This window comes from Peromyscus leucopus, chromosome 12, assembly GCF_004664715.2.
Source record: "Peromyscus leucopus breed LL Stock chromosome 12, UCI_PerLeu_2.1, whole genome shotgun sequence".
NCBI classification, from domain to species: Eukaryota; Metazoa; Chordata; class Mammalia; order Rodentia; family Cricetidae; genus Peromyscus; species Peromyscus leucopus.
Window position 1 is genome coordinate 9283586 of NC_051073.1, and position 72089 is coordinate 9355674.

The window sequence follows — 72089 nt, forward strand, 5'->3', positions numbered from 1 at the left end:
ATTGGATGGAAGTTCCACTCCACAAGATGAAACTCACACCTGGCACTGTTATTGGGCCAAAATCTTGGTGGGTGGGGAGGAGAGAACCTACTATCATTTTACTAAATGGATTTAGTATTAAACTGAATCCTAATGATACTGTTATACTCATAGATCAATGCATCTCTCAACACCCATCAGAGAAGCTTCTACTTGCAGTAGATGGTGATTAATACAAAGACTTAAAACTGGCCAAGGTGCAGAGAATGAAAGACCCTAGAATGCTTAGCCTAAATGGGACATATATACTGAATATTCTCTGACCAAGGCTCAGGGACCACTGTGGAAGAGCAGACAGAATGAGTGCAAGATCCAGAGGCAGGTGAGGACTCTAAGGAGACAGTGTTTTTTGGACACAACAAGGCAGCTGTGCTTATCAACTCACAGTGGTTGTGACAGCATGCACAATACTTGTTCAAGCCCAAGCCAGAGAAAATCTCATCATGTAAATGGGAGCTGGGCATAAAATCCCACCCAAAATGTAAGGATAGTGACAATGTTAGCTTCTGGGAGAGGGAGAGAAAGTTTAAGTGTCGCCCCTGGTCAGTTGAGCACATAATGGAAGAAGACAACACATCCAAGAACATTTGGGAATCTCTAACTAGCCTTGTAGTAGTCAAAACAAAACAACAAAACTAAAACAAACAAAAACAAAAAGACCCAAAAATGTTGGGTGGGTAAGGAAAGAGAAATGGAGTTGGGGGAGAGGGTATGAATATGATTAAACACATTGTATGAAACTTTCAAAGATCTAATAAAAATACATGTAAAAGAGAGAAGGAAAATGTCCCACACTTAATCCAAACATACTGCAGTTGTTATTTCTCTGTGTCGATTATGAACATAGACAAAATATTGCATACTAAAAAAGTAAAAACAAAATGCTTCCTTTAATTACTGAAATAGTTCAGTTTGGATTCATTATTCTCCTAGTATCTATAATCTTTGTTTTTGTGTGACCTGAATACCACAGACTGGTGGGTGAATTATAATTAAATGGATTGAGCTAAGAAACTCTGTATTTAGGGACCCATAAGATGCTATCAATAAAGCAAAGCCAACTGCTGAAATCATATAGTATATTTTCCATTTTTAATAAATGGGTTTTGTTTTCTTCAACTTCTTCACCTCTGATTATACATCTATCTAGTAATAAAAATGAAGCTTTTACTCTCTGGAATGATAGTTACCATCAAGAGCACTTGAGATGGTGTATGGTCTGCATTGACAGAATACTCCCTGTCTTGTCTTCAGATTATGTTCTGAATTAAGGGTCATTCACTCATATGTCATGTAGCATGAATCTTAAAGAGTCTTATTAATAAAATCAAACCCAAGTCAGGTATTGGGGTGAACACTGGAAGGTCAGAGAGACAGAACAAGCCACAGCTAACCTCACCTGGCCAACTTCTCAGCTGGTCTTGTTTCCTCAGACTGGAAGCCTCTGTGTCCTCATATCCGAATGGCTCTCAGCTGAACTGTGCTGCTCAAAACCTAAAAGCTTAACCAGCCAAATGCTTCTAGTTCCTGGTTGTTATCTGCCATCACTCCCTGGGATTAAAGGCTTGCTTTCTGGGATTAAAGGCATGTGCTACCACTGCCTATCCTAAGTATCTAGTGGCTTTTCCGTTCTCTGACCCCAGATACGTTTACTAGGGTACACAATATTTTGGGGAACACAATACCACCACAATGTCAAGTATTTATTATGCTCTTACTCTAAGAATATACTCAGTTAATTGTTCATGGACTTGTTAAATTTCTGCTTTATAAGAGTAAATATGATACAGTCCATTATAAATTTCATATATTCATGCATTAAAAAGTATTGGCTGTGGCCACTGTGTTTAGCACTTTGAGACTATGGAAACATTCAAGTAGGTAGAGTCTGACTTGGAAGCTGACTGTCTTCAAGAGGGCATTCACTCATTTGGTAGACACCATGCCATGACAGCACTGAGCAGCACCCTTAGTTCTAGGGGCACAGATGAAACAGTCCTTCCCCTCAGGCGTTCATTAATTAGCATGTGAAAGGCATTGAAAGGATGTTAAATCCACCATCTAATATATAAAGGGCAATAATAGTTTCCTTAAAAACAAACAGTTACTCTATACAATTTGTATTGAGGCAACGTCCTTTTGCAAATCCATTGCTTTCTCTCCAGCCCTCTGCCCACACTCGCTGTTCAGAATGTAGTCAGTTGTCTGGCACTGTCTCTGGTAGCCCCCTTTCCTCTCAGGACCCAACCCTGTATAATGGAGATCTCTTTAGTGTTCTTCAGTCTGGACCAGTTCCCAGCCTTTGTGTTTCTTGGCATCAACCAATTTGAAGACTGTGGACTAAAGGTTTTGTTGAATGTTTTTGACTTTCCTTCTTATTTACTCATATGGTGCATCTTGTAGAAACACCGTAGACATGAAGGTGTATCCTTCTCTGTGCTCCTCACCAGAGCTGTATTGTGTTGTGTGCTTATACAGTTTCAGTTGATATTGTCAGTTCATCATATATGAACAGGTTTTTTTCAAGTTTCTCCATTATAAACTTATTTCCCCATTTAGACTTAATAATTTTAAGCCTTATTGCATTCGTTAATTGATGTTATACTATAAAAGTGCTTTTCTTCTCTTCATTTATTGTGTTTGCTTATTTTTTTAAATTTCAATCAATATTGCCACTGGCTCACGGTTTCTTATTTTATTCAACTATTTACATTAATTAATATTGTCGTTAAACTTGATATTCAAAGTATTCTGGACATGGAGGATTAAATGCCATTCATGTTTGCTCCTATGTCTTGTGGAAATGGCCCACGCCACTCTTGAACTATTTTTCCGCTTCTTTGTGGTTCAACAGAATAGTCCAAAGGCTCATCTTGGACTTTTCTATTCTGGTTGTGGATATAGGCATTTTCCCAGAATCCCTGAGTTCTTTTAGTAGGGATGAATTTAGAAAGTAAATATCTATGTTAAGTGTTTCCATTGCTGTGCTATCATTGTTGATATTCTCATTGATAAGGAGAATATGCTAAAGCAATATAATAATAATATGCTAAAACAATCGTCCTTACAATTGTACACAATCCTCTCTTATTTAAGAATGACAGGCTCTTAAGATGCGCTGGAAGTGTATGCATAGGGACAGAACTCACTGATGAGCAAGATTCATTTTATTGTGAAAGGCACCGACCTTCCGCCTGGAAGAGGTAGTGTTCTCCAAACAACAGACTGTAAAGCACAGGTCACTAGTGACTCTGTTAATTTCCTTTCACAGTCTTTTGCTGGATTTCTTTTTTACTACCTTGTCATTGTTTCTGCTCTAATCCTAGCATTTTTGGTGTTGTCTCAGGATTTGAAGGGAATATTTGTTTACTCTTCATCTTTGGGTTCTCCCCCTCTCTCTGTGAGTCTTTAAAAATATTTAATATAATTAATTTTATTATGTATATGTATATTTGGGGCTGACAGCTTGGTACTAGATAACTGATTAGAGGTTGGTCTCCAGAGAAACTGGTTCTCTGTCTCAGCAGCCATTAACTGCCTTAGAGCTTTTCATCTAGGGATGGAGCGTTGTGAGATTTCCCCCATCCATACTAGAGTATGCACTTTTCTGTGTAACCATACTGTTGATATTTCCTGAGTGTGGCTTCTCTGTAACATATAGAAGACACTATCTTGTTGCAGAGACTCCAGTTCTCTGACTCTTAAGATCTTTTGGAAGTTCCCAGAGACTTAGGTGTATCAATTGGAGTTGGACACTCATGGTCCATTATTCTCTCATTTTTAAGCAGTTGTGGATTTCTTTAGTACTCTCCACCTGCTACCCCAGTTAAAGTCTCCCATTTTCCTATTTTTCCTCTCATAGCATCTGTGTCTTCCTACACTTTCTCTAGAGGTCTTCCATCCTAATGGTCCCCTTTTACTTTCCTGGTTTCTTTATTTACTCCTAGGTTATATATTTAAATCTAAAGATTCAGAGATAAGATCCATAAATAAGAAAGAACACATGACATTTGTTTTTTTGGGGTCTGGACAAACTCATTCAATACATTTTCTAGTTCCATAATGCTCTTTCCAAAGTCATAGAGTATTTAACAAAAATACCAGTGCCAGACATGGGAATCCTCTCTTTGAGTTGTTGGTCAGGGGGGATCCGCAAGATTCCAGAATCAATAAAGGCATTGCCCTTGGCTTCCTTCTAGAACTTAAAGTCAAGTCTCCAATTGCTGAGGACAGTGTGCACTTCAGAAACAGGACTTGGAGGAATCAAGCTGGAATTGACCTAGGACCCTCCTCCCCGAGGCTGAGCGCTCATGGTATCTGAAGATGTTAGGCAAGTACTAAGGGAAAAAAGCTGTGCTGCTGTTTCTTCTTTTCTCTTTTTCCCTTCTTACCTCCATGCAGAAATCTACTCCCTCCTGATTGATACTGTCACGGCCATTCTTTCTGGGTCAATAACAGTATCATGCATTGTACAATATGGTTTATGGCTTATAAATTGCGTGAATAGAATTGTATTTAAATCTGACAAGTATCTTAGGAAACTGGCTTCATTTGAAGAAATTGCTAGCGATTAACGTGTCCCAATGGCTAAATATTAAGCAAATGGGCAAACAAGTCTTGAACTAACATACCAAAATGAAGTCGTCTGCTGCCCCACATGCCCACTATTCTGTAATTAATTAGAGAAGAAAAACCTTAGCTCTATACTTGTCAATTGGCCCCTAACTGACACTATCAATATCTTTTCAAGATGGTCATATGCTTGAAAAACATTTCTATTTATTTATTTATTTATTTATTTATTTATTTATTTATTTATCATTCATTAATTTATTTTACATCCTCTCCTCCCACTCGCTATCTCCACCTCCCTTCTGCCCCCCCCTCAATCCACGTCTCCTTGGATTCATTCAGAAAGGGGCAATTTAAATAATTATTCATCTCCATTTTTAATCTCCGTGCCAACTCCTGTGGTAATTCCTTCTCATTATGTCTAAGAAGTGCTGTCTGATCTTTGTTCCTAATGTTTCTGTTCCTTTAACACTTCACCATTTCTTATGTAGATCCTTACCCCAGCTGTAGATCTATTCTGCCTGGAAGTCCTAATCCCTCTTCAATGGATACACAGAATAAGTTAAATATATAAGGAAAATCATGTAGCTAGTTCTCATAAGTTGTTTGTGTTTTTTAAATTTTCCTTATAGTTTTAAGGAAAAAGAGCAATCAGAAGCACACAAAAGCCCAATCTTTTCTCTAGGCTAAAGATTCTAGATAAAGGTTCCATATTCCACATCCTGAAATGGGGAGTTTCATAATTCTTTGTTCTCCTATACCCTCTTCTAGAAAATTCCTACAGAGCCTTCAGAAGGTCATACTCAACCTCTAGTAACTTCCCCTGTTTCAGTTGAGAAGTTAGAGCTCAGTTTATTATTATTGTTTTTATTGCACCGAGTCAGTCTCCCAGCTGCAGGAATATACTTTTTTTTCAGATGAAATTGGATGTATTAACTTGTTGCTGCAGTAGAAGACCACATAACATAAGAACTGCAGGGTGTCTATATGGGAAGATGTCTTCAGGGGATTGTTATAGAGTTTGGACTTGGATTAGGTGGTCTGGAGGATGTTAAAGAAAGAGGGGTACCACTTGGACTAGAAAATAGTTTCATATTTCCCTTGTAACTGCCACAAATTTAACAACTTAAGACAACACAGGTTCATTTTCTCACAGCTCCAGAGGTCAGGATTTGAAAATGATTTTTCCTGGACTCAGAGATCAAGTCACTGAAAAGTTAATATTCATTTCAGAGTTCCTAGAAGATAGTTGATTCCTTGATTTTCCAGTTTGTGTAGGGCGTCTAACATTCTCAGCTTGTACATCTCCACCCTTATTAAAAGAGAGCTGTAAATCACTCCAAGATCCTAACACTGGACTCTCTGTCTCCTTACACTTACAAATATTCTTGTTATTCCATCTGAAGCAACCTAGATAAAGTGCAATAACATCCCCATCTCAAGGCCAGCCTGTTGCCAACCTTAATTTCCTGTGTGATAAGCATATTTGTAGGAATTAGAGTCCTTGCTCTCTTGAGAAACCATTACTCTGCCTACCTCAGGTACTGTCTGCAAGTGAACTTGAGCCTGTAATTGGTTGTGTTAATAATTTTTATTTAAGAGGTAGAACAAAGCTCACAGCCAAGTGGTGTAATCATTGCTGTGTTTGACATGATGTTCTTGCTTTTCTTTGTTTTTAGGGATGATTATAGAAAGGTCCTTGCTAGGTTCGTGCTACTCTCTCATTGTTTCATACTGACCTCATCTGACCTGGAGTTCTAAAGGCTGCTTATGGGAAGAAGGGGGTTATTACTCCCATTCCCACTGTCTCAGGGTGACCTGGTCTCATTTGAGCTCTGAAGGCTGTGCATAGATAGAAGGGAATGGAAATGCTGACTTTCATTGTCTAAGAGTGGCCTCATTTGATTTGGAGTCTTGAAGTTTGTGCATGGGAAGAAAGGAATGGATGCTCCATTTGACCATCCGTGTTGTAGGGCTCTTAGTGACCTTTCCCCTACCAGTGCCTCCATTACTGGACAACTCTGATTCTCTCAATGTGATGTGCACTTTGTAAATTCCTCCAGGACAAGCATCGTGTTATACTCATAATCATTTTATACCCTTACTAAATGTTAGTTGAAGCAATTTAATTGTTTAAAACTTTATAGAAAAAGTCAAATCCATTGCTACTTGCAATTTAGTCTAGTGGCAAGAAAAATAGACATCACACTTGTCCAGTGCAGCATCTTGGGAGCCTCTGCTGTAAAATTGGACTTTCCACTTTAACAAGATTCTCAGGTGATTTGTGTGCACATAAAATTTGAGCACTGGCCCTTTCTTATTGATTTTTCATTCCAAAGGCAGGAGAGAGGAAGACACATCTCACTGTTGATTCTTAAAGTACTGGTGTATGCATTACCATGTTCATCAAAAAGATAATTTTCTTCTCAGAAATTATTTTTATTATACTTTTGTTCTGTTTTTATTGCTATTACAGGAAAAACTAGATCATGTTATTCATTTCCATGGAGAGTATAGGAGTGCCATTTGTAGTTGGAACAGGAGAGCCATGTATTAAATAAAAGAAAACATTTTTTGGTTCTAAGTCTTGCTAGGCAGGAGGCTCTTTGGGTATTCTACAAGACCTCTAAGCACATTAACTATTGTTGTCTCTAAAAATATGATGTTGTTTCTTAGACAACAATTTCATTTTAGTGCCTTGTCTCTCAGCCTTCTGACATTATCTTTGAGAATGCCATTTGCTCTATTATATACAGTTTATTTTCTTGTGCCTTTCTAACCATGCTCCTATCTTGGGAATCTTTTCTCCATGAATAACTTATTATTTCTAGTTGGAAGCTTCTATGTTTAAGACACTAGAATGCAGCTTCAGTACTGTCAAGTCTTTCCTTATGAACAGTTCAAGTGTGTGTGTGTGTGTGTGTGTGTGTGTGTGTGTGTGTGTGTGTGTGTGTGTATTACAGGAGTGTGTGTATAGATGTGTGTGTACAGATGTGTGTGGTGTGTGTGTGTGTGTGTGTGTGTGTATAGGTGTGTATATGTGTACAGGTATGTGAAGGCCAGAAGTCGACCTCAGTTGCCAGTCCTCAGGAGCATTTATTACCTTGTTTTGTAAGACAAAGTCTCATTGGAATTAGTCAGGTAGTCTATGGTGGCTATAGAACGAGCTCTGGGGATCGATCTGTCTCCGTGCTTCCTCTGTTCTGTGATGACAAGCACAAGAGACCATGTCCAGCTTTCCTATGGGTTTTGGAGCTAACCTCAGCTAGTCATGCTTGCATGGCAGCACTTTACTAACCCAATGCTCTCTAAATTACAATCTTAAATTGTAAGAGAAGCTTTGGCATATAGTTATGATCTTAGTTTTCAAAGTTAGATTATAAATTTATTTCCATAATGCATTTTGGCCAGTGCAGGTTATGAAGGAATGATGCTGGCAGTTGACAGAGCTTACCATTGTACTTGTTTGCTGAGTATATGGCCATTGTCTGAAGAATCCTGAGAGAGGATACTTCATATGCTTTCCAGAGGCCGATGAATGGTTAGTTAATGTCAAACTGCATTCAAAAGTGAGCCTATCTTAGAATATTTCAAACAACCTTGCTAACTAACTCAGCTTGTGGGTCTAGCTTTACATTCATTTTCAGTGTCTGGCTCAAGTACCACATTTATCCCACAGAAGAAGACCTTAGCTCTCCCAGTTCCATCTAAGAATAAGATGGATGTAAAGAGAGACAATCTTAAGTTACTCATGATAAAAAGCTTGCAGCCAAAAAAGAAAAGCTGTGCCTTCATTGAAATACCTTTTTCATGTTGGTATGAATCACATGTGAGGTGTCCCCTCTCTGCTGCACGCAGGAGTCAGGGAGTCTTATTTCACACCCAGGCATTGTTGTGGTGGTGTGTTATTTCTTAAGAAAACCACAGAACTTCTACATCAAATAGTAAGCTTTACTAATGAAGCTCTTGCTGAATAATTAATGAACTAGCCTCACCAATGTGGTTAGTTCCCAAAGCGCTGAGGTATGGAAATGGTGTCTCAGATTAGCACCTAGTTTTGGTCAGCAGTTTCTGATCCTATCAAGTCAACTGACACATTTTTGGCATATGGCCCAGTAATCATAGTCTCATGTAGCACATATAGACACACACAGACACACAGACACAGACACACGCACAGAGACAGACAGACAGAGAGAGAGAGAGAGAGAGAGAGAGAGAGAGAGAGGAGAGAGATAGAAAGACAGAGAGAGTCTCATGTAGCCCAAACTGGCCTTGAATTGCTATAAATCAAAGGATGGCTTTAGCTTCTTGGTCCTCCTGCTTCGCTGGGGTCACAGGAGTGTAGCGTCATTCCCGATTTGACAGTTATATTTCGCTTGATGGCACTTTGACTTCAGTTCTATTGACATTTGAGCCAGATAAGTCTTGTTGAAGAGAGTGGCCCTGCACATTTCAGGACAGTTTGAAGGAGCTATAGCTTCTACCCATTGTACACCAAGTAACACACTCCTTTCTCCCAGTCTTGACAAAAATGCCTCTAGACATTGTAAACATCCCGAGGAGACTAAACTTGCTGTAAATCAAATCACCTCTCCTTAATATGCCTGGTATGACTATATTTCTTTTTAGTCCTTCACTATTTTACATTTTGTTAGAGAGGGTGTCTTCAGATACCTTACCACAGGGAACTGTGACTCCCTCTAGGTATAACCAAATGCCACCTTGATGAGAATCACCTGGTGTCCAATAAGAAGGAGGCTTTCTTGGTTTTAATCCACACCCATAGAAGCCGAATACACAGAAATAGAACTGAGAAACATTCATTTCTAAACAGCATCTTGGGAGATGCTTAGGCAGGCTAGCATTTTAAAACTATGATGGTGCTCTTGTGCTATAATATGCATGGTATGGTTTTAGCAATTCTTCTCTGCTCTTCACATCACTGCTTTCTCTGTTAAAGGAAAGGGAGGTGGGAGTTCATTAGTTGGTCTTCGCAGGATCGTAATGAGGTGAGCTAAAGCACATCCCATAGTGACATGCCTAAGTGAACAACTTATAATGACAGAAGGTTGAATTGTAATCTTGGCTTGTCTGTGACTGTGATGGGAGACTCATACAGTGCATAAAGTGAGAAGTCCCAGGAGGTCAGCTCATCTCATTTTTCAGTTGAGAAACTTGAGCCCTAAAAAGTAATTTGCCTACATTTTCACAGCAAGTGAATGGCCCACTTAGGCCTAGCCTATTCTTTCATGAATTAATTCAATTAATATTTACTGAAAAACCTGCACTGAGGCCAGTAGAGATCCAGACACAAGGAAATCCATGGTAATTAAAAACATTACTTTTGTTCTGATTGAAATAAGCAGGTAGATGTTAGGTCCACCAGTAATGCTTAAGTGGTGGCTGTGATAAGTAACTCATGTGTCAGAAAGATGGAAGTCTGATGTGAGACTGTATGTAAATGCTAGCTGAGGGGGCTGGAAAAGTATATCAAAGGAAGTGACCGAGTTGGTATCTGAAGGTTGCAGAGATAAAAACAGTTCCTCACAGAGCAAACACCATGTGCCAAATCTTGAGAATGAGCAGATGCATGGAAGGTCTGAAGGACTAAAACACAGGGAAAATTCTGTTTCTCTCTCTCTCTCTCTCTCTCTCTCTCTCTCTCTCTCTCTCTCTCTCTCTCTCTCTCTCTCTCTCTGAGTGAGATCACTACGCAGGCCTGGCTGGCTGGAACTAACTCTGTAGACCAGATGGCCTCCAACTCCCAGAGACTAGCCTGTCTCTGCCTCTGTGAATGCTGGGGTTAAAGGTGCATACCTCCATGCCTTGCTCAAACACAAGACATCTTAAGTAGTATAAATTAGAGGCTTTTCTATAACCATAAACAAGAAGTTATAGTTTTTATTCTATGAGTAGTAGATATTACTGAAATACTTTTTGTTTTCTAAGAGTGCTATTAACTTATTTTTCTGTTTTATTCAAGTGCATTCCTTCTGTAAGTTGTTAGGAATTTATTTATTTATGATTTTACCATTAAAAGCTGTTGATCATTGTCAGATTTATTTTCAACATCTGTTAAGATGGTCAAGTGACCTCAATCTTCACTTACTAATGGCATATACCACATATATTGATTTGTGTAAATGGAGCCATTTCTGTCCTCTGGTATATGATGTTTGTATAAAGCTGTTGAACTGAATTTTCTAGGACTTCACTGAGTAGTTACACTTTTGTGCACATTGGTTTATAATTTTCATGGCATGTGGAACCTTTCCTGGCTTCCCTGTCAGGGTGACACTGGCTTTGATAAATGAGTGTGGAAACATTCCTTCCACTTCAGTTTGGGGGAGAGTTTGAGAGTTTTGGGGAGAGTTTGAAAAGCCTTGCTGTCCACTGTTCTTCAAGAATGAAGTCATCTTCTTCTGTATATCATTTTTTGGGGGAGATATTTTACTATGATTTGCTCTCATTTTTCATTATTGAAGTATTCATGTTTGTCTTTCTTCCCTATTTTTGTTAGATCACATGCCATAGGAATTAACATACTCCTTATAGATTATGCAATCTTTTGACCTATAATTGTTCATAGCAGTTTTTAGGATTCCATATTTCTGTGTTATCAGTCATAATAACTTTTCTTGCATTTTTCATTTTATGTAAATCTTCTCTTTTATTGTCGAGACAAAGATCTTTCAGTTTTATCTTATAAAAACATTTCATTGATGTTTCTACATGACTTCATTTACTTATACTTCAAACATTATTTCCTTTCTTCTACCAACTTTGTGCTTAGTTTGATTTTCTCATTCCTTGATATATGAAGTTGATTTGTGTTTTTTTTTTTTGGTTTTTCGAGACAGGGTTTCTCTGTGTAGCTTTGCGCTTTCTGGACTCATTGTAGCCTGGCTCGAACTCACAACATCGCCTGCTCTGCTCCGATGTGGATAAAGGCGTGCGCACAACGCCCTGATTTGTGTTTTTTAATGTAGAGTTTATTTCTATAAACTTTTCTCTTACTAATCTGTTTGTTGTATCTCACATTTTTATTGTTTCTAATGTCACTGTCTCAGTGGAAGAGGGCATACTTAATTTTCACCTATTTGTGATTTTTTTATCTCAATTTTCTTCCATCATCAATTTCTAATTGTATACTACTGCTAATGGAAAATTAATTAATATAATTTGAGTCATCCCAAGGTTGCTAAAACTTGCTTTGAGTCCTAACAGTTGATTTGCTCCAGAGAATGCCCTGTGTGTGCTTGCGAGCAAATTCTATTCTGCTGCTGCTAAATGGAGTCCAGCATATGCCTGTTAGTCCATTTGGTCTAAAGAAGAGTTTATATCTGATGGTTCCTCATTGGTTTCCCACTCAAATGGTCTGCTCACTGTTGAAATGGAATTTTAAAAGTTTTCTACTGTGATTATATTGACACCTATTTCTCCCTTTGGATCTGTTAATATTTCCTTTATATATTTAAGAGCTCTTACGTTGTGTATAGATGTATTAATGAGCACTAAATATCTTAATTAATTTCCTCTTTTTAACACAGCTGGACTTCCTTTCATGTCACAGTTCTTAGCTTAAGCAGTGTTTACTGTGTTTCTATTCCCTGTGTTTTCCACTTGCTTATTTTCATCTCTTATTTTCAGTCCAACTGTCTTCTTAGAAGTAAAGAGACTCTCTTGTAGATAGTAAATACTTGGGTCTTGCTTGGTATTCATTCAGCTTTTCTGTGTCTTTTGGTTGGAGTTTAATCCCTTTACATTTAACACAATTGTTACAATTGCCTAGGGACTGCTTTCTGTCTGTTTTATAGGTTCTTCGTTCATTTCTGGCTCATCTGTTCCCTAATGTTTGTTTTCTTGCTTTGATTCTTCCTTCCTTCTTTTTCTGTAAGTACACTTTTCTGTAGGTACTCTTTTGTGTTAGGAGGGTTACATAAAACAATATTTAACTGGCATTAAAACTTTGATCTTACACAAATGCTTGGCATCTTTCCTCTCCTTTTATGTTTTTGATGTAAATATTTATAACTTTTCATATTGCATAACCACTGCAAATTATGTGGCTAAAGTTCTTTGTAACATTTTTATATTTTTAACCTCTACCTCAGAGTTATAATACCATTACCACACTTGTAATACTAGAGTGCTCTGAATTGAACAGTGTGCTATGTTTTACCAGGTAGTCTTATACCTTCATATGTTTTCATATTTATAATTAATATCCTTTGATTTATGCTGGAAAACTCCCTTTAGCATTTCTTGTATTTCTTGGCAACAGACCATTTGAAATTATCCCATTGGTGAAGGCTGCTAAGGTCATTGAAAAGCAGGTCACTGGGAGCCTTAGTAGAAGGTGCCAAGTCACCGATTTTGACAGTTCTTGGCTTCCTTTGTTCCCAGCTGTTTCTGGATGTCTCCCCAGTGATGTAGTGAGTCAGCACTACAGCAAGCCCTTTGAGGGGCTGTGGCCTCTGAATTCACTTCACCTGCCTTCCCATGACAGCATCCCAGAGGCTTGGAAGTTGTCTCCCGGTCTTGAATTGTGCAAGTTGAGGGGATGGGATGCAATGAACAAAACAAAACTATTGCTTTTACTCTTTTATTTTTCAGTATTGGTTTTCATTTTTTAGTTTATTTTCATTTAAATTTTTTTTTACTTTTGAGATTATAATTACATCATTTCCTCTTTCCTTTCTTTCCCTCCAGACTTTCTTATATACCCTCCCTTGTTCTCTATCTAATTTATAGCCCTGTTTTCTTTGTCGTAAGTATATATATATATACACATACATGTATGTATTAAAATATATACATACAATCTGCTCAGTCTGTTTAATGTTACTTATTTATATGCAATTTCATGGCTGATCACTTGGTATGGAATTACCAATTAGTGTACTCTTCCCTGGGGAAGACTATTTCTGTCATTCCCAGTATTCCTTAGATCTCTGTAATTCTTTGTGTACTATTTTGGGGCCTCATGGACTTCTTCCTTCCATGCTAGCTCATCTATTGGTGGTTTCCTGTTCAGCTCATGTTTAAGAAACTATGTTGGTGAGACTTTATGGGTGTAGCTTCTAAAACTGCTAGGAGACACAATCTCACAGCAAGTTCCCTGGTCCTCTGGCTTTTACAGTCTTTCCACTCCAGCTTCCAAAATGATTCCTGAGCCTTAGGTTCGGGAATTGTGTTGTAGAGGTATCACTTGGGCTGGGCTCCACAACTCTGCATTTTGATTGGTTACATTTTCCTATAATGGTTTCTGTTGCAAAGAGAAGTTCCTTTGATAAAGGGTTAGGAGTACACTTATTTCTGGGCATAATGACAAATATTTAGATTGTAATTAGAAACCATGCTGGTTTAGTAAAGTGATGGGCGTTTCTAATCTTTTTACCTCTTTACCCTCAGGGTTTTGTCTCTAACATGTTGCCAAAGGTTCTTAAATAGTCTCCTGAATTATTCTAATACAATTTGTAGATAGCTAATTTTGGTTGGTGTATGTATATGTGTGCATGGTGATGGGGAAAAGACAGGGATATAATACCCTGCTATTTATTCTCACGTTATTGTATTGAAATCTTTTGAAGTGTGTGTGTGTGTGTGTGTGTGTGTGTGTGTGTGTGTGTGCCTGTACCTAACATAATAAAACTTTTTTGTTGTCTAAACATTTTGGCTGTAGGTAGCAGATTAAGAAAGTAACTTTATGTTTTCCTTTAAAAATGTTATTAATGTAATTTTATAACCCATTGAATGCAATGCTATAACCCATTAAATGCTACCTATATACTTATCTGTGTGGATCCATCTGTTGGAGCATGGCCAACTTGGCCAGGTCGGGGACCAAATCCCCCCCAAATAACGAAAACAAACAAAACCCCCAAAGCCCTGACTCTCTTTCCCCTAGCAGCCACTAACTGTCAATAGTTCCTTGGCTGGGGATAGGGACTTGTGAACACTACCATGTTGGGGTGTTTATTGGCCTCATCTTGTGCAATCAATCACCATGAGTGCAATGGCCCTGTTATGTCCATATGACATTCAAAGCAGTTCTTTCTGACTGCCTTTTCAGCACTGGCCTTCATTCATCCTTCTACATCTACGAGTCCGTTGAACTGTTAGTGACTTCCAGAAGGCACCTCTTTATCATTATTTTACATCATCTTAGGGAATTTTTTTAATTAAGAAATTTTTTATTCATTTTGCATGCCAATCACAGATCTCCCTCTTCCCTCTTCCTGCCCCTCCAGCAATCTCCCCCTAAACCAATCCCCATTTCCTCCTCCAACAAGGTAAGGCCTCCCATGGGGAGTCAGCAGAGCCTGATACATTCAGTAGAGGCAGGTCCAAGCCCCTCCCCCTGCCTCAAGGCTGTGAGGTGTCCCACCATAGGTAGTGGGCTCCAAAAAGCCAGCTCATGCACCAGAGATGGATTCTGAACCTACTGCCAGGGGAACCCTTAAGCAGATCAAGCTATACAACTGTGAATTTGCTTTCAACTGTTTATTTATTTTTTTGGAATGTTACCTAGATCCAACTATTTCCCTTATCTGTGTTCACTAGTAAAATACCAGTTTCAAGACAAAGTTAATGCATTTATTCTCCCATGATGGAACTTTGCTGGTCGGTCTCCACTACTTTAGCTAGAATTCTCTCCTTTTGTCCTTTTAGAGCAGGATATATAACACGAATTTCATTTATTGATAATTTCTAGTATAGTTACCATTTCTCACCCATTTTTGTTTCTTTTTACAATTTCTAGCATTTGACAATCACCCGGAATTCAAGAGATGTTCATTTTTTTGTCTTTTTAAATACATGTTTGCTTATTGAAAGATAAATTTTGTATTCTAGAATGACCACTGTCCTATATACTAAAGCTCATTTAGTGGGCTGAGAATGTTCTCCAGTAGTAAAACATTTGCCTAACACGGTCAGGGTCCTAAATTTGATTCCCAGTACCAGAAAAACTGCAAACCCCAAGACATTACCTTCTAATTGTATCATATTTTTAAGGAACTAATATACTGACTAGAACCATTACATTTGAAGGTGATCATACTTAGACACATTTGAACTGCTTCCTCCTCTGAAAATCATGTATATATTTTTTTCCTTTGGAGAAGAGCAAGGAACAGGATTTCCTCCTCATCTTTATTCAGATTAAACTATTTTAAATCAAAGAAGAGGACTAAAAATGAAATAAAGCTATTGATTACACATAATTTTAGGAATGCCATTAAATGAGAAAAACATCCTGAGCTTTATGCAAATGACAACCTAGCATATGTGAATATGTTTTTCTCTTCCTGAGACCCCCGTATGGCATGAGTCTGTTGAGGAGGAGGTTGAGGGGTGACATTTGAGCTGTGCTTGGGTTGGATTAGTGCTGATTAGTGCGGATTAGTTTGGATTAGTTCAGATTCCTTCTGGAGTTTCCTACACCTCATTGGAAGGCACTGGGAAGTCCAAAGAGATTTGTTTCGGGGTCTGACTAAGGAGAAGTGAAAGAGAAGTAAACTTAACTGGGACTGGAAAAATGGATTGCTGTGGTTCTCAGCCACTTACGTGTCCATCAAAGCTACTTCATGTAGGAACAGCATCCTCCTCTCAGCAGCTCTGCCGGCTGACCTGGAGCATGTGCTGTGAGCATTCATGGCTAAAGATTATATCTTGGGATGTATCTTTTCCATGACATCGAGTCCAGGAAGGTAGAGGGAAGAGCTTGAAGTGATGGAGCCAGAAGCTCATTTATGGGGAAGAAAAATAGAGACATTTGTCAGGCAGCTAAGTAGCAAAAACAGTGTTTGCTCCTGGATTTTCTAACATTTGTTGTTTTTGTTGGCATTTAAGTTCTTTGTGGTGATTTACCTTTGCCCTGATTTTGTGTTTATATTGTTTTCCTTTTCACAAGGAAGGCTCTCAATATGTACAAAGTTCAGGCTCCGTGAAACATGGATTCTCCTTGAAAATCACATATCAGAACAAAGCTTTTATATATTCAATTAGGTTGAGTTGCTTATTATTTTAAAAAAATAAAATGACCTGTTGAGAAACAATGTATTTCCCTAAAGTTTTCTCTTTACATTATTTTCTGTATTGTGTTTTTTTCTAAGCAGGGCATATGGTTGTTTAAAAAGACAGCAAATATAAATTCTTTATTCACCATTATTACTCATATACAAAGCTATATATTATACCATCAAGGGCAAAAATCAGCATGTGTCAGATTGGGTAGGTGGGTGGTGGGGGAGTGGAATGTATTTAATTAGGCTTTTATGATTGAACCTTGGCGTTGATTCAAATATTTTTTCTTGCTATACAATGTATTTTTGTTTAATTCTTTCCCCATTGTCACCTACATTTTTGTTATTAAATGCAGCAATATGATAAAGGTCGCAGTATAATATAACTCATTCTAAATACTTTAGGGAATGCTTTTCTGTCTAGTATCTTTCCATGTAGCAATGAAACTAATTGTAATTTTCTGGCCCTTTTTAGTTGTACATCACATGAAGGATTTGATTTTAAGTTCTGAATCACCATAGGCAGCCCCTTGCTTTATGAAGTAGGGTGGTGGGGCGACTCTGTAGGTGTTTTCAAAATTGCCTCTGCTGTAATTAAACAATTAGTGGTTAGAACCCTGGGATGGCTTTGAGTTTCTCTAAGAGTCTCACTTTGTCCTTGGAATGAACGTATGCCCCCTAACTGCTGATAGAATGGAGTCACTTCTGGGATGTTAAGTAAAGTCTAGGGGCTGGTGTATAACACATGTCTGCTCTGTACCATCTAGGTTGACTCTGTTCTGTTTTCTCTTTCATGCTATGTACCCTCATCTATGGTACTTTCTTTAAGTCCCATATAAAGTTTCATGAAGGGAAATTTCCATGCAATCATTGGGGGAATGATTTACCAGGTCATGTTCAGTCCAAAACAGTTTTGATGAATCTGATCCTGCCTCCAGTTCTTATTTGTAGGCTAAATCTCTATTTAAAGGGGAACGGTCTAGGCTCCCATCCTAGAATACATAATCATTCTAAAAATGAAGGAACAGTGATTTCATATTATCACTTGACACTTTATAAAATCATCATTTTTTTTTCAGGTAAAATGCTTTTATTGGATCTAGTAGAAAAATAGTCTTATTTTAGGACAAAAATTTCTATTTTTCCCCTGTTTTTGCCATGTTATTTCTTTCAATATTTACCTGAAATAGTGTATCAGATCAGCAAATCACTGGTTTGACATTTAGTATTAGGATTAATCAACAAATTATACTTTGATGTTAACATTTTTTAATTGCAGAGGTAATATAGACCTGTACTATTAGATACAATTCTGATGGGATCTATAACATTAACTTTTCTGCACAGTTTAGTTTCCTGCACTGATTGGCTATAGATGAGGGAAGGTCTGTGGTGAGTGCCTTGAGAGAGAGAGAGAGAGAGAGAGAGAGAGAGAGAGAGAGAGAGAGAGAGAGAGAGAGGAGAGAGAGAGAGACAGAGAGAGGCAGAGAGACAGAGAGAGGCAGAGAGAGACAGAGAGAGGCAGAGAGAGACAGAGAGAGACAGAGGCAGAGAGAGGCAGAGAGAGACAGAGAGAGGCAGAGAGAGACAGAGAGGGCAGAGAGAGACAGAGAGAGAGAGGCAGAGAGAGACAGAGAGAGACAGAGAGAGACAGAGAGAGGCAGAGAGAGGCAGAGAGAGACACAGAGAGAGACAGAGAGAGACAGAGAGAGACAGAGTGAGACAGAGAGACAGAGAGAGAGAAGAGAGACAGAGAGAGACAGAGAGACAGAAAGAGACAGAGAGAGACAGAGAGAGACAGAGAGAGAATTCTTGAAACGAGCAAATGCTAAGAAATTCTCTGATTTTTTTTTTTATTTTGAGACAAACTCATGAATTATTATTTGACTTCAAATGTCCAATACCTATCTACTGCAAACCAGTCCTGGTATAAGTTCAGAGCACAAGATGACTGTGTTAGAGTTAACAACATTGGAATCTTTCTTGGCGTTACAAAGCCTGCTTACTGAAATTACATATAGGGTCGGTAAGACCAAGGGCTTTGAAGTCCCGCAATAACCCCTTTTGGAAGGCACGTAATTTGTTTGATGGAATCGTCTCGTTGCATTATATCACACAAAAGCTTTCGTAAAGACTCTTAAGCAAGAGCACAGCAAATTAACGAGCTTTGTGTCATGAAAATTGATGTCAAGAATGAAAATGAAGGCCCTGTATTTTTTCAAGCCCCACCCCTTAGTCAGGGTATATAAAGACGGTCTGAGACTAGAGAATCCATCACACTCACTCCCCTCCTACCTAAGCCTTCCACTCCTCACATCATGTACTACACCGACTTCGAAGGCTCTGTCTTCCCAGGGTGCTACTGGGGCAGCTACGGCTACCCTCTGGGGTACAGTGTTGGCTGTGGCTATGGTAGCACCTACTCTCCAGTGGGCTATGGCCTTGGCTATGGCTACAATGGCTGTGGGGCTTACAGAAGATACTGGCCATATGCTCTCTACTGATGTGCTGTGATCTCCCTGGCATAGACTCATCTCTTCATGAAGGCTGAGTGGCACCCCAGGTTCCAGCTTTACCTTCTTCTTTCATCCTCACTTGCTCATCAACCTCTTCCCAGAAGCTGCTTTTCAGACCTTACAACTGAGTCTCAAGCAAAGGAACTGAAAATCTAGATGATGCCTCAAGCTGCCTTCTCTGGATCCTGTTTCTTGGGACTTTTTCAGAAGCTTGGCAATCATCGTGACATGCTTTGCTTTTGAATTTTTCAAGACTCTCATGATTCCTTGTCATGGTGAACTTGTGGAAGTGTCTGTCAAATTCTCAATAAATTTGTCTCAGCTTGCATAATGTTTCCTTCCTTGAGTGGAGCTTCCTTTTTGGGTATGTGCATATTTTCTGATGTGTTGAGTGGGGGAGGGAAGCAGGTTTATTTTTAATCACTTAGCCTTAGGAGTTGTGAAGAGGCAAATCATCCTTGATCCTATGGGGTAAATTGACAAGAGGGTAGGTGCTGATCCTGCGGAAAGTTGCTTATCTGATCCTTCCCCATGCCATGAGTTAATTCGGCACAGATGGTGGACTGGAATAAGACAACAAAGAAGGATTTTTATGAGTCCGACATCTCTCATGCCAAGGATGCATTTGGCATCTCTCTCCCATCTCACTATTCCTGCCTGTCCCTAAGTAAACCAACACAGGAGCAACTTTCACAGTTATTCCAGGTTAGTGTTGATGAAACTCACTGTGATCTCTCTCCCAGGGAATAATGCTTGCAGAATTTAGCACTATGTCCCCTCTTTAAGGACTCTGGAGCATTAAGTAATAGAGAAGGTACATACATCCTTTGGGAGTCTGAGATTCTGTTAAGTGAAGTGATAAATCCCCTGTATCAAATCATCTTAGATGTCTACTTTATAGCTTAGAGGCACACAGGTTAGAGACAACGATGGGAAGCTTCTTAATCTTTGGAGAATCAATACCAGATAGTGAGCTCCACTATTAAAAGATATGAGCTATAACAAATGAGTATCTCTGGAGATACATCAGCCTTTCTTTCTATTCCTGTAGTGAAGAGAGCAATAGCTCTTTTATAAGACATGTCAAAAATGTCTCAATCCTCCTGTTGACAGCATTTTGTGTATGGTACAAATATTTCCAGCAATGGGGAATTTGACTGAGTTCTGCATTTTTACTGAATATCTGCAAATGGTTTTACCGCACATCATTAACCTAAATATGTAAAGGCTGGAGAGATCACTTCAGAAGAGAATTTTCTCCACCATATTTTGCCCAATGGATGTCTTTCAGCAAATATTAATGCCAAGAATACCTAGCAGCATATCATTTTTTTAAACAACAATGGACATTATCACAGCCAATACAACCTCCACTTCATCCTAGTAGGCACAATGTTAACTCATCACTGAGAAGTATGACTTAGATAAACCCACAAGTAAGAGAGATTAAAAAAATAGACCAAGTAATTGGAATAAAAAATATACTGATTTGGAATGATGGCTGACTGCTATAAGGTGGTGGGCTTCAACAGATACCAGAAAGCCTCTAAGCCAGAAGTATGCAGGAGAGTAGTTTGCATAGCTAATGTGAACCATACATATCTCACCCCCCACCCCCAGGCATTCTGACTTGGTGCACATCTGGATAAGGTCCAGGGATTCTGAAGCTTTTAGTTAAGGTTTCAGGGATACTAGAGGGGACTTGACATCCACAGTTTAAGGAAACACTGTTTGGGGGGCTACTCTACACACACACACACACACACACACACACACACACACACACAACACACAGAGCATGAATTTTAAAAAGTCTTATTAATAAAAACAAACCTGAAGCCAGGTATTGGGGGTGACCAGAGAAGCAAAACAAGCCACTGCCACCTCACCTCACCAATTCCTCAGCTGATCCCGTTTCCTCAGACTGGATGCCTCTGAGTTCTCATCCAAATAGATCTTGGCTGAACTGTTGCTCAAAAGCCTAAAAGCTTAACCAGCAACTAGTTTCTCATCCTCACCTCTTAAATACCTTTCTGCTTTCTGCCATCAGTTCCTGGGATTAAAGGTGTGAGTCACCATGCCTAGCTGTTTCCAGTGTGGCCTTGAACTTACAGAGATCCAGATGGATTTTTGCTTCTGGAATGCTAGGATTAAAGGCATGTGTGCCACCATTTTCTGACCTCTATATCTAGTGGCTGTTCTATTCTCTGACCCCAGATAACTTTATTAGGGTGCACAATATTTTGGGGAACACAATACCACCACACACCACACACACACACACAAATATGCATATATACACACATAAATATACAAACACATACACACAATATCACCAATCATCCATTCATATGTCTGTCTATCTATCTATCTATCTATCTATCTATCTATCTATCTATCTATCTATCTATCTATCTATCTATCTATCTATCATCTATATGTCTGTCTATCCAGATAGACAGACATATAGATGAATCTGTTTATCTATCATCTTTTCCTTTTTTTTTTACCCACCTTATCATGTCAACACAGAACAAACAAAGCTTGTACCTCAAAGGTAATAAGAAATATTTTTTTTCTTTCACCAAGTAGGAGTGACTGTGGCCCAAAACCAGATTCATGTTGCTCCAAAATAACACATTTCAACACTGGAAGAGTTTATGAAGCTTTTTAGCTGAAGGATATGAAAGAAAGTCATAAATCAAGGCATGCTTTGAATACGTTGGTGGGGATATCAGGGAGATGGTTTTCTGCTGTAAGTTTTTGATGCTATCTGGTGGCATCTTTAGCTTTTGGGATGATGGAAGCTAGTGGTCTGCTAAAAATGCTCTCCAAAGGTTTTATGTGATAGTTAAAATAATGTTAGGTCAGACACAGAGCTGGGCAATCAGTGGCTATTAAGAGGACTAAAGATACTTTGGCTCTGAATCTGCAACTTTCTCTCTCTGATCGTGAAGACCTAATCAGCTGATCAGAAAACAGGTATGGCTTTAATGATTCTTCTGGGAACACCAAGTTCAGGGTCATCTGTAAAACTGAGCCTTGGTAAAGGAAAATCATTTACTTAGAGCTTCCTACCACATCCAGCCAAGACAAAGGCCAAGGAAGGATGACTGTCACACCCAGGAAACAGAGTGCATGCATTAAGTGCCACATGTGTGATGGGTACCTTTCAATCTCAGTTCTCAGGTGGTTGCTGGAATATTTCAAACTGGAGACTCGTTTTGGATATAATGTCTACAAGTGTTCAAAAAAGAATTGTATATCAGAGATTCAGTAGACCAGTGTTTTGAAGCCAGATGCCATGATATCTATGTTATTATGAGGTTTTCAGGTTCACACTTTGTTATGCAATAGGACTATGTTCTGCACTATTTGAAGTAATTTGACTTTCTTTTCAGTTCTAAGGATGGATTGCAGGCCCCCAGGGATACAAGGCAAGACTACCACTGTGACACACTTTTGGGTCACAGTTGGTAATCTTTTTAAGACTGAATTTTACTTTGCTCACTTGTGGTTCTTTATAAAATACACATATCAAGAGATAATACTTGGGAAATCTAATGAGGAAAAAAGTACTTCTACTGTGCTTGAGAATCTGAATTGAAAATATTCAAGTAATTTGTGCTATCAGTTCAGAAAATTATAGATTTATATTAAAATCTTTTCATTTATTGTCCTTTTCAGGTTTCTCTGTTAAGTGTGAATATAGGAACTAAGATGACTCATCTATACTGATAGAGACATCATAAAATTAAAACAAGTACATTTTTATAAGTAAATTTACAGAAAGAATAGAAAGAATATTTTGTACTACACTTGAGCTCAGTGGTGCTCTTCATGGAATGGAGCTAGCTTGGTTTTTCTAGTGGCAGGTCTACTTGGCTTTGAGTGGAGTTAGATTCAGCACTCTGCATATAGTGTGGGGACTCACTACAGACAACTGGATTACCTTGAAGTTTGGTCAATAAACATACAAAAGATGGTAAGCATCCATTTGCTAATGTTTTATAAGTCATCCTGAATCCATAGTCATTGGTGGGTTACAAGCCTCATGCATGTGTGGTTTATGATGTAAGGTCCTCTCTCAAAGTCACACAAATTGATTTTTTCTCTCTCATAGCTTAACATTTAATTCTTCTAACTGTATAACCATGATATGCTTAGTTGAGATTTCCCTCTGGATGAAGGTTGTAGAATTGGAAAATATTATTTTATTTGAATATTTAAATCCTCTTATTTTCAGAAGATTATCTATCATCTCTCTATCTATCTATCTATCTGTCTGTCTGTCTGTCTATCTATCTATCTATCTATCTATCTATCTATCTATCTATCTATCTATCTATCATCTATCTGTCTGGATATATAGAGAGAGAAGGAAAAGGAGAGAGAGGTTATTCTTGGATGAATTCTGGCATTTTAGAATTCTTTGCTGAGTTATGAACTGAATAATTGTACTCTTCAATTCTCTCCTAAACCTCGGACAGTGAGATTTCCATTCTGTTTATGGTTTTCTTACTGACTTCTTTCCACGGCCACCTTTTCTCCATAAAAGGAAAGATTTTTGAATGCTTCAACGTTCTTTAGAGTTTTTTTTTTTTTAACATGTCCACAATCTACATATCAAAAAACATCACCAATGTCTTTGATTATCTGTGTCATTTTTAGGCTTTATATCCATCTTAGGAAACCCCTCTACATTGGTCATTAGACTTTGAAACTCCATGCTTACTTAGCAGGAATGACTCACCAGTGGCAACTGAATATGAAGATGTTAATATCTATTTACCCACCTGGATTCAATGTGGTGTTTTAAAGTTCCTATGAAATCTGCTGAGCTGATTTTAATAGAATATTTACTGCTCTGTGTCTCAACAAACATTTCCCAAGTGGTCTCTAAAGGTTGTTTTGAAGGTATGTATCATCTGTCCTTTTCCCAAGGTTGAAGAAGTATTCTCTGAGTGGCATTCTGTATGTGACTAGTGCATCTGGTCATACCGACCTGTAAATGTGTTTCCCACAAGAGAAGACAGTCAGGAGTCTGAAGACAACAGAGTCTGTTAGATGTAAGGCATCCCATAACCACATTTCATTGTTCATGCATGTAAGAAAAATAATAAAATGATTTTCCCTCCCACTCACTTTACTCACTTGTGTTTTCACCTTTCATGGTATAGCTTTGTTGCCAAGTTTCTTATTTCCTAGAGAACCAGAGGACTCAAGCTTGCAAGGCAAAGTCAGTTCCTAATTGGATGTGTGAACAGTGTCTCAGTACAGAGGTCAAGAGAGATCCCCCACAGCACAGGGAAACTTAAAGCCCCAGAATTCATCCTTCTCAAAGATTCCAGATGCATTTCCACCTTTCATTGTCATTTTTTCCTGACACCAGTGAATATCTAAGGAAGATGATGAAACACTTTATGAAATCAGCTTCTCTTTACTCAATAAAAATGGCTGGATCATGAATACTTGCATAAGTCACCTTTCTACTCCTACAACAAAATGCTGGACAAAAGCAACTTTAGGGTGGAGAGGTTTGTTTTGGCCCTTGGTTTCAGGAGGCATAGTAGTACTTCCCAGTGGGGGAAGGCATGGCACCAGGGTTCCAATTTTAGTAGAGGGAGCATGAATCAGCAGCCATTCACATATTAGCAGATGAAGAAGCAGAAAGGAGGTCCAGGAGTGGGTTAAACCCTTCAGCGTCATAACCTTAGTGGATGACTTCTGCTATCTAGGCTGCAATTTCTAAGGTTCCATAACCTCTCAAAAAAAAACCAAGGTGGGTACCAAGTGTTTAAACACAGGGGCCTGCTCAGAACATTTCACATTCAAATTCTAACAATCTCAAACATGGAAGAATAAATTTATAATATTTAAATTAGATAATTTTTTCTCAAATGTAATTATTTTCTCATCTAAAGAAGGTTTATCCTTGCACTTCTTTTGACAACTTCAAACACAAGAAGTGAACTTGAACCTGGAAATGCTTCATCCTTAATGTGATTCTGATATCCGATTTCCAAGAATCTCCTTCCACCAAATGGTGACCCTTCTCAGAGATTCAAACTATGATTGATTTTGAATAATGGACATGTTCAGAGGGCATATATGAAAATAAATTATATTTTGAAACTATCTAACGAACCATCTAACCATCCATCCATCCACCCATCCACCTATTCAACCAACCAATCAACCATACAACTTGTCAGGTCTCAGATGAAGGTTGGTGTATGTCCTTAGTGTAGCATAGTTACATTTGAGCTGAGTGCTTGATTAGAACAAGTTTTTATATTATTGATTTCTTATGACTCTTCTAATCTTTATTTTAGATATTTTTGCATCATTATTTCAAGATTAAAAATAAGTAGGAAAGAGGCAAGAGAATTAAGATTTAATTGATTTCTAGGTTTGCAGCAGGTCATTATTGCTCTTTATAATCACATATGGTTTGTTTCATTCTAGGTTCCATTGTTCTAATTTCATTCATGCATTTACTGAAATTGAGAGAGCCCTAGTGACACATTTGCAGTTTCACAGGTTTGGAGTGGCAGAGTGGGACTTCCTATTGGTGTGTGTTTATTGGAAGCTTTTTTAATCTGTCTCCCTATGAAGAGAACAGACTTCCATTGCTTCCGAAAGCACTAAAAACTATTAACCACAAAGGTGTCCCATTTGTGTTTGTCACCACCACATTCTTAAAATACAACATCCCACTTTCATACATTATATTGAGTCTTTAGTGAAAAATAATATGAATGGGAAATAAATATATTTTTAAATCTCTAATCATAGTAATGATATTTTCAAAAAATCATTTATTTAAACCCGGAAATGATACTATTTAACTATTTTTTTTTTGTGGCATGCGAGAGAAATCCTATGAATACATAGACCTTGAGCTCCAAACATGCTTCTGACAATGCAGAGATGATTGCAGATGATATTTCTCCAGTCTACTGAGAGGCTGGAGCAAATCATTTTGTACCCCTCCCCCAGCTCTTTCTGAGACATTCATTTAACTGTCCCTTAGAATTTTAGAAACATCAAATAGAGAGGACTTTTCAGCACCTTTCTTTATAAATGTCAAAAATGATTTCCTGCCCTGCCTTAGAATGATAAGATGAGCAAGCTCTCCAAAGTTGCCCAGTTCAGAAACAGAACAGCAGCCAAGAGAGAAAAGAGGAGACTTCGTGAGTATCTGAGCTTTCTAGGTTGCTTCAGGTTTTTGCTTTTTTTTTTTTTTGTTGCAGTTTATAATGCAATGAGACAGACCCCTTTGCTGAACAATTGTGCTGTACCCACGCTGGTCCTGAAATCAGATTTTCAACTTCATTCACCTACCACTTTTCACATATTTAATCTATTACTATAATTGTTTTCCCATTGTACCCACTCCATGTGTTCTAACTATCACATGTGGATGCATTTTTTTTTTGTAGGCCTTTCTGCTTTACCTTGGCTTCTAGTTTGAAGTGTTTGCTGTGTTGCACAATCTTTGATGTCTACCTCTCAAATCCTGGTAGAGTTTCCTGAAGCATGAAGGTGTTCAATAAATTCCTGGGGACCAAAATGTGGTCTGGAATTGCAGATGTCATATTTTCTTGTTGTCCAGAAGTCAGATAATTGGAGGAGTGAGTTTGGAGTCTGGTTTGATGGGACACTTTGAAGACACTGCAGTACCTTCTCATTATAGGTACAAAACCCATAAAGTAGAATCTCTCATTGACTAGCAGTCAGTGGAGCTTAAACTTCTTTCATGAATAATGAGGATCTATTTCTTTTTTTTCAATGAGACCTAGAAAATTAATGAGGATATTATTTTCCTTGATCTAAAGAATGTATGGTACATGTCAAAAGGAAATTAATTAAGTGTGTCATGTAGGACTATTAGTAATAGGCAAGAAATAAAATTAACCTAAGTGTACACCAATGGATAGGATAGGTGAATTAAAAATGTGGTATACATCCAAAAATGGAATACTATCCAGCTGTAAATAGATGAAATCCTATTTTTTCCAACAATAGAGATGAGAATGGAAGACTTTGTATTAAGTGAAATAAGCCAAGTACAGCATGATAAGGATGGCATGATTTCATTCATATGTGAAATCTGAAAGAGCTGGCCTCAGAGATGCAAGATGTAGAATGGTGGTTACCAGAGACGGGTGGGATGTGGAGAGGAGGGAGGGATGGGAAGCATCCATCAGTAGGTGGTCAGCAGCTCTTAGGATAAATAAGTTTTGGAACTGATTGCACAGTAGGGCACTTATAGATAAATTTCAGTAAAGGTTTCAAGGAAAATATTTTGAGTGTTATCACTACAAAGAAGTGGCACCCATGTGAAGGATATGGGCATGCTCGCCTTGACTTGAATATTTCCTTATTTTGGTACACACGTCCATCACATGCCATGAGTAGGTGTAGATCCTACATATCAATTTAAAAAGGAGTAGAGGAGATAGGTTTCTCATCACAGGCTCTGTTGAAGTTATATGGGAGTCTCAAGGGAGGAGGGAGCACATTTGATGATGTAGCCATGGACCTAGCTTAGTGGTCACATTCTTTCCCCCTGGGTAATGTGCTATGATATGTTCCATTAGAAGTACCATGGAAAGGGTACAGAGTCTCAGGCACCATCCCAGCGGAGGGTGGGCAAAGTGCCTCTTTCCTTCAGACCACCACTGCAGTACATATTGAGCAAGGAAGTCTTTCTTTTTTTTCATTATAAAGAAATTTTCTACTCATTTTACATACCAACTACAGATTCCCCCCCTCCCTTCTCCCACTTCCCGCCCCTGGCCTCCTCCCTCCCCCCAGGCAAATGGATAGAACTAGAAAATACCATCCTGAGTGAGGTAACCCAGACTCAGAAGGACAAACATGGTATGTACTCACTCATAAGTGGATACTAGATGTAAAGCAAAGGATAACCAGACTACAAACCCACAGCTTCAGAGAAGCTAACTAACAAGGAGGACCCTAAGAGGGATATGTAGATAGCCTAGAGAAGGAGAAATAGATCAGATCTACATGAGCAAATGGGAAATTTTTCTAATTGCTCTGTATACCTTAGCCCTTGGCACTTTCTGGATATTCGGTTTTTCTGTTTCTGGTCTGGTGATGTTCTTTCTGGAGCCCAAAGATGCTGCTTGGCCAAATGCAGCCTTTCCTTAGATGTTGGGCAACTCATCTGAGATGTGAACCTTATTCTTTATGCCTCCAGACTTTGATAGAGCTTGTCCTTAGGACCAGGGCTCTCATGTGAGCTGTGCTTTCTTCTCACATATTTGTCAGTGTTTACATCTTGAGGTTATGCCAATTTTTTGTTTTTTTTTTCAAAAACAACTTGGTATTTGAAATAAAAAATACTGTACCTATTCAAGTGTATAGCACATACTAGATCAATTTAAAATTCACTAAAATATGACCTAATATATTAATCCATATGGATATGTATGCTTATTTCTCTCTTATTCACTTCTTAATTTAAATTTAAATTTTTTATTAGAAAAATTTTTCATTCATTTTACACACCAATAAAAGATACCCCTCTTTCCTCCTCCTGCCCCCTCAGCATCCCCCTCCCAATCCACCCCCACTACCACCTACAAGAAGACAAGGCCACCTATGGGTAGGCACATTCAGTAGAGGCAAGTCCAAGCCCATCCCCCTGCCTCAAGGCTGCACTAGGTGTACCTTCACAGGTAGTTGGCCCCACAAAGCCCGCTCATGCACCAGAGATGGATTCTGATCCTACTGCCGGGGGCCTCCCAAGCAGATCAGGCTATACAACTGTTTCACCATGCAAAGTGTCTAGTCCAGTCCCACATAGGCTCCACAGCCATTGGTTCAACTTTCATGAGTTCCCTCTAGGTTGATTTGGTCATCCTTTCATGTTTCCCCATTATGATCCTGATGTACTTGTTCATAGGATCCTTCTTCTCTCTCTTTGACTGGACTCTTGGAGCTCTGTTTAGTGATTGGCTGTGGATCTCTGCATCTGCTTCCATCAGTCATTGGAGAAAAGTTCTATGATGACAGTTAGGGTATTCACCGGCTTGATCTCTATTCAGTTCAGGCACCCTCTCCACTATTGCTAGTAGCCCAGGCTGGGATCATCCTTGGGAATTCCTGGCAACATCCCTAGCACTAGGTTTCTCTCTATCCCCATGATATCTCCCTCCATCATGGTATTTCTTTCATTGCATTCCCTCCCCTCCTTGTTCCAGCTCAACCATCCATTCCCTTATGTTTTCATCCCCTATCCCCTACCCTCCATTGCCCACCCCTCATCCCCAGTTTTTATTTTTTGAGAATTTTTAAATGTGTTCTATATTTTCATCATTTCCACCCCTCCCTCTTCCCCTTCTAATTCCTTGCTTGCCCCCTCCCACTACTTCTTAAATCCGTGACATCCTATTTGAATGCATTTAGTGTTGCTCTTATGTATGTGTGTTTAGCGCTGACCACTTGAGATTGGATTACCTGTTAGTGAGAGCTTGTCTGCAGAGAAACTGATTTTCTTTTTCTCAGCAGCCATTGATTGCCTGTATCTCTCCATCAAGGGTAGGGCAGTTTTTCACTGTGTGCTCTCAGGACTAGCAGCATTGATATTAATTTGGAAGTCTCTAGAAAGACAAATTCTTCAGCCTCCGCATTGCTCCCTTTCTTTCTCATTCAAAGATAGGTAGCATTAGCAACATGTGCTTTTAATATAAAATATACTTTTCATTGAAAGATCCTAATTGTGTCATGCCTGAGAAATACAGTACAGAACAGGAAGTGAACTGGTTTATCAAACAAATATCAAATAGTTTTAACTTGTGAATCTTTGTTTGATTTGGGATGATCAGAAGACAAGACACTTCACATGTGTTTACACTGCTTCCTATGATCTCACCCTGCTTTCATCTACTCTCTATTGTGATGTCATTGAGCATTCAGCTATGATCTAAGAGCATCACAAGAACCTCATGAATTAGGCAAGCTAGTTACCTCCGGTTTATACCTCTGCACCCAGGCAATGACAAGGTGTCCTTGGTGAAGATCAGAAATGGAACAGAGCTGCTCTCAGTCTGGCTTGCAGTCTGCTTTCCCCCACTGTGGTCCTTTGTGTGTTGCCTACAGACCAAGTCACACTCTCCTGAGTGACAATGCCAGGAACCCAGCAGGTGCATGTGAGTTGCGGAGGAGTTATTCTCGAGTACCTTATGCTGCTTCTGAAGAGAACAAGGAGCATTTTCGAACATTTTCAATTTTTAAGGCCTGTGTTTTGTCTCTCAACCCACTGTTAGATCCAGTGCACAGGTGTCCCTTTTTATAGTTCAAATCCCTGTACAACAGTGTATTTAAACACTACAAACCTAGAACACAACAGAACTGTGACTATATTCTTTTCATTAATTCTTTTTTTACTTCATGAGATTATAATTTCATTACTACATTTCTCCCTGCTTTTACTTCCTCCATATCTTCCCATATACTCCTCCCTGCTTCCTTCAAATTTACTGCTTCTTTTTTAAGACTAATTTTTATTGTATGTGTATATGTATATGCACACACATATTTCTAAATATAACCTGTTTAATGTGTATAATGCTACTTGTATGTCTGTTTTCAGGCATTATCATTCATCAATTCTCTCAAATTCCCCACCAAGCTTCAAGCCATCTTCTACTGTGCTTTCCTAAACAATAGTGTATTTTTTTATTTTTATTTTTTGGTTTTTTGAGACAGGTTTTCTCTGTGTAGCTTTGCGCCTTTCCTAGAACTCACTCTGTAGCCCAGACTGGCCTTGAACTCACAGAGATCTGCCTGCATCTGCCTCCCAAGTGCTGGGATTAAAGGCGTGCGCCACCACCGCCTGGCACAATAGTGTATTTTAAGGAATTCAGTAGACTTTGAAAAACTACTCATATCCTTATTTTATTTAATTTGGATCATGATGTTGTAACACACTCCTTTCCTAGGTAAATAAACTCACTGGATCTTTTCTTAGCAAAGTGAGTAACACCCCAGGTAAAAGTTAAGTGATTGAAAATTAGTAAGCTTAGTGATTTAAATATATGCAATAATTAAAATGTGTTCACAGATTTTTTTTTTAGGTCTCTGTTTAAAGGTTAGTGTGTATTTTTATGTTTCTGAGTGTTGGTTTGTGGACAATCAGGTAGCGAGTAAAACCTGAAGGAGTAAGAGAAAGTCCTACGAAGTGGGGGAACTGAGTGTATAATTTATATCAACTATGGATCCTGTGAAAATGTCCTCTCTCGTTTCTCACAATCTTGTCTAACTCCAGTGATGACTTAATAAACCCCAACTTTAAACTGTGAGTTAGGTCAGTCCCATAAAGATTATATGACATATTCGCTTTTCTAATTTATGGATCTTACACATTATAGATGAAAAAATATCCGTGTGGGGGCTAGAGTGGTTAAGAAGTTTTCAGTTGTTGCAGAAGACCTGGTTTCAGTTCTTAGCTCCCACATGGTGGCTGTTCTAACTTCTTCTGGCACCAGACACACATGGAAACACAATATGTATATAGATGACTTGAAAATAGAAGCAAAATTCTAGTAGAACAAAGGAGACTAACAAAAAGAGAATAAAAAAGGGACAGTAGCAGGGTATGTGGGGATATTCACATATACCTTATATGCTACTTGCATGAACATGGCCTTCTGTAACTCTGTATTTTAATATAAAATATTAAATCATTTCATGATTTAAGAAGCCATTCTAAAAAAGTTCTTAGGAAAAATACCTTTGCAAATATTCAACCTCAGGCAACACAGTGCTAATAATTCCTTTTGGTTGCTCCAAAGATGTTAGTAATCTACAATCCTGAGCAATTGTAGATAACACAGTGGGAGCACTCTGGCTTATTTAGAAGGCTGATTGCTGGTGGTAAGTTGGGGTCTACTTTAACTAAGATCTTGATGCCATTCACAATGGTCTGTCATTGTAAGAACTAAACTCACTAAGAGGACATTAGGCATACAAGACTATTTTGAAAGAGCATTGAGGATGTCAACCACCAGGAGTGGAGTTTGCCACCATCATCTCTAGTAAGGATGGGGAAAGACCCCGGAAGAACAGTGCAAACCATTCTTAGGAAACATGCCTCCTCTACTGAAGTCCAGCTCATAGCAAAGTATTCATGTGAGAGCCTCTGTCCAGATCCTCCTGGAGCCGCTGTGCTCTTCTGGGCTGCAGATGCTGCTGGCTCTGGGTCTGGCAGCCTCTCTCTGTTGTGGGCTGTGCATTTAGACATGAATAGAGTGGCTTCCAGCTACTGGGTTGCAGACTGTTCTTGACATTCAATTTACATTAACCTCTGAATATGTGAACTATATCTCACTGTATCTCAGAAATAAAACTTGAAGCAATAGTATGCTGAGGGAAAAGTCATGTTTATTTTCTCAATATATTGAACTGGAAAGAGTAGAGTTATGGATTTTGTGTGCTGAACTTTACTTACTTATTTATTGACTTTTTGAGTCAGGATCTCACTCTGTGAACTAGCCCAACCTAGAACTCACCATTTAGTCTCAGGTGGCCTCAAACTTGTTATAATCTTCCTGCCCCAGCCTCTCAAGTGCTGGGATTACAGGCTTGAGCCATCTTATTTGTTTGTGTTCAGAACTTTAATATAAGTCTTAGTTTTTCATTCTAAAACACTGTACCTTATTGTAAATGACTCCCAATGTCGTTGACGTCTGTTGTTTTCTCCAAGCTTTGTGTGTTTCTCATTGATGCTCTGATTCCAATGAATGTGTTTAACTCAGCGCTGTGTATGTGATTTCGCTTTTGTTCTTTTCTCCCGATTCATTCTCTGTGGATATATTTTCCTGCTGCAGTTGGCAGTGGGGTAATGGTACTCTCTCTTTCTATTAAAGGAGTATTGATTTAAGGAGGGAGTAAATAGACTATGGTGAGTTTTTCAAGGCAGGTCTCTCTCCCTACTCTTGTTTATATTATTCCCTTGAGTAAGACATTTGGAGTTACAGATTAGTCACAACCTAATCTCCTGTGTATTATGAGCTGGGTTCTGGAGAATATTTTTCAGTTTTTTTGTCTTTATTTTGACTCAGTATTTACAGTGCTAATTAGAATTGGTACATAGACACTACAATCAAATTTAAGAACCTTTTTACTTGCCACTGGGAACAATATGCATGAATCTGGAAGATGTTATGTTATGCTATGTAAACTACACTGCAGATAGAAGAATATTGTATGGTCTCCCTAATACATGGCAGTAAAAACAATTGAATTTTAGGATACAGAATAAGAAGACAGGCAAAAGGAGGAAATGGAAATCTGGGTCAAAGGACATAATGCTAACTTAGGTAAGATAAATGGTCCTGGGGAGCTAGTCTGTAAGACAAAAGTTATAGTTAATAATATTGCAGTGTGCACTGAGATACTTCCTGAGTCAGATTTTCAATGCTCTGACTGTAAAACAACACAAACAATAATAGTGGATGGTGGTGGATATGCCCAATAGCTGGATTATTATAATAATCACCTCATGATGGGCATTAAAACAAAAATACTGTGCCTGTTAATGAGTAACTAAATATACGATGTTTAAAATTAAACCCTTATCTGTTTTTATGTTCTGTTTTTGTTTATATGGCCAATTTTTTTGAGTGTTCTGTATGAGTTCACTAGCTAAACCAATAAAAGAGAAGCTGTGAATTCAAGACAAACTACAATCAATTCAAGCAGTATTTACATTCCACAGCAAGCTAAGAAAAGGCTATTGAGTTTTCTCAATGGAATATGAATGAAAGATGAAAAATACATTTTAAAATTGTTTAAAGATGACATTTTTGGTAGCATTGGGGATTTAATCCAGGGTTTTGAGTTTGCTAGACAAAGGGTTTTATCACTGACTTACACCTCCAGTCCAAAAGTTGTATTTTGTTAGAGTGAGTCATACTGTGCTTTCTTATTTTCTTCTTCCTCTCCTTCCTCTTTCCTTCCTCTTTCCTTTCCTTTCCTTCCCTTCCCTTTCCTTTTTCCTTTCCTTCCCTTTCCTTTCTCCTTTCCTTTCCTTTCCTTTCCTTTCCTTTCCTTTCCTTTCCTTTCCTTTCCTTTCCCTTTCTTTCTTTCTTTCTTTCTTTCTTTCTTTCTTTCTTTCTTTCTTTCTTTCTTTCTTTCTTTCTTTCTTTCTTTCTTTCTTTTCTTTCTTCTCTTTCTTTCTTTCTTTCTTTCTTTCTTTCTTTCTTTTTTCTCTCTCTCTTTCTTTCTTTCTTTTTTTTTGGAGACTGGATTTTTCTGTGTAACAGCTCTGGCTGTCCTAGAACTTGCTCTGTAGACCAGGCTGGCCTGAATCTCACAGAGATCTGCCTGCCTCTGCCTCCTGAGCACTTCTGGTTTATTTCGGAATCACTGAACCTGACATCTTAAAAGTAAATGTTTTGGTTATGTTTCTATTGCTGTGAAGAGACACCATGACCACAGCAATCTTATAAAGTAAAACGTTTAATTGAGGTGACTTGCTTACAATTTCAAAGGTTCAGTCCATTATCATGGTGGGGAGCATGGCAACATTCAGGCTTATGTGGTACTGGAGAGGTAGATAAGAGTCCTACATCTTGCAGGCAATAAAAAGTCAACTGAGACACTGAGTGGTATTCTGAGCATAAGAAACCTCAAAGACTCCCCCCACATAGTGACAGACTTCCTCCAACAAGGCCACACCCACTCCAACAAAGCCACACCTCCTAATAGTGCCACTCCTTATGAGATTATGGGGGCCAATTACATTCAGACTACCACAGTAGACATGAAAAACCAATGGCAAAGGAATTCATTCCAAACCACAGCTGGACCCAGAGACCCAGAATCACACACTTCTCTGCCATGCCAAGCTTTGTGATCTTATGGACTTCCACCAGAAATTGTCTTATTAAAAAAATATTTTCATAATTATTTGTCTTATTTTTTTATTCAGTATTATTTGTGTTTATTTGAGCACAGTGCACATGCATGGCTGGAAAATGAATATTCTACAGACTTAGTACTCTCTGAAAAATGTTACACTGTCCAAAGGTGTAACCAGCCGTCTAAGTAAGTAGTCCCCCAAAACCCACTATTGAGTTGAGCTAAAACTTGTCTTAGAGTCAACATTATAAAACTGAATAATTCAACATTTTATAATGTGTGAATTTATTTGTTTAACCACCTAAGTAATCAGTACACAAAACAGATTAGCTATCTCCCAATTTTTCTCATGGTATGCTTTTTCAGTCATAATAAGTCATAAGTTATAATTCTCCTTATTATACCCAGTCTGTCTTCTGTTAATAAATTGTCCATCACAATGGCTTTGTCCTTCCTGCTGACAAGGTGATGTAAATGGGATCCCACGCTATCCAGCTGTGTGAAATCTATCTCGTGGGTTTATACTATATACATTTTGCTAACTGAATTTGTCTTTGAAGTAGAGCACGCTAAGAGCAGAGTTCCTTCCAGAAACTGAGGTAGGAAAAAACTTCCTGGTTGATTGTTCAAGACTTTGGGGGCAAAATGGAAGGATGAAGTAGGGAATTCACAATTTCTAAAAGTGTGTTAATATTTATGTATATGTAAAACACATGGGATTATGTTCATAAACATTTGAATTCTTTGTTTTATAAATCTGAGTTTGTGTAAAGACTCAATTTCAAATTTTAAAGATGCATTTTTTTGGGGGTCATGCCAGTTCAGTAGTTTGGAGCAAGATGATTTATCTGCATTTTAACAGTGTGATTCCCAGATAGTAACAGAGTCACTTTTTGAAAAGCATGTATCTAGATAAAAAAGAAGTCAGGTATGCTTATTTTCTCCAGTGCCACATTTTCTCCAGTGTTGCTAAAGTGGATATGCTCACCAAACCTTAAATGAGGGAACAGGTTTTCATAGGCAACTTAAAAAATATATGCAGAAACCATGAAATTTGGCAGTAGAGGGAGAGAGAGGGTCAGGTGGGGCCAGGGTAATGATGGAGAAATACTGGCTTGGAAAGATATTGCAGAAATCAAACCAGTTAGGCACTAGGAATGAACACACAATGTATTGTTGTATTGTATATAATTAATTTAATTAACTAGGAACCTGATACAAATGGTGTCAATAGAAGAAGAGCACATCTGCGGTCACCTTTATGTCTTTTGCCACATGGCATGCCCAAACCCCTCTCCTACTTTGTCATCTTCATTTCACTCAGGATTTAAGAAACTGAGGAAGAGCCTAGAGAGAAATACATGAGGAACTGGAAAGGGGAAGGAATTGAGTCCTTCTGGAAAATATAGGAATTGGATTGAGTTTACGTCTATAGAAAATTACACACCTATTCTCTTTTATTCCATCCAAAACTGAGTGTTGCAGACAATATAGAAAACTCAGTTAGGAAGAACATGTGTTATTCACTATTTAGGAATAATTATGTTGTTTTATAGAGAAATAATTATCAAAAATGAAAGATTATAAAAGTGTTTACTACACTGTAATTATTTTGAATACTCTCCTGTATAATTTTACATTATTTGAAAACACAATTTTAGGATGACTGTAAAATATTATTCCATATAAATATGGCCTATTTATTTGATATCAGTTTTTACATAGTTAGAATGTTTCAACTACTGATCATTAAAACTTATGTTTAATGAATTGCACATCACTAAATAACCAGTTCTCAAATTTGATTATTTATTTGGTTTAAATTTCAATTATAGTCAAGATATTAAATCAAAGTTCAGCAATATTTTAACAATATTTTAAGGCTCAAAATGCATATAGCCCTTTAATATCAATTATTATAACTGAATTCATTCACAAAGTCATGGAGATAACTGTTCATAAATTTCCATCCCCCAGACCTATTTTTTAACATTTATCTCTAACTACAATTATCTTTTATAGTTATTAGTTGACTTTGAAAATGATCAAAGCCTTTAAAAAGAATTGCTTAGTGACTTGTGTAAAAGAGGAGATAACACCAATTTCCCTACTTTTCTACCTAGTAACAACCACTTTCAAGTATTTTAGTTTTTCATACTTAATCATATCATGATAATAATTTTCTGTTTTCTCAAATTTATACATGATTTGTTGACTTCTTGTTATGCAAGATGAGGATCTTCACCTTGATAGTTTATACTTAACTACTTTATTTGATTACAAATAATTTACTTGCATTTTCTTGCTTTATTTTCTTCTTTTATATTTACTCTTGAGACAAAAAAAGCATTTCCATCCTTTTTGCCTCCTGTTCTGTGTAGATTCCCGAGACTTGATGGGAAGGATTTGATAACAAAGTCTCATGTGTGGATCTTTTTGTTAATTCCCATTTACTGTAAGAAGAAGCTTATCTAAAGAGATTTGAGAGATGTTAGAGGTTGGACTGAGCCTTAAATCCAACAAAAAGTGATTGGTTACTCTTATAACATTTGTGCCAGCATCACACCGTTATGTATTACAGGCAGGATGGTCTTAGTTGTATGTTGTAGCTGGTGATATTGATATAGCTGGGTGACACTGATAATTACTTTTCTTCTCTGGAAGTGTGTAAAGTACCTTTTAACACCATGGACCTTAGTAAGTAGTGGTGAAGTTTCTAGTTAGCATGAACTTGATTTCTCAACTAGGCATTTAATACTACTGCAGTCTTAGTTCTTCGAGTGCATACCACACTCTTCTACCAGTGAAAACTTTTAGGATTCACTTTATATTGGTACTGGACTGAGGGTAATTTTTGAGGTGAGATTCTTCTAATAAGTGCATGAGCAAGAATGGCTTTCCATGATTTTGTTCTAGAACATCCCATTTATGGACATATTACTTTACTCTTTTAAATACCTATGTTTTGATAGTGAACCTGTTTCTATGGAGATTAATTGCTTGGTTTATGAGATTATCACTAATATCTCATGGATTGAAAGAAAACAAAAGAAGTATTGCCAACAGGTTGAAAAGAGGCAGTAACAAGGTGGTATAACCTTTCTCCTCCAAATTGACTGTTTGGCTGAGCTAAACATATTTTTGTCAGTCAGTAAAATGGCGAGGGCAGCATTCAGGGCAACCAGACATGCAGGATAATACACTGTATGGGAAGCAAGCAGTAATAAATGCTTTTTCACAGACTGGTCAGAATAGGTGATTGGGCATAAAACAATAAGTCCTGGCATTGAGAAAGATCATGTTCAGACTTTTTATAATATGTTGTTTCTTGTAATATAAAAACTGTATAGTACTTTGTAATTATTTACAATGCTCATTATTAGATACCACAGTATTTAAATATTGTGGTACTTTGAATTTGGAATTCCCCCACAAAGACATGTGCTGTAGCTCAGTCCACAACCCTTTCTGCTATTGGATGGAGTCTTTAGAAGGTGAGGTTGTACCCTCAAAGGAGATTTTAAGACCCAATGTCTTCATCATTTTTTAAAATGATGTCCTGGCCACAAATTGTGGTCACCATCTGCTATTGCCATGAGGTACTGCTTTAGTACAGGCCCCAAAGCAATGGAGTCAACCTGTGATGTATTAAACATCCCAAAAGCTGTGAAATTCTCTCAGTGAGATGACATTAGGCAATAGAGATCTTTTAAAACTACAGTTTTACCTAAAGGTACATTTGAACAGTGTTCTTGTTCTTTAGGGCATACTTATAAGTCACCAGAAGACAAGACAGAAAGTAAACACAGAGTTGTTATGCAATCAATCATAGATTTCTAATTTTATTTAATATTAGATCATGGCTATATTTATACTTTTGAATTTCATAGAAATGAAGTTCAGCCAGTAACTAAGGGTAGAATTCATTGTGGCTGAAAGACACAGCATGTTCTAGGTTGTGCTTAGGGAATTGTCCTGGACATGAGCATAAGTAGATTTCTAAGACTGAATTGGCAGATTCAAAAGAGGAGAAAGAATTGGTTAGTTACCCAGAAAATAAATCTCAATTTTGCTGTGGCTTCAACTTCAGCTCAATGCCAACTTCAATCTCGTTCTTCATATCTCTAAATTTTCATCCTTTCTGATCTGTGATTGTTATCGGATGACAATGCCAGTTGTATACAAAATACATGTTAAGATTTACAGATATTGTGTGAATATTAACTTTCACATGTAGGCAAGCAATAGATGATAAATTTAACTGCTAATGGTTTATATGTTGTAAATGTCATCTGCTAATTGAAGAATTTACAATCATAAGAGTAATATGCCTTTTAGTGGTGATTATGAATACTCTTAATTTTGGGAGTCCAAAGTATTAAGAATTGCAATACATTTAAACAAAGGGGAAAATGCACCAATGATTCATTTAAATATTTTGAGACTGTATTAGACCAATATTTCTGAAACTTTAAGCTAGAGTCAAATCATAGAAGTTTCTTTTAGAAATCAGACTGGGCATGGTGGGTCTGGGTTGTAGCATGTACTTCCTTTAAGAGTCCTCTAGAATTTTTCCAAAGTATAATCCTAAATAGTCCCTTATTCATTGACTTAGACCCCAAAGTACAGATTTCCTTCAAGATAAAATACTTAAAATTTAACTACTTAAAAAAGATCTGGATTGTATTTTTCTGTTTTCCAAAGAGCTTATGATATAATACAATATACTATTCCTATAGTGCATGTATCTGACATTTGGACATGCAGAAACCAAGATGTTGAATTAAGGATACAATCATTGTGATTCTATCTTTGTCTTCATCTGAGAGATTTCTGGGCCATATACAATTATCAACATTATGAGTCTGTTCAGAAGAATCTCTTTGTAGAAAGTATGATTAAAAGTGATCACAGTTGCCTTCACCATTGTCAACAAGATGGAGTGTCTAGAGAGATTTAGCAATTATTTACATTGTGAGTTTTGTTCTTACCCTTTAGATTTTTGTTCGGTCGTAATTACAGTACATACCAGAATAAAATAATCATTTGCTACAATCACAGAAATAGTAATTTAATTAAGTCAATATTCTTAACCAAGAACAAAAGGAATTTTGGAACTTTTGTAGTCATGCTTGAATGTGGTGATTTAAACTAGACACAACAGCATTTTTCACAACTAAATGGTGTTTAAAATACTGATGTTGCTCTTGATAGACAATACTAATTGAATAGATATTTGGTATCTAATCTACTTGTGGAAATCATCTATTAAAATAACCAAACTCAAGAATGCAGGCCATTGAATGTATTGCTTTCTCTGTTCTAGAGAAGATTCTGAGTTTGGTATGCAAGCATGGAAATTGAGATATGGATAGTTTATTCAAAAGTCACCTTGAAAGTCAAGATAAGATTTCTTCTTATCATACAAGGCTCAAAGAAAAGAGTTCTGAAATGACTAAACAAAGCTTTATGTACAGGCAAATGCACTAATCATGTTTTTTACTTTATGCATTGTGACTGGTTGACTCTTAGGTTCTTTCTGACCTTGGATGCAATGCTCCTCCCAGAGTGTGGTGGTTTGAATGAAAATGATCCCCATAGGCTCATATATTTGCCATATGCAGTCTCCAGTTGGTAAGTTGTTTGGAAAACATTAGGAGATGTGGGCTTGTTGGGGTAGGTGTGTCTTTAGTGGAGATGGTTCTGGAAATGGGCTTTGAGATTTCAAAAGCCCATGATAGGCCTTTGTCTCTCCCTGCCCCCAACCCCCTGCCTGCTGCCTTTCTTTAGATTTTCATATCCTGCCTACTGAATACCTGTTCAGATAGTCCCATGACCAGACACTAGACACGTTTCCCGTGCCACAGAGCTCAGTGAAATTGTTCAAAGCAGCTGAAGAAGAGCACCATCACGAGATTAACTAACCCCATGTTGCTGTTCTCTGGTTCTGTGTTTTTCTTCTAAACCCTTCCTCTTGAGTTACTTTGACTTACAAGAGCAACAGGACTGATGGATAAACATCTTTGTTATATGGAACCCAAACTAATCACAAGCAACTGCAAACTGGAACCCAAACTGGTGAAACTATTCTGAAGTATAAGTAATCATTTATTTATTTATTTATTTATCTATTTATTTATTTATTTTTAAGACAGGGTTTCTCTGTGTAGTTTTGCTGCCTGTCCTGGATCTCTCTCTTTAGACCAGGCTGGCCTCAAACTCACAGAGATTTACCTGCCTCTGCCTTCTGAGTGCTGGGATTAAAGGCATGTGCCACCACTGCCTGGCAACATAAGTAACTTATGAGAATCAAATTGTCCCCTCAATCACTGATAGTGATAGTAACAACTTCTGAGACAATGACTAAGGGGATCACAAGTTTATGATAGCAGTTGCATCATGCATGCCTTTTGTTTCCCTCCTGAATTTCTCTCTGTTTAATATTCAAGGCCAAGCCAATGTCCTAAAGACAGGTGTGAAGGTCTCTGGGACTTGTGTTATTTCCTCTTGTTGATGCATACATTGGTTAAATCCCTTCTTCCAGCTTCTTACTCTCATTCATTTTTTTTTTTTTTTAAATTGGTGTGTGAAGATGAGCAGTATAACTACCCTATTGGGATTGCCAGGGTCATAGCTTAGGCTTTTCCCTTCAAACTCTCAGTTACATAGCCAATCCCTAACCTGTTTATCCAGACTTTTCAATCATTCCCCATAGGACTTATGGTAATGATTGTTTCCTATGTCCTCCAGCTCTCCTTTCCTTGTCTTGATCCCAGAGGTTTATTATGTGGCCATGGGTATGGCATGCCTGTTTATCTTGCAACCCATGAAAATAATGAACTGCCTTTTTAATATCATTTGTTTTCCGATCTGTTCTTCTTACCTTGGCCTAACTAAATAAAGCCTATGATTTTGAACAGCAAAGATGTTATAATTAATTTAATAGGACCTCAAGACAGGGAATTCTAAGTCCACATCTAAAATTCTTTAGATGGCATCATCATAAGTTTCAGTTTCTTAGATGGGTTCAAAGAAAATTCAGCTATGGCAATGATCATATTTCAAAAACTACAGAGGCAATGCTCTTTCATGATGTTCTCTTAGAAAAGGGAAGCTTAATCATTTGGAAATCTTTAGTATGTTTTTTTTGTCAGAATCTGCCGAACAATAGTTTGTTTTTTTTTCTTTTTTCCTTTTATTTTATTTTACAATACCATTCAGTTCTACATATCAGCCACGGGTTCCCTTGTTCTCCCCCCTCCTGCCCCCTCCCCTTCCCCCCAGCCTAACCCCCATTCCCATCTCCTCCAGGGCAAAGCCTCCTGAGGACTGAGATCAACCTGGTAGACTCAGTCCAGGCAGGTCCAATCCCCTCCTCCCAGGCAAGTGACCCTGCATAAGCCCCAGGTTTCAAACAGCCAACTCATGCAATGAGCACAGGACCTAGTTCCACTGCCTGGATGCCTCCCAAACAGATCAAGCCAATCAACTGTCTCACTTATCCAGAGGGCCTGATCCAGTTGGGGGTCCCTCAGCCATTGGTTCATAGTTCATGTGTTTCCATTCGTTTGGCTATTTGTCCCTGTGCTTTATCCAACGTTGGTTTCAACAATTCTCGCTCATATAAACCCTCTTCTTTCTCTCTAATTAGACTCCTGGAGCTCCACTACAATTTGTGACTCTATAAGCAATCTTTATATTTTTTATAGACTATGTTAGGTTTGCTTAAATGTAACACAAACATGATAAGTTTGAATAAATGCATACAAAATAAATGAGTAAACAAGCATGTAGAAGATCTCTACCCAAATAAAAACAGTATAGATATCAGTCAGATGATAGTACTGGCAGTGAAGTGATTGTATTCCTCACTAAACTGCAACATCAACCAACCATCAATTTTTGACAACCATTTATGTCAGGAATACTTTTTTGGAACATAAGTGGGGAGATTTCAGAGAAATTCGGGAATAGATACATTGAAAAGTATAATAAGGGCAACTTCACTCTATTCAGATATACACAGAAAAGAGTCCAGAAAGAAGCTTATAGATACATAGTTAACCAACCTTCAACAAGAGTACCAAGAGTACACAATGGGAAAAGATATTCTCTTCAATAATTACTGATGGGAGATATAGATATCTATAAACATTAGTATGAAATGACATCCTTATCTTACTTTATATATATAACATATATACTCAAAATGGATTAAAGACTTAAATGTCAAACCTAAAACTATAACATGCCAGGCAGGAAACACAGGGAAAAATTTACTTGACATTGGTTTTGATGATGAACATTTGGTAACAAAAACCGCAGGGAACAAATATAAAAAGTGACATATAGAACTGCATCAAAAAGGCTTTCATACAGCAAAGGAAACTGTCAATAGAGTGAAAACAGCATATGGGAACAGAGAAAACATCTATAAAACATATGGCTAAGAAGGACCCTGCATTCAAAATATGTAAAGAGTCACAAGTCAAGAGCAAGTTCCCCCAATAACCCAACTTGAAAATAGATAAAAGACCTAACTGCATTTTCCAAAGAAGTTAGTCAAGAGGTTAATAGGATTATGAAAAGACGGAAAAATCAATAATTATTAGGGAAAGGAAAATTAAGGCCACAATGAGATACTATTAGGAGGTCTATACTTCGAAAGAAAGGAGTCACCAAGGAGGTGAAAAAAGATGGAAAAAAGGAAGGAATCCCTTGTGTGCAGTGAATGGGAATGCAAATTGTAAAGATGTTATGGGAAGCAGTGTGAAGTTTCCTCTCAAATTTAAAATTAGGGTTACCAAATGACCTGGATTTTCTATGTCTTGGTATTTGTCCAAAGGAATTGAAACAGGAATGTTTGCACCCAGAGGAATGTTTGCATTGCTGTGTTCATTGTGGCAACACCCTGGTGCTCAGTAATAGATACAGAACAGGCAATGCATGCATAAAATGGATATTGCTTAATTAAAATGGAAAGAAAAAATCTGTTATTTATGACAAGATAGATGAACTTGGAGGATGTTGTACTTAAAGAAATAAACCAGGAACATTCAGACAAATTTATGACATCACTGATGTGTGGAGTTGAAAGTGGTTCAACTCAGCACTAGAGAATAGAAAAACAGTAATCTGGAGTCAGATGGAGATACGTGGCAGGGTTGGTCAAATGAGTATAAAGATTCTGTAGTTTAAGATACATTTTGGAAAATATTTGCCATGGTGACTGTAGCTAATACTGTATTTTAAAGTAGATATCTACAGACAGAATGTAGAAAGTGACAGAGGGGCCAGGAACCAGGTGTTAATCTTCAATAACATTCTCTCAGTATAGTTCATTTTTTTTTCCATCTTAGCTCTTTGGGGGCCCTTCCACCCAGTTCCCAGATAAATACACAGAGACTTATTTTTACTTATGAATGCCCAGTCATGGTTTGGCATACTTCTGGCTAGCTTCTTCTTAAATTCTCCCATCTACCTTTTGCCTCTGGGCTTTTATCTTTCTCTAGTCTATATTCCTTCCTTTCTTTCTTACTCCATGGCTGGTTGTGTACCTGGGTGCTGGCTCCTGCCTATGCCTCTCCCACCTTGCTATTGGCCATTCAGCTCTTTATTAGACCAATCAGGTGTTTTAGACAGGCAAAGTAACACAGCTTCACAGAGTTAAACAAATGCAACATAAAAGAATGCGACACATTTTTGCATCATTAAACTCCACAGCATAAACCGATGTAACACATCTTCAACTCATATTCCACAGCATCCGTATTTCATCAAGCTAGATGAGGAAGCAGAATGAGACAGAGTTGTCCAGCATGTGATATTACCTTCAAAAACACTCTTGGGGACCTATATTCTGTAGGAAGGCCTTGTTTCCTGAAGTTTCTACAGCTTAGTAAAATATAGTGTCACCAGCTAGAAATGGGGACCCTGGGAGACTTATATTTAAACCATAACAGAGATTTGCAATGAGTTATTATGTCAGATAGTACAAGAATATTTGAAGATAAATATGGGGAATTAATGATACAGAGAGTACCAGAAATGGCAATTGAAATTTTAAACAAGATGATCAGAAAAAATCATTTTCAGAAGAGAATGTTCAAGAACCCCAGGAAAGGGGATAAAATATGAGTCATATTTATCTGGGGAGAACTCTTGAGGCAGAGTAAACAGAAGTCCAGTGGGTGGTCCCTGATTAGCGCATTGCAGAAAGAGCCTCAGTGTAGTCCTCAGGCTGTGAAGATGATGAGCGTGTCCTGGAACACGAGGCCAGAGAACTACAGCCAAGGGCTTATATCTGTTGTTTTCCTCTTTGCTATGACAAAATGCCTGCACCAGATAACATAAGAAGGATTTACTTGGGTCCATGGTTTGAAAGGATACAGTCCATTACTCTGGAGAAGACACAGTGGTGGGAGAAAGTCGTAAGAGTGATTCTATACTGGGGAAACAGAGAAAAATAAATTCCGATGCTTAGCCTGACTTATCCTTTTTATCTGGTCCAAGAGCTCAGCCTTTGGCATAGGGCTGCCCACATTCAGAGTACATCTTCCCACATCAGTGAAACCATTCTGGAAGCACCCCGAGGACGTGTCTAGAGGTATGTCTTCTAGGTAATTGTAAATCTTGTCTAGATGATAATCAAGAATAACTCATGGGTATTTGCTTTTTTTCCTACATACATATTGTAACAGGGTCTTTCTGGCTACTATGTTGAGAAGATCATTTTAAGTCAATGGTGCTCAACCATTCTAATGCTGAGACCCTTTAATACAGTTCCTATGTTGTGATAACTCCAACTATAAAATTATTTTTGTTGTTACTTCATAACTGTAATTCTAGTACTGTTATGAATCCTCATGAAATATCTGTGTTTTCCAATGGTCTAAGGAGACCTCTGTGAAAGGGTCATTTGTCCCCTAAAGGGGTAGTGACCCACAGGTTGAGAACCACTGGTTTAAGTGGTATCAACAGGCAGCGTAGAACTAGGAAGAACAGTTAGAAGGCTACTTGCAGTTATTTGGTTGTTGGTGATCATGAAATGATGACATACTTCAAAAGCAGAATTTACTGTTTTTATTGAATGATTATGAAGTAAAAATGTGGGAAAGATGCTAAAGGATGCTCTGAGATTTAGGCTGAATAATAAGAAAGGCAAGTCAGTCTTAAATTGAGATAACTAGACTGCAAGAGGCATGGAGGGCAAATAAGGAGGTCAGTTTTGGGCTTTTCTCGGTCAGGACACTTACCAAATATTGGAGTACTTGGGTAATGAGCTGGACATGAGCCCGGGAAGTGATGCAGATAAGAGTTAAACATCTGGTAGTTGTTGGCAGCATAAAACATTTAAAGCCACAGGTGAAGATGAGGTGACTAAGGAAGGAGGTACAGGTGGAAATCCAAAGACAGAGTCTGGATTTTCCGTATCAAACATCTGCTGCATCCGCATCCTGAGCATCCCTGATGCTTGAGTCTTTACTTCTTCATACATTTTCCTTCCTTTGCCCTGGACTAGTTTCCTTTGCCCACGGTGCATTTCATCCTCTTGGAGCTTTCACAATGCCTGGCCCACCTTGATGCTTTTGTAATTACTTTTCTATTGCTTTGGAAGTTCCTGTCTGGGGCATGACTGCCACCCACAGTCTTATGTGTTGGACACTTTATCTCTAAGATCTTGCCACAGTTGGCAGATGGCAGGGACTTGAGGATCTGGGTCCCAGATGAAGAATTTGGGTCATGGGATGGATTGGATGGATATTGGGATGACAGCTTCTTATTCTCTGTCCTTGCTTTTCAATCTTTCCATCCAGCATGAAGTGGGCAGCCTTTCTAGTTGAGGGGTGTCCTGCTTTGTTGCACTGCCTTGTCCAAAGCAATGTAGCTGACTGAAATTGTGAGCCACAATAAAAGGTTCCTTCTTTTAACTTAATTATTTTAAGTATTTTGTCACAGCAGCAGAAAACTGACTAACCTAGAATTGGTTACCTATTATTTATGTATGTATGATTCTTGAGGGTAGGGGCTACTTTCCATCTCAATAAATATTTGCCACATGAGTGGGAGTATAGATTAGATTATAAAATGAATCTACTTATCTATCCTGTCATAATAAAAGGCCAGGACACAGATTTTGATTCTATAATTGGTTCTTATGATAGCTATTAAAACAATACAGTATATAGTGTAGAATGGTGACTATGGAAAAAGCCCTATAGAACAAGGAAGTTTTAGTTGTCGGCTAGTCCTGTATTTACCATTTCATTAACCATCTGGAGGTTGTTTAATACCGTCAAGCCTTGGTTTGCTTTCGTGTGAAATGGAATTCATAATTTTTTTATTGCCATCCTAGATTATGTGCATGAAACACTTTGTAAGCTTTAAAACACTGTAAAGTCTGAAATACTGTTATTATTTGTCTCTCCAGAAAGACATACATCGTGAACCTGCCTTTGCCCCAGGTGCTGAGCGCGAAGATAAGGTGTGTTTATGATCAGAGTGTGCCGTGTTTCAACATGCACTTAGAGTCCACGTAGCGTATGGCAATTGAGCCGCTGTTGAGGCGAATCTCCTTTCATTTTTGGAACTGTAAGGCTGCCTGCTATTACGTTTTATAGGTTGTCAGTTACAGCCTTCAGAGAGAAGTATCGCAGTGATGTCAGATGTAGATTAAAAGGAAGTAGCACTGGCCCCGAATGAGAGAGGTTGTGGTACTCTGGCGAGTTGGATTCTTGAGTTGGAACGTGTTTGTTTTCCTCCCTGGTGGCTTACCAGCACACATTCGGAGCCACTCAGCTGGCTTTGGCCTTGGAACCTCTGTTGGAAATTACAACCCAAGGCCCACTTGAGGCGTTGGAATGAAATCAGGAGGGCTGGCTTATCTGTCCTGTTTAAAACCCATTGTGCTTATGTCTTCCCACACCCAGAGTGACATCTGCCTCCAGCAACGCTGAAGCTGTCTATGGCTTCTGCCTTTTTATCTCTCTTTTGTTTTGAAGACATAACCTTATGCTACAGCTCAGGCGGGCTTCAAATGAGCTATCCTCCTGCCTGAGCCTCACAGGACTAGGGTTATAGGTGTGCACTGCCGTGTCCGACTGACTTCTTTTAAGGTTCATGTATTTCTCAAATCAGTTCATCGGAGTTCTTGGCTCAGAGAAGAATGCTTTTTATTTATTTTATTATTTTACTTTTTGTCAATCATACTTTTAGGATTGTTTATCTTTATTCATGTAAATGCTAATTGGGGGCAGATAGTCTCTTCTTATGCGCTAGGTGAATCAATTTAGGAGTTTTGGAGACTTCCTGATGTAATGACTGTGGCCTCTTTTTTCTTTGCTGTATTTCCAGGGAGCTGAATATTTTTTGCTGGAAAGAACTCTGAATCTCAGAGCAGTATGGAATGTAAAAAGCATCTATGCAATCAGCAACTCTTGTCTGGGGCTCTTGGTGGAGGCTGTCAGTGTGAGTCTATTTGGGGACTTGACTGCAATCTAGTTCATAACTGTGGCCTGATTTCCAATCCAGGCTGACAACCTTTAATCTGCAGGTTGGCATTTGTCAGGAGAAAATACAAATGAGTCATTTGAAATCTACCATTGTTTTTAGTAATAACTGCCCAAATATGTGTTCTACTGATGTCCTTTCTTAGTATATCATGTGTAGAAAGGGAAATTATGCAACTATTAATAGAATTAAATAAACTTTCTCAAAAATACTAAATGGCTTCCTTAATAATTTCTTTCCAACTCCCATATTTCCAACTCTAAGAACATTACTGGACACCTTATAAACCTTTTCCATAACTGGTAAGTTCTGGAAGGTGAATTCACTTTATTTCAGTGGCTATAGATTCTGTATCCCCTCTGTTCTATTTACCTCTCACTTTTTAATAATAATGCTTTCATATTCCTGGCGACAAACTTCTTTTAGTGTTCTACATTTTTCTTTCAAAATGAAAATAATATGTAAAGCTATTACTTAAAAGTTAATTTATTCATATAGCTAGTAAGTTACTTATGTTTTTTTTATCTTCAGAATTTTCTCAGTACATTTTTTTCGTATTCCATGATTGTTAAATTAGAACTATTATTCAGATTTAACTGTTAATATTTCAATGGAATATTAACATGCATTTTGCCTCAGGTAATATGTGGAAAAGCTAATAACCATTTCCTTCTAAAACTTCCACAGTCCCAAAGGTCCCCATTAGCATTTCTTTGTCAATGCTATGTATAACCAAATAATATTAATTTAATTGGTTTTCTAGCTCACATTTGTTTCACTTCTAAAGTGCCAGAGGCCACAAGGACATTTTCTCTTTCTGAATGTGTAATTGGTCTTAAAATGTAGCCAACACTAACCATGGTTTACATCTAAGAATGTACCAATAACTGTCCTTTCTAGGTATCATTCTTATAGCTTAACTCACTTGCTCCTTAACATTTATTTGCTGTTAGTATCTTTAATGGTGAGCGAGCGACAGAGGTTAGACTTGTCTGACATCCACATATGGCGAACGACAAGGTTAGGATCGAAATGTAGATGGGTCGTCCCTCCTGTCTGTGATAACAGGATGCTGAAGTAATTTGCTATCCAAGATGATGCAGTAGGAGTCAGAGTGGCAATCTGCTTCCACTTGTGGCTGCACTGTGATTATACTGTCTCTGAGTAATGAGCCAAACACTTGCCACAGCAAAGATGAGCCTGAAGACATTATGCTAAATGAAAAATATCAGACATGGGGAGAAAAATACCCTTTGTAAGTGCAATCTCAAAGAAAAAAACACCAAATATTTAGAGACAAGGGGGGAAAAAGACAAAAGAAGAGTGGTACCAAGGCTGGGGGTGGTGGGAGAAATTGTGAAGCTGTAGGTCAGAGGGGAAGAGTCATAGAATGAACCCACCTTGAGCACTAAACAACTGCTGGAGGCTATGAGAGATCCACTTGCACCGCGATTGGGATTCATGTCAATTGACTGCATTTTGTTCTGGTTAAAAATTTTAAAAACAGGGTTAACTGAGATGGTGGTTAATTTGTGTCATTATAGTAACCTTTATATTGTGCTCTACAGCATCATGTGTATTCCTTAAATGCGTAAAATAAAATTTGTTTTCAACAAAATCAGCTTAGGATCTATATTATTTCTTTGCTTGGGTGAGGCTTTATTTAGGTCAATCACTAAGGGACAGGTGTTGTCTAGCCACAGTCAGGCATTTGGGGGATATGTTGGAAAGTGTGAAACATGTTTTAGTAGATTTTGAATGAATTTTGACCAATGAGAATATATTAAAATACACACGAGACATCTGGACATGGTGATACACTCCCACTGTCCTAGACATTGGGAGACTGAGACATGAAGTTCAAGGCTAGACTGGACTAGATATTAGGATCCTGTCTAAAGAACAATAAAAAAAATACAAGGCATGCATAATCTAAAGAGAAGAATAATTTGTTAATAAAGAATAGTTTTTGATACACATGATGATAATTTTCTTCAGCAATTAACTCTATATTGATGGTAGATATGACCTAAGCACCAATTGTAAGTTATTTTGAAAGCAGATAGACATAGTATAAAATTGTGCTTCTCTGACTTCATATGTACACCAGGACACAGCTGGAAATAAAAGGGAGACACAAGAAGCAAAAGGTATGCTGTAAGCACCTTCACAGGGTTGCGTACTCACTTGCGACCCTCTCCTTCATGGTTGGTGCTACATTCCTGGTTACTTGTGATAGAAACTGTGAATTGTATTTATAAAAATCACTTATTTTTAACTGAAGATATATTTTTGGAGAAACAATTTTGTGAGAGATCATGTGAGGACTTCCTTTAGTGCTGTGACAAAGTAAATTGTAAGATACTACGATATAATGAGAGACTGCAACACAAGCTGAGGGAGATGGGGAGAAGGCAACCTCTGTATGGCATATGTTTCATTCACTGAAGAAGAGCCCGTGGTATGTGGCATGTCAGTCAATATTCCTTTACACTGGGATGGGAACCCACCTGCTCACCTCATGCTTTTTAGTTCTGTAGAGTTCTACGAGGCCTGTGGATATGACCTTGTCCACGGCTATGATTGACACAGGGACCCAGGAATGGATTATTTTTAAAGCTCTGGATGTGGTGGTTACTGAGCAGGGCCATGTTACGGTTCTAGACCCACCTCTGGCTATGGTGACTCTGTTGACCACCATGTCCTCAAATGTTTCATGCATTCCTATAAATATTTGACTTTCTGATTTTTATCTCTTTCATTCTAATCTGTGATGAATTTTAGGATGCCTGTGTTGATTTTTCTTACATTTCTCCTTATTGTTTGTGGACAGAGGCAGGCAACATGCTATTCCAGTTGAGTGTTTAGCCTGTGGAGAAAAACTTAACCATACCTTGCACAATCTGGAGTTCTGACCTTTCTATCTGTATATTGTTGTTTATGTTGATATTTTTAAATATGTGTAATTAAATTCATCTCATAGGACATTGTTTTTTATTTGCGCTTATAAAAACCTTTATGATATTGTTAAACCATTTATCACTAGCATGTTAGGCATGTCCAAAAGCACTTGTCTGCTTTGAAAGCTAAATGTAAGAACTGGTCAGCTCTTCCTCTCTGTTTTTATCAGTTTCTCTCTCCAAACACATCACTATCTACTGACCAATCAATTAAGTAAGCTATGGGTATGCATTTGGTGAGTCCATATGACTTAAATTGTGGCAGCTTCTGAATAGTCTACTTTTAATTCTTTTTCTAAGCCATGTGTAATGTTCACCTTTAAGATACAGCTTATATATTCATAAGTCAGGTAGAAAACAAATAAACTCAGATAGAGGAAAAAGGAAGTGAGAGATTTTGCATGTAAAAGATAAATTATTATTAGGAAAATGAAAGACATTTTCTCAAACCTTGGAAAATATTCACCATGTGATGAATTTCTCAGCATGTATTCTCTCAACAACGAACAGTTGTGCATATGATGTCAAACATGGGAGCTGCCTTTTCCTTTTTTTTATATTTCCACCATTTGGTTCATTATCTTATAGTCTCTTTATAATCTCTTCACAAGCTGCCTTTGCCACAGATTCGGGAGTAATTATTCTACAGGTGAAGTTGAAAGGGCACAAACTCTAAATTTGTTCTGGGCATGAACCTAGAGTCCTTCTTCCTAACAAGAAGCTGTTTAAGGCCAGAGTTTGTGTCTTGGTTCCTGTTCACCATCTCGGCCATACCACATGCTCCAGCATATATAGATAGATAACTAATTTTTTTATGCACTAAGTTTATGGCTGCATTTTTTGTTTTGTGAATTTTGATTTTGTGGATTTTTTAATATAAAAACCTTTGCAAGAATATTTTGATTTACCTTCACATCAAACCCCAGGTTTCATACAAGATTATCATCTCAATTTAAAAGTAAGGAGACCACACACCAGTGAGTTCATCTCATGTGTGGAAGACTACCATTTCAACATGACTTCTTCATTTCTAATTTTCTTTTTATTTCAGTATATTAGTTACTGCAGAATTAATTATTGCTGACCTTGTTTTAATTCACTTTAAAGATAAGAAAATTGTATTTTTTACTTTCATCCCACAAGTTAATTTTAAAGAATTATGAATTTTATCTTTAGTTCTTTGCACAAAATCAAATATTCATTAAGGAATATTAAAGAAAAATTGAATGATTAAATATTAGAAAATATAATAAGACATTAATGAGTCCTCAGAACACACACACACATACACACACACACACACAGTGACTAATTTGTGAATACCACTACACTCTGTAGGTATAAAAATACTGAATTCAATAAGTGATGCCTGTGTAATTGAATATCCTATGCAAAAGAATGAAGTTTCACTCATTCTTTTGAGCATGCAAAAACACTACTTTAGGTCATAAAACTAAATATAAGATCTAAAATCATACAGCTCTTATAAAATATAGCAATAAAACTTTATGACTTTTAGGCAAAATTTTATTATTGTTAAAAAGTAGGCATAACAAAAGGAAAAATGTTTATACATTGAACATTGTCAAAATTAAAAACTTGAGTTTTCAATGACATACTCAGAACAATCCATAGGATGGAAGAAAATGCAAACCATATAGTTTGTGACTGACTTTATACAGAATGAATGACGAAATCTTCCACTTGTACAGTGAAAAACAATCTGATTTCAACATAGACCTCGGGATTAATAGTTATTTCTCCAGAGAAGATAGATGTGCAAGCAGCTAACAAACACATGAAAGATGCTTGATGACATTAGCCATCAGACAAATGCAAACGACATTTTCACATGGCATCACCTTGTACTTGCTAGGATGAATGTTGGAAAAGATTCAGGTGACAGGTGTTGCTGATGATGCAGAGACATTAGGATGTTCACACTAGTAAGGGAAACCAGAATGGTATAGATGTTGGGAAAATAACCTGGAAATTTCTTAAAAGGTTAAACACAAAAGTGCATTATGAGAGAGACACTGCAGCCGCCGCCATGATCAGCAGCATGTGAAGACGCCAGCAAGCCACCAGCCACGTGGCAAGGTATAGACTTATGGAAATGGATTAATTTAAGCTATAAGAACAGTTAGCAAGAAGCCTGCCACGGCCATACAGTTTGTAAGCAAAAAAAAAAAAAAAAAAAACAAACAAACAAACAAAAAAAAGTGCATTACATAACCCAGATTGAGCTGCATGAACATAGCATTATTATTCATAATTGGTAACATATGGAAAAAACTTGTTTCTATAGGCTGATACTTTCATGTACAATAGAACATTGTCAAACAATGAAAGAGTTAAGGTTCTGATATTTAAAAATATATATAACTGATCCCAAACCAGTCATAAAGAATTGTAACTGGTTCAAAACAGGTTATGACAAAAAATCAAGACAAAGTGGACTTTACAATAAAAACAAAAGGATTCATAATGATTCTCTCCATTCTATCTATAGTACTTACTGAACTAGCCTGCTTATTTTTCCCTTACTATGAGGTTTCTGGGAAGCATTTCTGGTCATGCCCCTCTCCATTTTGCAGTAATTCCTTTGTTCAGTGCTGAGGCATAGGTCCTTGGCATATTCTTCTCTTCTTCTGTCTACATTTGGGTGTTTCTTGGCTCCCTGGAAGTTTTCTACAGAAGCTCATGTCTCTTGTATAGTTTCTGAAATATTTCCACCTGAGACAGAGAAGAAACAAGGGAACTCTGCTGATGAAATAATATGACTTGCCAAGAATGGCAAGGAGTAGAGAACTCTTTATAGTAGCTATTATTGACTGTTTTTCAAGACCCAGAATCCAGAACACCCCAGAGATATCTAACTTGATAAATTTGATGGGATCTGATTTGATCCTTTCTCATTGTCATCATTTTTTTCTTTCTTTTTTTTGTTGTTTGGGAGCCTGTCCTGGAGCTTGCTCTTTAGACCAGGCTGGCCTCAAACTCACAGAGATCAGCCTGGCTCTGCTTTCTGAGAGCTAGGACTAAAGGCGTGTGCCGCCACCACTGCCCAGCTCTGACTTTCATCTTAAAGAGAACAAAGTTGATTGCTTTTTATTTAAAAAGATTGCATTCACAAAATAGGAGAAATCCATGTGCAAGATTTCACCCTTATTACTTTCCAACAAACATGTAGCACCAGAAAGAGTTTTAGAGAGAAAATAAAAAGTAAAAATCAGATTGTGTGGTTGAAACAAAATTGGAGAAGGTGCTGCGTGTTGAGACTTCTGTTTAGTTCTTACATTTTTATTTTCGAGCAAAAACCAAATAAATATTGCCAAAGTAGAAACAAAATAGTTTTTAGATTATCAGATCTCTAGAAGGATGGGTGATAGAAGAAATGAAAAGCAGACTCAACCATTAGAAAAATTTAAAAAATAAGAAATTAGATTACTTTCCATGCTACAGAAAGCACAGTGAACTGCACTGGACTGTAACAATGTATCCTCTTTCTTTTGTGCTGCTTTCTACCCTTGCACAATGAGAAACAAAGCAGACAACTCCTCAGATTGCTTCCCTCCTCCTCTCTCCAGGTGAGATAACTCAATTATGTGCTTGCTTAAGCAGCATGTATACTAAAATTGGAACGACACAGTAGATTCTCACGGCCTCTGAGCAAGGGTGACAATAGAGGTTTATGAAGCATTCCATATTTTTCTCAACAACTCTATTATTATAATAACCAAGCCAAGTAAAAACACAACAACAATAATAAGGAAACCTGCAGGCTAATATCCCTGATAAACATAGATTTAAAAAGCCTTAATAAAATAGTTACAAACCAAACACAGACACACACCATGAGTTATTTTGTAAAGCAGTAAGTGCTTTTATCAACCCCCCCCCCCCCCCGCCACTGACACTAGTAAAACTTTGGTCTCTTTGAATAGCTTTAGAAAGTTTTGAATTATTACTTCAGGCTATAAACGTCACAGCCCAGATTCTTATAAACACAACATAAAATAAACACAAAACTGCATATGTCTTTGGCACCTTATCTAATCGCACCCACAGAAAAGGTTGAGGTTTTCAATTGGCTAAAGAAATTACCAACACTTGGTCTTTTTGAGATAATAGTTCTTATCTGAAGTTTAAAATAAAAAGCAGATACTAGTCCAATTGTTTCAAGTATTTCAATGCAATAATAAATCTTACATACAAGTTCTTGATTTATGGAAATTTCCAATACTCAAATATTTGTTAGGATACAGAACTTATTGGTGAGATGATGTAATGTGGTGGTGTAGCCAGGACCACATCTTTGTCTGTTGAATCTCTGAGGTCATTGATTAATGTGATCAACAGAGCAGCAGACCACAGATCTGGTTAAGCACTCCCTTGTTTTACTGGCAGTTTGGGACCTTAGGCTTAATGCTGGGGAGGGAATCTGAAAGCAGAAAATCTCATGCTTTTTATTTTTAAGGAAAGATTGCATTGGTATTTTGTCTACACATGGAGAAGATAGGGTAGACTGTAGATGTAACCAACCGTCTTATTAAATAAGAAACACGGAACCAATGTAAAAGAGAAAGCCAAGAGGTCAGAGCTCAGAGCTAAAATCTCACCCTTCCTCCTGCAGTGGTCCCAGCTTCCCGAAAGAGAGCTATTTCCCTGTGTGTAAGTCATTTCATAGTCATTCTGCCTTCTCATTGGTTGTAAACCCAAACACGTGACTGCCTCGTCACTGTCTGTATGTACAGCCCCCCAGGTCTTAAAGGCATATGTCTCCAATGCTGGCTGTATCCCTGAACACACAGAGATCTATGGGATTAAAGGCGTGTGCCACCACCGCCACACTCTGTGTATGGCTCTAATAGCTCTGACCCCCGGGCAACTTTATTTATTAACATACAATCAAAATCACATTTCAGTACAATTAGAATACCACCACAATAGACTGAGAACAGTCTAGAAGAACACTTAATTTTTCCATATAGTCAAGAGTTTTTTACAGTGAGATCCTTGGATTGTCTTTGAGGTGAAAATTTAGAAAAAAACAATCATGTGCTACAAAATGTATTTTGTAGCTTTGTAACCCAAATACTGAAAGAACACTTGTTGTTTTGTGTGATGTGTTTGTATGTACACAGGCAGGCCAGAGGTTGCTGTTGAATATCTTCCTTAATTGATCTCCACATGAGTTTTTCAGACTGCCTAGGCTGACCACTCAGTGATCTCCGAAGATCCACCTACATCTGCCTCCCCATCACTGGGCTTTCAAATACATGCCACTTTTTTTGGTGTGTATTCTAGGGATCTTAATTTAGGTTCCCATGCTCATGTAGCAGGCACTGTATTTACTGATCCATTTCCCTATCCTGAATTATTGCGTTCGAGTGAACTATTTAACCTGTATACAATATGAAAAGTGACGACATGTATTTTTATGCACTATTCCCATCATTGGATCATTTTCTATTTGTTCTGAAAACCCTGAACACTGGTTTATCTGGATGAGCACTGATGGTCTCATGTGTTGAATGCTGCTCCTGACATGAAATGATCAAAGCAACTGTTAATTGGTAATGATCTTATGTTAAGTGAAAAAATCAGGTTAGTGCATCACATGACATGAGTAGTTTCAAAGAATCATCAGTCATCCTCCCACTGCCTGTTGGGAATATGAGTTCTTGCCAGTGTTTTCACTGCTTGGGTGCATGCCTTCTGGGAAGATGTGTAGAACCACTACTGGATGTGACTTGACATAATTTGCATGTTTGAAAATCATATACTGTAGTTCTCTTGTCTTGAAAGGGCCAGAAAAAACTAAATAATTAATATATACTAACACAACTCACATGTTTTGTTCACTGCACCATAAAATTGGGCAGTTGTTGGTTGTAAGCACAGGCTTAGTTATTATGAAATAAGTATTGTCTAGGTTACCAGCATCAACCTTGACAGAACTGAGCCTAAATAACATGGCCTTCTTTGGGCTTTTGCTTGATGTAAATTAGATAAACAGAAAACTAGCTTCATCTGAATTCTATAATTAAAGAAATAACCAGTTACCATTCTTATTTATGGTCTTCCCAATATTTAACAAATTACATTCTGTTGGTGATACAGAACTACAGAGAGGGAACTCACTTTATCTATAACTGGAAGGGCCAGTCCATAAGCAATGTGCTGCTGGTAGGCCCATACTCACACACTGTTATAGTTACCCTGCTTGCTGTTATACTAGGATGACAAAGTAAATTTTGTAGCAACAGCAGACAGTGTTTATAATAAAGCACTGTGGTAGCTGTGACATTAGTCAGTGTATAGACTTAATAACTGGATCATTGCTTTTATGAGCATCTTTTGGGTGTGGTATATCCAGCGGAGAAGAATATCAGAGCTCTCATTACACATTTTAATCACTGTTATTCCCAAGTACTGGAAACTGGGTCATTTTCTCACTGAGTTTTGTGGGAACCTTTTTATCATTCCATGAAGACAGTAGAAGTTATCTTAATTGTTTAGAGTTGCCAAGTGGTGAAGATCTGGAAATTTAATATCTTCTTCTATTACTCCTCCTTCACTACCTCAGGCACTTTCTCACTGAGTTCTGTTTATTTCCTAAAACCTCCCCTTCTTTGGAATGCTATTTCAATTGGTCTAGGATGGGAATTCCCTGGCTTTTACCTGGTGCAAGAAATAGTCTCATGAAGATTCGATTTTTCTTTCATATAGTTTTTCCAGATCATTATTGTAAGAACTAATATCTTATGTCCAACCACAGTTGATGCATTTAAATTTAGCAATTGTGCTGCACATGAACAGAGAATGAGCATGCAAGATAAACAAGAATAAATCATCCCACTTATGATATTAATAAACTTAGAAAACAAACAAAAAGCAACATGATAAAGAATGCAGCAATGTTATACCTAGCATTCTGTTTTTTTGTTTTTAATTAAGACTTATGAATCTTTACTTTGTATATAAGATTAAAGTGAACATTCTATATACAGCAAAATATAAAATTATTTTTTCTTAATTCTTGTGTTTAATTTACCCCTCTGCAAAGGCATTACCACTGTTTAGTATAAAAGGATCTGCTAAAGACTCAATAAAAAAAGAGAAGACTGGTCTTGCCAGCTGTCTGCCTGATGGAGGTTGGCTACACAGGAGAGAGATCCATGAGAAAAGGTAGGTTGTGAGAAAGACCTGGGAATCTTCTTGTCAACTAAATGTAGAAGATATTCATTAGGAACCTTCTGCAATCTACAGTTTATATCCATGTGCTGTAGATGGTTTGGGTAACTTATCAATTGCTATACCAACTACCATTAACTGCCAATAGTTCCTCATGGAGTGGTGAGACCTCATTGGCACATTCTCTAGCCACAATTATATAACAACTGACTTGTGATTATCATAGGATACTTAAAAAATTCTAAATTTATTCCTTGACAATTTCATGTATGTATAAAATATATTCTGATTATACCTACCCCTACTATTTCTGATTCTCTTCCCATCTCCTCCCATCCTCCCCTTTCTCCTTAAAAGTCCCTCTCCTGATTTTATATCATTTTGTGTTGTGGCCTATTGAGTTAACCAGGGATATACACATGATGTGTGTAGATGTAACCGTCTTGTTAAATAAGAAACACAGAGCCAATGCAGAGATGAAAGCCCAATGGGTCAGAGTAATAGCTAAGCGCTAAAAACCTTACCCTTCACTGCCACTCCTGTCCTTCCCTCCGTCAGAGACCTCCTTCCTGTGTCTCTGTCTTTTTATAGACTTTCTTTCTGCCTTCTCATTGGTTGTATACCCAACCACATGACCTCCTCATCACTGCCTGTCTGTACAGACCTCCAGGTCTTCTATAGTTGGTACTGAGATTAAAGGTGTGTGTCTCCATGCTGGCTGTTTTCTTGAACACACAGAGATCTGGCTGTCATGTGATTGGGATTAAGGGTGTGTGCTACCATTGCCAGACTTCTGCTATGGCTTACTATTAGCTCTGACCCCCAGGCAACTTTATTTATTAACATAAAAATAAAATCACATTTCAGTACAAATAAAATATCACCATAGATGGTTGGTTTTAGCTAGTCACTAGAATATTGGAGACTCACCATTGTCTACACCACTGAATCCAATGACTCCTTCTCCATCAGCATCCATCTACAAATAGTCAATAGATCCCGAGGCAAGGGATCCTCAAGAGCCCCAACCACCCTCCATGAATAAAGACTAAAAGGCCCAGTCTTGTGAAAACAAAACAAAACAAAACACAGTTGCAATAAATTCATGAGTGAACCAGTCATGTAAGGTCAAGAAGATATTGCTTCACATCCCTCTTCCTCATTATTCTTTCTGTCTCTTCTTCAGGGTTGTTGCCTGAGCTTTGGAAGGAGTGATATAGATGTCTTAGGGATGGGCATTCAACAGTTACTTAAATCTCAGAATCTTGAGTAGCTCTGAGTCTCTTCATTCTCTTCCATTAGGTGCAGAATGAAGCTTTCCTGAACAAGGTTAAAAGTAGTACTTGTCAATGGGAATACACAACTATTTAGATGGAACTTTGACACCACATTTATTTAGCAATACAACAAGATTAAGATCCACTCCTTCAAAGCTCCACCGGATATGTTTAAGAACATAAGGCTAATAGAAGAGTGCTTTATAGTCAAATATAAAAATTTTGTGGCATTTAAGCTGTTATTTTGACTATTTCATCTATGTTAAAATAATAAAAATGAAAGGTTAAAATGAGATCTTAAATATCAGATCAATATCTTTGTTTTTAGTTAAGCAATAATTCATTTCCTTGCTTATATTTTATTTATTAAACTATCTCCAGCTCAATTGCCACTTTTGAGTTAGACATTGGTTGTGTCTTAGGGATAGATAAGTAATAGAGGAATTGCTGGCAAGAACATGGAGCGAAAGGTAGAGAAACCATGAAAAAACTGTAGTGTAATATAGCAGGGGTGATGACTTCAGAGGAGAGGAGAAATGTTAAATCGTATGAACCAAAGAAGTTCTCTTGGAGGAGGTGATGCTTCTATTGAAAGTCCAGAGACAGATTGTTGGTGTTTGCCAGACACACTTCTGGCCGCAATGTTTCCCAGGCACTGGAAACAACATAGAGGAAGTCCTGAATTTCACCTCCAGTATTTGTGAACATATTGTGCAGACAAGTAGTAAGACAAGGGAATATTATTATTTTCATTATATTATAAATAAGAAATTATGTGAAGTACTTAAAATAACAGGTGATATATCTGTGGAAAGGAGAGGTTTGTTTTGTGAATGGTTTCTCACTTTTTATTCTCTGCTTCTTTGTAACATTAATAATTTCAAATTTCCACTTATCCTTTGACTGGTCAGTTACCGTTGTCTTAGTGAACACAATGTATACTTTGGAGTGGTAGGAGGAAATACACTTTGCTTGGACTGCAAAAATTTATTGGAAAATAGTGTGAGCACCGAGTGGTATGTTGTTGTAGCAAGCTTTATGGACAAGAGAAGGTGAGAAATGGAGGATTATTCACCTTTGCATGTCTCATGGGCTTTGCATGTATGCCATCTATTGTCATGTAACAAATAAACTTAGCTACCAAGTATGCATTTAGTATCTCAGCATAGATCAGGAGTCTAGAGCAACTGTGTTGAATGCCCATTTGGTGCTCAGGTTAAAATCTCTCTTAACTCTAGAAATCAAGTTGTTGGCCAGTTGATTTCTCATCTAGGGATTGAGTAGAAGTATCTACTTTGTTTCTTCAGGTTTAGCGAAGAGTCTATTTCTTGTGCTATGGAATATACCTGGTTGTTCAAAACTGTTAGTGTGAGAGTGGGGCAGCTGAAGACTGGTGATATGGGTAGAGGTATGGAAAGGAGGAAGTGAGTAAAGGAGAGAGAAAGAGAGGGTGAGGGGAAGAAAAGGAGGCAAAGGAGGAAGAAGAGGAGGAAAGTTTGGGTTTCTTTTTACGACTATGTGAGGCATACCTAAATACTCCTTTGATTAAATCAGCTGACTAGAGGACTTCATTACATTGGTAAATTCCTTTTACTTTTGCTCTAAGAGACAAAAATAAGAGGGTGCTATCCCTTCACTACTATCTATTCTTTGTTTATGGTTTAAATAGGAATGGCCCCCATAGACTCAAAGATTTGAACATTTGGTTACCATGGAGTGGCATTGTTAGAAGGTCTGGTCTTGGAGTAGGTGTGACCTTTTTGGAGGAGGTATGTCACTGGGGGTGAGCTTTGAGGTTTCAAAAGCCCAAGGCTGGTCCGTTGGCTCTCTCTCAACCAGATGCCTATAGGCCCAGATGTAGAAGTCTCAGCTCCATGCTTACTACCACGTGATAATGGACTAACCCTCCAAAACTGTAAGAAAGCCCCAATTAAATGCTTTCCTTTATAAGAGTTACCATGGTCATGGTGCTTCTTTACAGCAATAGAACACTGACTAAGCTGAAGTTGGCGTCAGAAGTGGGGTATTGCTGTGATAGGCCTGATCATGCTGCTTGTTGGTGGAATTTGGACTTTGGGACTTTGGATTAGGAAAGCAATTGAACACTTTAAACTGGGCTTAATGGGACATGCTAGTAGTGGTCTGAGAACAATGTATAGTATGAGGGCCTAGCTCAAGATGTTTCAGAAGAGAAGAGTATTAGTATTTGGTCTAGAGACACTTCTTGTGATATTTCAGTGAAGAATGTGGCTGCTTTCTGCCCTTGTCAAAAAGTATGCCTGGGCTAAATTGGAGAGTTTTGGATTAATGGCTTGGCAGAAGAGATTTCAAGAGGACCTAGTACTGACACTGTCATGTGGTTATTAGTGGTCACTCTCTTATGCAGATCTGTAATGAAAAGGAGCAAACTGAGCAAGGAAAAAATACAAAGTGTACAATCTGAGGAGAAAAGAGGCACCAGGAAATGTAATAGACTTAAGTCCTGTGCTCAAGGAGACAAAAGATTAAAGAAAAAAGCCTGATGCTAAGTGGAATTAAGGGAGTGGTGATCTCAGGGCAAGGCCCCACTCAGTTAACCTTCCAACTTGTAAAAAGGAATTAAAGAAAAGCTTAAGCAGTGAAGGAACCTACCAAAGCCAGAAAGCTGATGACAGCATAACTGAATGAGGTGGCCATGTTCCAGGCCCAGCAAACAGCAGAACTTGGCAGCTTCAGCTGTGTGGTTCTTTAGAGTCAAGGATACAATGAAAGAGGTTGTGGAATCTCTCTCCATGCCTAAAGAAAGCCACTAAGGCCATACATGTGTCAGGGGTGTGCCTGCACAGAGGCCCAGAGAGGTCTTTGTGTGAAAATGTGAAGATGAAGTGTTAGAGATCCCAAGATGTTGAAGGAGACAGAACCATGGGATACTTGCCAAAGAAAGCTGCAGACTGTGTGGAACCAGCCCAAGAGAAAGAAGTATGTTGCTATCAACAAAGCTGAGAAGAGTTGGAGATCTGAAGAACCCTTTGACATTAGACATAGAGGTGCACAGTTTGGAGTTTGCCCAGCTGGTATTTAGTCTCACTATTCTCCCTTTCTCCCCCTTTGGACTGGTAATATATTCCATGTCATTATATGCTGGAAGTATGTGATATGCTTTTTAATTTTGATTTTGCAGGGGACTATGGTTAAGAGATTGCCATGAGTCTCATAAGAGACTTTGTACTTTTAAATCAGTTTGAGACTGTTACAGAGTATGGGGACTTTTGAAGTTGGACTGAAAGCATTTTTTTTTTATTTTGCATTATGATATGGCTACAAGATTATGGGGGCCAGGGAGTGGAATGTGATGGCTTAAATGAGAATGGATCCCACAGGCTCATAGATTTGTATGCTTGGTTACCAGGAAATGGCATTAATAGAAGTATAGCTTTGTTTGAGTAGGTGTGGCATTTTTTGGAGTAGGAATGACCTTGTTGGAAGAAGTGTTTGTTGTTTGTTTTTGCTCTTTATCTCTTTGGGGGCCCATCACCCAGCTCCCAAATAAATCACACATGGAGGCTTATTCTTACTTATAAATGCCTAGCTTTAACTTGACTTGTTTCTTGCCAGCTTTTTTTTAACTTAAATTAACCCATCTGTCTTTTGCCTTTGGGCTTTTACCTTTTCTTACTTCTGTAATATTACTTTCACTCTTACTCCGTGGCTGGCTGTGTGGCTATGTGGCTAGCCCCTGATGTCCTCCTCCTTCTCTGGCTACTTCTTTTTTCCTCTCAGATTTCTCCTTCTATATATTCTCTCTGCCTGTCAGCCCCACCCTCCCTTCTCCCTCCTACCTCACTATTGGCCGTTCAGTTCTTTATTAGACCATCAGGTGTTTTAGACAGGCACAGTAACACAGCTTCCCAGAGTTCAACAAATGCAATAAGCAAAACTAACACACCTTAAAATAATATTCTACATGTGTGTTATTAGGGGTGGGCTTTGAAGTTTCAAAAGTCCAAGCTAGGCCCAGTGGGCTCTTTCTTTTCCTGCTGCCAGCGACTCTAGATGTAGATAGAATTCTCATCTCCTCTCTAACATTTATATCTGCCTGCATGCTGCTGCCACGGTTCCCAACTATGCTGATAATGGCCTAAACCTCTAAAACTGCAGGAAAACCCTAATTAAATGTTTTTCTTTATAAGAGTTGCATTGGTCACGGTGTCCCTTCATAGCAATAGAACACTGATGAAGACACAGATCCTGTGTATATCCAAACTGACAGATTACATAAAGAGGTACATGGTACTGGTAGGCATTCTGAGGGCTACTACCTTGCCCTGTGGCCAAAAGTATATCAGCTGTGCTGTGTGTGCTTAATGAGGACCTAATGCTTATTACCACTACCAAAAAATCAATAAAGGCATCTAACATTATAGAATTAATTGAGAGAGAAATAATTTGATAAACATGTAGAAAAATGCTAGGCTTCAGGAAGGCTATTTTAAAAAATATAATTTTTATTTTTTTGTGAATTTTATGTATGTATACAATGTATTTTGATGATATCCACACTCTTCTTCTCATCCAATTCCTCCTGGATCCTCCTCATACTCATTTCTAACTTCACTCCTTTAAAAAAAAAATAACCCACTAAATCTAGTTAGTACTGTCGATGTGTGCATGGGTATGGGGCCATCCACCGCAGCACGGTCAACCTACCAAGAGCCACACCCTATAGAAAACTGACTCATCCTTTTCTAGCAACCCTCAAGTGTCAATAACTCCTCCTCTAGGACGGGGAGCTCTTTTGCCCTTTCCCAGTTCACCCTGAAACGAATGTCAATTGTTTTGATCTTGTGCAGGTGACCATAGCTGCTGTGAGTTCATGGAGGTAATGGTCCTGTCATAATAGCCAGAACACACTGTTTACCTCTATTCCTCATTAGCCTTTGGCTGTTACAATCTTCTGCTCTTTCATCTAGGATGTTCCCTGAGCCTTGTGGGAAGGGTGTGTGATATAGATGTCTCATTTGTGGTGGAGAACACTAATGGATAAAAACTGTCAGCTTATCAATTATGATTGCATAATGAGAAATTTACACAAATGGCTGAAACTTAAGTCTTTGTCCTTAGCACAAGTATTGATTTGTAAAGTTAAATTTATTTATTTACATTCCGATGCTCAGTCCCCCCCCCTCTCCTCACAATCCCTCTTCCCACCTCCCTTCTTGCCCCCTCCATCTACTCTTCCTCTATTTCTTTTCAGAAGAGGGCAGGCCTCCCATAGATATCAACCCGAATGGCATAGACTTTTAACTGATACAAAAGTAAAATAAACTATACACTGTAGTGGGGTATTGTGATTTTTTTTTTACACATGTTCGTATTATGCTATGTTTAGATCAGGTTAGATATATCTATCACCCCAAAGATCATTTATTTATGGCAAAAATATTTAAACCTCTCCTTTCTTGATATTTGAAATCTGCCATTCACTAAACATGATTATTGTTGATGTTGGTAATTATTATAAAAGAAAGGACATTCCTGGAGGAATCCCCCCTATGTTTCTTCTATGATTTACCATCCATAAAACAATAGGAATAATAACTATGTTTAGTCTAGAGCTGACATACAGACTTGTGAATTAGTCATAGTGATCTCCTTGGAAAAAAGGCCACAGTTAGATCCATAAAGATAAGGATAATGAAAATGCAATAGGTGAGGACTGTGGGGGAAGGAAATAACTTTAAATGATCAGAAAATGAGTATTAGGAAAGAGAAGATGGTTGGTTGCTCTTCCTAGAAACACAATGAAAATGGTATTTATAGTGCTTAAAAGTATAGAAATTGGCTCCGGGAACTTTGCCTCTGGCGCCGTACATTCGAATACTATTAGAGAGCTGTATTTTATTTTCTCTGTCCCATTCAAGAGACCATAATCAGAATAAATAGATGTAAGTCTCAGTGGGTCAGACTTGGCACCTGAAGAGGTTCCTCTAGTAATTAGTTCTGCCTGGCAAAACATAGGCAGCCACAGCTGCCCTGTCTCTGAAGGAACTGGTGCAAGGAGGAGCCATCAATATATGCACACATTGCCCTTTCAATTCCAGCTTCCAGGAGGGATGCATCTCTGATTGCCTCTTCAAATTTTGTGTAGTTACTGCATTCATACAAACAAAGAGTAGCTGTGGAATATGGAGGCTTCAGAAGAATGACAATGTTGGATACAGAAGCAGAAGACAGAAGATCAGATCACAGGATAACGGATAATAGAGGAAGAGATCAAATAGTATTAGTAAGATTATAGAAACCTGGTCATACTGAAAAGACACCATCTATTTAGTACTGAGCGCATTAGTGATCCAAAGCAGCAGTTAGGTAAAGTGTGTGTGTGTGTGTGTGTGTGTGTGTGTGTGTGTGTGTGTGTGTGTGTGAGAGAGAGAGAGAGAGAGAGAGACAGAGAGAGAGAGAGACAGAGAGAGACAGAGAGAGAGAGAGAGACAGAGAGACAGACACAGAGAGAGAGACACACAGAGAGAGACAGAGACACAGAGAGAGAAAAAGAGATGGAGATAGAGTGTGTTAATGCTTTGAAGATAGACAAAAATCTACCTCTCAAACTGTTTAGATTCTGATGCATTAACAGTTATGCATCAAACATCTATAGACTATATTTTGGGATTTACTCAGCACTGTAAATTTAATGATCTATGGTAAAGTTTTAGAATCCAAGGAATTCACACTCTTGTAAGTGTGAGGGGCAGTAAGAACAGATATTCGACTTTTTATTAGAAATGAACCATCTGAACTGTGCTGATTATCAGCCAAGGATTCACATTAATTCAAATCATCCTCACACTCCAAAGAGATAGGTACATAAGGGATTACATTATTTTAGGACAAAGAAAATTAATCATGGAACAGTCAAGTGAATTGCTTGCATATAGAAATATAAGGCTTGTGAAAACCATTTTCCTTTTCTCTTACTCTTGACTTAGTCCTTTCAGAAGGAAGAGTATAAGTTACTCTGACCTCCATTGACCACATCTAGAGTGGTATGAATGGGAGAGTGGGTAAGTTACAAACAACCAGTTACATTTGCCTTCTATAAATGCATGAATGTCAAATAAAATGCAAGAAACATGATGTTTTAATTTAATTTTTAAAGATTTCTGAGAATTTCATATGTGAGTACTATATTTGTATTATTTCTATCTATTCTTCAACTCCTGTGACTTATTCTGGGCCTCCCACCAACTTCCTCCCAAGTTCATGACTTCTTCTCCATTAACCATTGTCTCTCTTACATACATACACACATATTTATATAGAGATACAGTCTCCTGACTTCACTTAGTGTGTGCCATGTGTATGTTTTAGGACTGACCACTTGGGGTTAGATAACCCATCAGGGGGGTTCATTTCTGGGCAATGCTGATTCTTCTTCTATTAGCTGCTATTAATTCACTGTAACTCTTCATCCAGCGTTGGAGCCTTAGGAGATTTCTCCCACCCACGTTGGCATGTCAATTGGTGGTGCCATTACTCAGGTCTTGTTTAATCAACCATATTGTTGAGATTTTTCTGGGTGGAGTTCTCCATCATATATAGAATCCACTACCTTACAGCAGACATCCTCATTCTCTGGCTCTTACAACATCTTTCTTCTCCCTCTTCTGCTACTTTCCCTGAGCATTAGTTATATGGACGGTATTATAGATGCATCAGCTGGGATTGGGCACTTCATGGCCAGTTATATGTCTTTATTTCAAACACTTGTCATTTTCTGTGATGGTATCTGTTTACTGCAAAAGAAGTGTCTGTGATGAGTGCCGATGGTGACAATTACCTAGGGATATAAATGACATGTTAATGAAAAAAGCAGATCAAGAGTGTGTGCCTTCTATGAGCTGCCAATATCGACATTTCCATGTTATAGTGAAAGTCAATTCCTGGAAGTTTGCCTCTTATTTTGAGCTCAGACATGAAAAATGTGGACTTTGGTGTTTCATGACTAAGTTATATCTCTGTTATATAGTACATCTATGTGTTTCTTTCCCAGACACTTATTTTAGTTTTAGACAATATTATTTCCTGTAAACTAGAATAATAATACCCATCTTACTTAACAAGGATTTAAACAAACATATTTATATATGTGTACACACAGAGATACAATTTCAAAGCTGCTCAATTTAATTAGAGGCTAAAACACATATTTTGATTTATGTAGGACTGTGAGTCATAAGATTTTTTTTTTTTAGTAAAAGAAGAATGACAAATTAGAAGTCAATTTTGTTTCAGGCCCATTATTAACCAGAAATAAATACTGGGAGACAACCAATTAAAAAGAGACTTCCTAACACAAATGGAGTGCCTAGTAAAATGAACTTACTTGAAGCAAATTGCAGCCTGGATGCATCCCACCCATCCCCAATTGCATGTTGCAAGTCTAAGATTTCAGGTGGAATTCAGACCTGCAAAGCTCCTGGTTCACAACTCCTGACATGTGCCCCTCCCAAAGCTGTGGCTTGCTCCTTCTTTGAAGCTTTCTCTAAAGGCTGTGGATGTAGCTGGCTAGAGTTCTGGGTCTGGTTCTGGGTCAGACTAATGGCAGTTGCCATGGTTCTGATTCTGACTACAGTTATCACGGTTACCATTCACTTTTGTTACAAGAGATGCTATTTCCTCTTGCTTCAAAAAACAATTACTAGTGCATCATTCACTGCCGAAGTAACAAGAAGAAAGCTGTCCCAAGGGAGGAGACATTGAAAACTCTGATTCAATTTAAGCCCCCCGTGAGTGTTTTTGTGTGTCACAGAAGGATGTTGACATTCTTGGAAGACAGGTTGCACTTCATTCACTTTGTCTAAAATTTAACCTTTTCATTTCCTGGTTGCTTTCAATTTTGTGATGTTTGACCTTAAAAACAAATGCTCTGCCTTGGAATCACGCTACTCCCTCCCCTCTCCAGAGTTCATATTCAACTCTATCAAGTCCATGTCACTGACCTTATTTTAAATCATCAATGATTTCAAATTTGGTGTCTCTTCTGTTTTATTATAAGTACAATTTGGTATGTGGTTTGCTGTGATTTCAATATTGCTTCTCTTTAAAAAAATTTCCCAGTTTTTAAAACTAATGTTCTTCTCATAATCACTCTTACTGGAAATAAAAGAAATGTATATTTGTAACTGAGTAAGTAAAGAATTAAGAATTGAAATTATAGAAACTGCAACAAGTAATATTTTATAAACATGATTAAAAGAGGAAAGGATCAGTCTAGAAGACTGATTAGCAACACACTGTCACAGGTCTGAACTGATTATTGGTTCCAATGAATCAGGAAAGTGGTGTTAATAAATTTGACTTCAGTCTGGAGATCAAATTTCTGACTGCAGGACATGATAAGGGAAGAATACAGAAGCCCAAGGAAGAGATCCTTATAACACCATACTCATGGAAAGTGATGCCCCATGGGTTATCAAAACTCACACAGAAGTTTATGATGTGGCAACAGGACTAAATGTTCTTTTTAGACTTATTACACAATATATTTAGGGATAATAACTTCTAAATGTAAATCATACTCCAATAAGCTTCAGCCCTCAGCACTATATTAGCTATTTCATGAGAATACATGTGCCAGATACCAGATCCTAGATGAGATAAGATAGATCACTACAAGTGGAGCTCCAGGTCAGTTGGCATCCTTGTGTCTACTTTGGCCTTGATGTTCTCTGAGCCACCTATCAAGAAGGTTAAGAAGAACTGAATGTGGGATCTGACCAGTAGATGAATCAGTGTTGTACTAATAGGAACAAAAGAGTGGAAGGCTATTCTCTGTCTTGAATCTATTATCTCACACACCTGTAGCAGTGATTGGACATTCTAGAGAAAAAGAAAGGCGGTTTTTCAAAAGAGATAGAATATGAGGAATAGGCTGGCCAGAAACCCAGGTAGGCTGCCTGCGGACCTCCTGTCTCTCTGTTCCCCCAGACCCAATCCCACAGTCTTGTCATGAGCACTACAACAGAATACCAGCTGTGGCCTTCACTTACCCCTGTCCACATCTGTGGATTCACAGACTGTCTCCTCCTCGCCCCCATTCTCCATTCATCACTGTATCCCAGACCCCAACTCCAGCATACACTAGCTGCTAACCAAAGGGCCACCCCTCTCAGGCAACAAGTAGGCTGAAGGCAGATGCACACCTCTCCTTCTGCTCCCGAGATCCAATCCCTCCAGCCTCATCTCCAGCTCTGCATCTGGAACCTACTGCAGTCTCCTTTTCAGTATGATCCCAACCCTAACGGATCACAAAGACCTTCTCCTCTAACTTTCTTTCTCTAACTCATTCCAGTTTCCCAGCCACCACACCAGCAGGTGTTACATGTGAACTCACCAGCTGAACAGGTCAGGAAAACAGCCAATACACAGCAATCACACTTTCTGAAAATCCAGAGAGAAAGCAGAAACCAAGCAACAAAACACCTACCCAACAAAGACAAATCCAGAAATCAGCACCTAGACCTTCAATCATCACAAACCCAGATGATGAGAGTCCAACATAAAACACAATCAACAGTGAAGCCAATATATCTTCCCTCGAGTTCAGCTATCCTACCACAGCAGGCCCCAAATATTCCAACATAACGGAAGCACAAGAAAAAGACCTTAAAATGGTCTTTATGATTATTATAGAGGCTCTTAAAGAAGAAATTAATTAATCCCTTAAAGAAAACTGGGAAATCAATAACAGTGTAAGGAAATAAAACTGTTCAAGGCCTGAAGTTGGAAATAGAATCAATAAAGAAAAACCAAACTGAAGGAATTCTGGAAATGAAAAACTTAGGAACTTGAACAGGAACTACAGAGGCAAGCTTCTTCAGCAGAATATAAGAGATCCAGAAGAAAATCTCGGGCATTGAAGATATGATAGAAGAAATGGATATATCCATAAAAGAAGAGGTTAAAAAATACTCCTGACACAAAACATCCAGGACATCTGGGACACTATGAAAATACCAAACCCAAGAACAATAGGTATAGAGGAAGGAGAAGAAACCCAGCTCAAAGGTCCAGAAAATGTTTTCAGCAAAATCATAGAATAAAAATTTCCTAACTTAACGAAAAAGATGTCTATAAATGTGTAAGAAACATACAGAACACCAAATAGATTGGACTAGAAAAGGAAGTCCACTTGCCACATAATAGCAAAACACCAAACATACAGAACAAAAAAAGATTGAAAGCTGCAAGGGAGAAAGACCAAATAAAATAACATATAAAGGCAGATCTATTAGAATTACATCTGACTTCTCAATGGAGACCCTAAAAACCAGAAGAGCCTGGACAGATAGGCTGCAGACTCTAAGAGACCACAGATGCCAGCCCAGACTACTATATCCAACAAAACTTTCAACCATCGTAGATGGAGAAAATGCGATATCCCATGATAGAGTCAAATTTAAACAGTATCTATCTACAAATACAGCTCTTCAGAAGGTGCTAGAAGGAAAACTGTAACTTAAATAGGTTAACCATACACATGAAAACATAGGAAATAAATAATTTAACATCCTCACAATCAAACAAAGGAAACCCACACACACTACCACCACCACCAACAAAGTAATAGGAATCAACAAGAATTGGTCATTGATATCTCCCAATATCCATGGTTTCAGTCCCCCAATAAAGACACAGACAAACAGAATGGATGCAGAAACAGGATCCATCATTCTGCTGCATCCAAGAAACACAACTCAATGTCAATGATAGACATTGTTTTAGTATGAAGGAATAGACAAGGATATTTCAAATGGATCTAAGAAGCAAGCTGAAGCAGCAATTTTAATGTATTACTAAATATACTTTAAACCAAAACTAATCAAAAGATATAGGGATGGACACTGTATGCTCATCAAAGAAAAATCCACCCAGATGACACTTAAGATCTTAACATCTGTGTCCCAAACACAAAGGGCACCCACATTTGTAAAAGAAACACCACTATAGGTTAAATCACATAATTGACTCTCACACACTGAGACTTCAATAAACCCCTCTCGCCAATGGACAGGTTATCCAGACAAAAACTGAACAGGTAAATAA

General features: G+C 38.0%; 1 protein-coding gene, 1 long non-coding RNA gene and 1 other non-coding gene across 3 annotated transcripts; all 3 read left to right on the forward strand.

Annotated features, from left to right (window-relative positions):
* Window positions 1-18922: 18922 nt before the first annotated feature.
* Window positions 18923-19487, forward strand: LOC114698372 (keratin-associated protein 8-1). The gene has a single exon (XM_028877024.2). It carries the CDS (start codon window positions 18962-18964, stop codon window positions 19145-19147), a length of 186 nt encoding a protein of 61 aa, XP_028732857.1. The 5' UTR covers window positions 18923-18961; the 3' UTR covers window positions 19148-19487.
* Window positions 19488-30134: 10647 nt separating this feature from the next.
* Window positions 30135-48776, forward strand: LOC119088845. The gene is made up of 4 exons (XR_005092581.1): window positions 30135-30342; window positions 45569-45662; window positions 47487-47540; window positions 48410-48776. It is a non-coding gene; the product is annotated as an uncharacterized LOC119088845 (long non-coding RNA).
* A 6357-nt stretch (window positions 48777-55133) lies between these two features.
* Window positions 55134-55239, forward strand: LOC114698457. Its single transcript, XR_003735348.1, has one exon. It is a non-coding gene; the product is annotated as a U6 spliceosomal RNA (small nuclear RNA).
* The last annotated feature ends 16850 nt before the right edge of the window (window positions 55240-72089 follow it).

Excerpts from the sequence above, each read along its gene's own strand:
- LOC114698372 (XM_028877024.2), top strand. The coding sequence starts at position 18,962 with ATGTACTACACCGACTTCGAAGGCTCTGTCTTCCCAGGGTGCTACTGG.